We start from the raw sequence: 72089 nt of genomic DNA, 5'->3' as shown, positions 1-72089 counted from the left end.
CCCGCGCTTTGTTTAGATACACTACTGTACGAAAGCCGTGCTATAAAGAAAAGCATTTGTTTGCATGATTTTTACTATTATTTGTTGGACATGATATTGAAGAAAAAGATTTTTCATCGATTGTAGTTTTGAGTGCGAATATCCTGCTCTCGGTTAACTGTTTAAGCAATAGCTCTGCCGAGCCTTTTTACCACTTAAAAACCAGATAGTCCCATTAAATTTTGCTCCTACAACCAGTGAAATACTTTTACCAGACACAACCAGTCAAATTAGCTCAAAAGTTAGGGCGCTAGTCTACGGACCGCGGGGTCGTGAGTTCAATCCTCAGGCGGGGCGTATGTTCTCCGTGACTATTTGGTAGACGACATTGTGTCTGAAATCATTAGTCCTCCACCTCTAATTCATGTGGGGAAGTTGGCAGTTACTTGCGGAGAACAGGTTTGTACTGGTACAGAATCCAGGAACACTTGTTAGGTTAACTGCCCGCCGTCACATGACTGAAATACTGTTGAAAAACGGCGTTAAACCCAAAACAAACAAACAAACAAATGCTGGAGTTTTGACACTAAACCCAAACTTAAATTTGTACCCTTCAGATCCATATAACCTTGGTTGGAGATATAGGTTTGAGATATAGAGTACAGCAACAGAAATCAGCTTTTACACAAAACTGAATGATAGCATTTATTACAAGGTAATAATTGTAAACTATTAGAGAGATTGTGATTTCATATCTGAGTGTACTTAATTGTAGCAATTCATTCTTAATAACGTCAAGCATAGTACATCTCAAAATCAAGAGCTTTACAATTTCCATACAAATCTAGCTGTCCCAAATGTCATTGTAAAATCAAAAACTGATGTCTAACAATTATTGTAGATTTACTTGAGTGAGCAACTTGGTAGAATTTATATGAAAAATTTAAGCAGAGATTTATAGTGATTATTTTATGTATATGAAGTTTTCTGGAAGACACTTTTAAAAAATTGTTAACTTCCATCATGCAAGGAACCTTTTTATGCCTATGCTCTCTTGAAACTATATCGGGGTTTTTACTTAGTCTATTTGACAATCCTGCGTTGCATCATATATTTATACTTCTTTGTGTAGATTCAGGTCCAATAATTATAATTATGGGCAGTTGTTTATGCCATCATTTTGTTATGCTTTTTACAGGTTTATGACTCTGAAACCTGGGGTTTTTCTGGAACACTACCAGGGTTTGGTTACTTTACTTTAGAAAACCACCAGCGTTTCTCAAGATTCGTTGCGGTTTTGTTCTTAAATTAGCTTCGGACTCCATTCTGACAATATTTAACATCTGAAATAAATGGGTATATATCAAAGGACGATAAGTCTTGGGCTGCTTAAATCTGATTTCGATTTGTAAAGGCATATTTTCTTTCTACCTCTTGAAGCTTTGAAAACAATTTTAGCAATTCATCGTTGTAGGTAAATACAAACTTTAAAGTGCTTTCTTTTCATAGTATTAATGTATAGGAAGACTTAATAATGGAAACATGGCAGTTTTATGGTCATTACCCCCAACTTCCTTTAAAGCACGTGCCGTTATGGTCGAATGTGTTATTTATAGAATAACTCAATAATTAGCGGTACAGGGATACTCAGTCATTTTTCCCAGGGCATTGATAAAGTCAGAAACTAATTGAGCACACATTTACCCTTTTATGGACTTCAAGCATAAAATGTCAACGTCTTCTCAGACTATTCTTAAATTATAAGCAATTATTTCCATTAAATATAGCCTTCTCAGCTCACTTGAAGCAAAAGTTAGGGGCGAGGTATTAGTAAAGATGGATGGTCTGTAAGTCCTTCACTATATTTATAAATTTAACATCTTCTTCTCTTAAGTACTGGTCAAAAGTATACCAGACTTGGTCCGTGGCATCCTGACAAGTACATCTTTCAAATTTGTTCAAATGGTAATGTTTGAATCATTTAGTAGTCATCCGAGTTAAAACAAAAAAGCCTTAAAACAACTTCATTGCATGAACCTCTTCACGGATCTTCACTAAACTCAACTTTTTCATTCTTGTATGGATCTGTCTCAAGTTTGTCCAGATGATTTAGCTTGAAATCTTTACTAAACTTAGTCTGTAGCATCCTTTGAATGCATGTCATCTCTGAAATTTGTTCAATAACTTTCCTTGCCACTGGAGCTAAAAATAAAATGCCTTAAAATGACTTCTTCTCATAAATTGCTTGAAGGATCTTCACCAAACTTGGTCAGTAGCAACTTTAGATGGACATTTGTCAAGTTTAGTCAGTGGTTCGGCTAGGCTCCACTTAGAGCTTATATAAAGTCCCCTTAAATTCATCAACCTTTGTCTGTTTCATCCTTAGAGGGACATGTGTTATGTTTGTTTGGATAGATCCACTTATCTGACCTCAGTGGCCATTAGAGTTAACTAAAAATATTTAAATAAATTTTTCATTGTTGGATGATCTTCACTAAACTAAAAAGGACTTTTTTCTTAACTGTTGGATGGATGTTCACCAAGCATTGTCAGAAACAAGGCCAAAAGGTATTCTTCAGGTGAGCGACTTAGACCCTGCTGTCCCTCTTCTTACTTGAAACACTTCATAAAATTAAACTGAAAAACACTTAGTAAGAACATTGTCTTTTACAGATTTGATCTTGAGTAAAACAAACTACATTAAAATGAAAATCTTTACAGCAGCACTTTTTTGATAAATATCATTGTTAAAGAATACAATATTATTTCGCTTCCAACAAGTATCTGTCATTTCTATCGGTCAAGGAACATCGCATGCAGATTCAATATATTCCGTAATGGATTAGTAGAGTCCTAATATCGTATTTGGTAATTCAGTAACTACCGAAGTACATGAACACAGCTGGGAAATTCGATATATGAGTCGAGCTACTTCATGTCAGATATTGATTCCTTTGATAGCACACGTTCCTTATCTAATCACCAATAAAGTCCTCTTAGTAAATTAAGTCCTCTTAGTAAATTAAGTTAAGTCCTCTTAGTAAATTAAGTCCTCTTAGTGAAAACTGACCATAGGGCTTTGCGACCAGCATGGAACCAGATCAGTGCACATCCATGTTGTTCATTTACTGGTTAAGCAGGCTGATCCCGATCGATCCATGCTTTTCGCTAAAGCCCTAATATTGATTTTCACGCAGCGGGGCTGTTGCACAGATTTTTAGACAGCAATGATGGGGCCATGTTGAGGAATTCCAGGAAGATTTCATTAAGAAGGCTCGAAAAGCAGAACAAAATGTTTTATCGAAGACTGAACCACAGCCTGTAAATAGGTTCAACTTTATAATTTTTCTGGTTGCATCCATGAAAAGCATTATCATGTTAACTTAATTAAGAAGATTTGCTTGACTGCAACAATATTCATGCTTGAATTTGTCATTTGCTTCCAGTAAATATTATGGTGTATTTTCAGAGGTGATGTGGTAGCAGCTGAGATAAACAAGATCGGAACTTTATTCATAAAGATCATCTGAGAATTGTGTTCTATTTAATTTGACTTACTGTCTGGCCGGAAACACTATGAAAATCTGCGTGAATTCATTTGAGGCCGCTTATTAACTCAAAGAAAATAAATTACCATCTGAGTTAACTTTACCTTTGCATCTATTGCATGGAATCGAGTAAGATTCGAGTAAGATTTAGTTACAGTTACCGTGAAAAAATTAGGGCACATGTACACCAAGTGAACTAGTGCCAACTAAATGTTTGTTTCACTGATTCTAGGATGGTGCTTTATTATTGATTTCTTTTCAATCACTGGCAAGTACATTAACAGGCATCATGTCAGAAGCTAATTATTTATACTACTATTAGGACATTCCTATGAAAATACATTTGTTAATAACATATGACTGTTGTGAACGTAAAATATATTGATTTCTTGTTAATTCCCATTTTTAATAATGGTTTTCTCCAGTATTTGTTAAAATTTTGAATATTTATTAGCATAACAGACAGTTTTATTGAATCCATTAATTTTGATTACCTTCCTTTATGGCTGGAACAGTAAAAGTCCATGCGCAGTATTAAAATTAGTGCTTTCTAACCAATTATGATAAAACTTGTATTTGAACAGCTGTTTCAGCTATTTTGACACAAAATATAAAGTATTATGGACCTTTTAATGACGTTGAGTCAATTTATCGTCAAAATTCATAAGCGTCTTCATCATAGCATATGTGTCATGCCTTGAATTATCAGAATAATGTTTTGTAAATTGATATGTTTACAGTTTTTCACACAGACTTGCATGCTTAAACATGCATGAATTTCTTACTTTATTATGCCCCCCTTCGAAGAAGGAGGGGTATATTGTTTTGCAGAGGTCGGTCGGTCGGTAGACAAATCGGTTTCCGGATGATAACTCAAGTACGCTTGGGCATAGGATCATGAAAGTTAATAGGAAGGTTAGTCATGACCAGCAGATGAATCCTATTGATTTTGAGGTAGGTCAAAGGTCAACGTCAAAGCGACTCGGAACAATTAAACGGCTTCCGGATGATAACTTAAGAAAGCTTGGCCCTAGGATCACGAAACTTGATAGGGAGGTTGGTCATGACCAGCAGATAAAATGTATTGATTTTGAGGTCAGTAGATCAAAGGTCAAGGTCACAATGGCCCGGAACAGTTGAACCATTTCCGGACGATAATTTGAGAACGCCTGGGCCTAGGATCACGAAACTTAATAGGGAGTTTGATCATGACTCCTATTGATTTTGAGGTCTGTAGGTCAAAGGTCAAGGTCACATTGACGCAGAACAGTAGAACTTATTTTTGCCAAATAACTAGAGAATGCTTTGGTTTAAGATCGCATTTGATACAGAGGGCACTTATGACTGGTAATGATTATTGATTTGAGGTCAGCACGCCAACTGTCTAGTGCACAGTGACCAACTACTTTCCGTTCCTTATGCAGCTGCTGAATGCACCAAGGGGGGCATTTCGTGTTCTAAGCGCTCTTGTATAACATGGAAAGGATGATATAATATGTTATTGTCAAATTTATACATAAACATAACACAACAAACTAAGGCTAAAGAAAATTTTGTGTTAAAATGTTTTCATCAATTTTTCCTTGAGTTTAATGGAACTACAGAATTTCAAAATCTGTTTGTTCTTAAATAATTAACATGAGTTAGAAAATAAGCTTTCATTTTATGAATCCTGATGAAATGCAGACTGTATAGAAAAGCCAAGATGGTCTCACGTGTAAAAGAAATGCTGAAAAGGTTCTCAACTGTAGATGATCGCACAATGTTACAGCTCCTAACAGGAGGTTAGACCTAAATGTATTTTATTAGTCACAACAGCATGCTGCGGCTACGAAAAGGTGATTGCAAGAAAAGTGCAAAAAAGGCTTTTTATTCTATTTTAACTCAAAGGTATTGTTGTACAAACTCCTACATTTCCTACATCGCCAGGAAAGTCAGTCACTAGAATGTTTTCAGATACTAGTACTGATAGCTGTTAAACGAAAATACAGAAAATAATGTGTCAAATGACTGGTATTCACGCTCTTGATCCATGCAAACGCTGCGCCTCACAAATTTGTCATCGTTCAAACGTTTCTGAGAGATGAAAAAGTGGTAGAAATTACTCAATTCGCGTATACACCAGGTCTTTGTGACCCTTTCCTCTTTGCAAGGCTGAAAAAGATGCTGACTGGGCGCAGATATTCATCGAATAAAGCGCTTGACATACTCACATGGTCGTAGACAACTCGAGATAAGTCTTCTGCGAGAAGGTATTTCTAAACCCGTTTTTTATGGGGATGTGGTTTACAAACTTCGTAAGATCTTGGGTCATGGTAATTTTCCAAATGTATTTGTTTTATTAAAAGAGGTTACGACCCAACTGTTTTGAGATATACCGCATGTTTAGTGTTCAACCCGTTTACAGTTGGACACTACGCTTCCCTCTTTGATTGTGTCTGACGGAAGAGGGGGAGGACTCTATGATAAGCAGTTTTTAAATCCTACCAGGACTGAACTGTTTTGATATCTGTCGGCTGGCCTGTTTCGTCGGGCCCTTAAGGGTGTTTCTCTTGTTGCTCTGTCTTCTGAAAAGGCATTGAGTACATACGTTTTTGGTTCTAAAGGTTTGCTTTTTATATTTTTATACACGAGCATTTTTGTGTTTTACATGCCATGCCTTTTTGTTTCCATTACGTGTGTTAGAGATTCACCTGGAGGGGATTACTTTTATTTACACTGTCCCGTGTCTTTGGAACATGGTGAGGGTAAGAGTGAGGTTGGGTGCGCACCATAAACCGGTTTAAGCTCCCCAGTGGTGTTTTTGCCACTGACCGTTCCAAGGCGGTGCCCCACTGTGTTCCTTTGTTTGTTCGTTTTGTCCTCTTGTGTAGGCTTTGTGTGTGTATGTGTGTGTGTTCCTTTGTTTGTTCGTTTTGTCCTCGTGTGTTGACTTTGTGTGTGTGCACGTGTATGGGTGTGTATATGTTTGTGGTGTGCACGTCTGCGTGCTGTAGGTTTCGTTTTGGTGAGGCTGCGATTTTGGTACGTGGCATTCCCTGTTTGATATTTGTCTTTGTTTTTTCTTTTTGAGCATGCAAATTTGGCCGTAGACAACTCGACATAAATATGCACATCCGGTCGCCGTCAACTCAAGATAGGTGTTGAGTATACACATCTGCTATTACGCAATTCAAGTTGAACATGCACAGCTAGTCGGACACAACTCGAGATAGGACTTGAGCTAGAACATCTTGCCGTAGACAACTCGAGATAGGACTTGAGCTAGAACATCTTGCCGTGGACAACTCGAGATAGGACTTGAGCTAGCACACCTTGCCGTAGACAACTCGAGACAGGACTTGAGCTAGAACACCTTGCCGTAGACAATACGAAATAGGACTTGAGCTAGAACACGTTGCCGTAGACAAACCAAGATAGGGCTTGAGCTAAAACACGTTGCCGTACACAACCCGAGATAGGACTTGAGCTAGCACACGTTGCCGTAGACAACTCGAGATAGGACTTGAGCTAGCAAACGTTGCCGTAGACAACTCGAGATAGGACTTGAGCTAGCACACCTTGCCGTAGACAACTCGAGATAGGACTTGAGCTAGCACACCTTGCCGTAGACAACTCGAGATAGGACTTGAGCTAGCACACCTTGCCGTAGACAACTCGAGATAGGATTTGAGCTAGCACACCTTGTCGTAGACAACTCGAGATAGGACTTGAGCTAGCACACCTTGCCGTAGACAACTCGAGATAGGATTTGAGCTAGCACACCTTGTCGTAGACAACTCGAGATAGGACTTGAGCTAGCACACCTTGCCGTAGACAACTCGAGATAGGACTTGAGCTAGCACACCTTGCCGTAGACAACTCGAGATAGGATTTGAGCTAGCACACCTTGTCGTAGACAACTCGAGATAGGACTTGAGCTAGCACACCTTGCCGTAGACAACTCGAGATAGGATTTGAGCTAGCACACCTTGCCGTAGACAACTCGAGATAGGACTTGAGCTAGCACACCTTGCCGTAGACTTGAACATGCACACGTTGCCGTAGACAACTCGAGATAGGACTTGAACATGCACAGCTGTTTTAAGACAACTCAAGATAGAAGCGGAGCATGCAGCCTGTTCTTAGACAACTCGAGATAGGACTTGAGCATGCACACCCGGTCGTAGACAACTCAAGATAGAACTTGAACATGTATACATGTTCTTAGACAACTCGAGATTGGACAACTCGAGATAGGACTTGAGCATGTGTACCTGCTCGGAGAAAACTCGAGACCAGACTTGAGCATGCACACATTTTCTTAGACATCTCGAGAAAGGACTAATGCATACGCGCCCTCCCCGCCCCGAACAGCACCGGCATAAGCGTAATTACATTATAACGATACAACCTACCAAAAATGAAAGGCGAAGGAGAGTATGATATTGGTTTCTGTCCGGCTGTAACACTTTTTTGATGAAGAATAACTCCAAAACTGTTAAAATACACACAAAAACAAAGAAAATTGAGGTGCACGTATCTTCCTTTATTCATTTACCCATAACACTTTGTCCGGAACATAACTTCAAAGCTGGCAGATTTTGTTAAAACAGCACACAATGACAGAGGACCTTTAGAGAAAGTATCGATGTACAAGACACATAACTCCACTTTGCTTATTTTTTTAATTATCTCCTTTTATTGAATTTAGTTGTCCAAAATATAACAAAGTTTTAAGTGTCCATTTATTCAATTTACATACAAAAATGGAAGACATTATATGAAGTATATAAGTTCAGCATAAGTATGCATTAACAATAATGAGATTACAGCAATAGTGTCGGGCCACAAGTTTGTCAACATAGTAAACGGTAATTTCCTTGAAAAGTTAACTTATTACATAACATAAGTATTTTTTAAATGAACTTAAATATAATTTCCTTAAAGAAATATTGAATGCTTTGTGCTCGATAAATTATCATACAAATAATGAAATCATTTCACACGAACTACTATGGTATAATCACCACTTAAAAGATAAAAGAGGAAATGTTTTCTTCTGCAGAAAATGGTTTGACAAAGGGATATTATTCTAAAAAGACATTTACGATTACAGATTTAAAAAGTTCCACTCCTTCGATTTCGTTAAAAATCTTGATATTTCAGAAGGTGACTTTATGTTATATCATAAAATAATAGGGGGAGTAACAGTCAACTGGAAACTGAGATTAAAACATGAAGGCATAAATACAATTATAGTACATCAAGAATATTTGGTTTCAAAAATAAAACAGGATACTCAAGTAAATAGACCTTTCTACCAATAACAAGTAAGGGCAAAAAAACATTACTAATATCCAAAGTCAAAAATGGGAAACACTTTTTCTAAACGACAATCTAAATTGGAAAAGTATTTATACTAGTCTAACCCTATTATCAGTACAATCGATACCAGATTGAGAACATTTCAATATAAATACTTAATGAGAATAGCACTAACTAATGTATTCCTATACAAATGTAAAATATCTTCATTAAATTTGTGTGCATTCTGTTCAACGGCACCAGAAACATTTATACATATGTTTTGGAAATGCCAATCAATACAAACCTTATGGAGTGATCTTGAAACTGTTCATTAGGATGATTATCGTCTGTCAAGTAACATTTTCATTGAAACACATCCAAAGAAACTTACTATTTTTATTGTTGACGGTTTCGGTTACAAACTGCAACCTTCTTCAGAACTTTCTCACGACTGATTGTCTTCGTGGATCGTCGGGAATTTCCGCCACTTTCCGACATTGTGGCGAAAATCAGGTCGTAGATGCGAGAGAGACTATAGGACCCCTCATCCCGGTTCAAGACAGATCCTTGAGTACGAATGTGCATTGCTTCTTTTATTTGTCTAGTCCTTGTGTCACCCTCTCTTTCAACTACGCGCGAGCCCTCCCAGTCAATAACATGATTTGTACAAATGATGTGGTCTGTTAATGCACTTTTGTTGTATTCTGTTAGTGACTGCTTTCTTTCATTCCTGGTGAAACACTTTTTCTCATTTTGATTACAATCTTTTTTATGTTTAGATAGTTTAGTGCCAAATTTCCGACCGGTCTCTCCTACATACACTTTGTCGCACCCTTTGCATGGAATTTCATAATTATACCACTTTACACTTATCTTTTAGCTGGGTGGACTAACATATTTCTCAGAGTCTGGTGGGGTCGCATCGCAGTGGCCACATTATGTTTTCTAAACACTCTTAATATACTTTCTGCTAAGCCTTTGACATAGGGTATGACAACTAGGCCCTTAGACTTCTGGTCTGTGTCTTTTTTCTTTTCTTCTTTCCGTCACTTTTCTTTTCTTTAATCTGAGCTTTCACTTTTTCAAATGTCCAGTTAGGATACCCGCATGTGTATACGACAAGCCCTGGACACAGAGTGTAGTTAAAAGAGAGGGTGACACAATGACTAGATAAATAAAAGAAGCAATGCACATTCGTATTCAAGGATCTGTCATGAACCGGGGCGAGGGGGCCAGTAGTCTCTCTCGCATCTACGACCTGATTTTCGCCACAATGTCGGAAAGTGGCGGAAATTCCCCACGATCCACGAAGTCAATCAGTCGTGAGAAAGTTCTGAAGAAGGTTGCAGTTTGTAACCGAAACCGTCAACAATAAAAATAGTAAGTTTCTTTGGATGTGTTTCAATGAAAATGTTACTTGATAGACTTATGGAGTGATATTAAGATATATCTTTCAAGAAAAGGTATCGCAGATATTCCTTTTAACTTTTAAAACTATATCACTAGGTTTCTATGGAAACATTAGGAAACGCAAACAAAAAAATATTAATTTTATTCTAATTTTAGCAAAATATTTTATTGTTAAAAGCAAGTACAGCAAATCTCCACCGAGCTTTGAATTATTCAGAGTATATCTTCAATACAGAATAAACATAGAATATACAATTGCAAGCATAAAGAATAAAACGGACACGTTCAATGCGAAATGGAAGGAATATCTTGATGTTGTATAAGCAGTACCAAAATACAATGTACAAATATATAGATATATATATTACAATTAGAAGTACACCCCGCCCCCCCCCCGGCCCCCCCCCCCCCCCCCCACCCCCAACCGTTCTTTTTCATGACACTCCCTCATCATTTCATTTCATTTATCATCATTTTCCATTATACAACATACACAAACATATTTTAGAACAAAAACAAAATACCTTTTTTTTTCTATCCCTGTCTGTCATTGTTACAACGTTTAGTTCAAAACTATAGATATATATACATGTAACAGAATAATCTTTTTGTATTGTCAGATAGAATAGTATTTATGTTGTTAATTGTTTCATTTGTTCTAAAGTGAAATAAAAAAAAAATGAAAAACCAAAAAAAAAAGTATTTTTACGAAAATAATAACATTTGTTATAAACCAAATTAGAGAAACACCAAAGCGTGACTGAAACTGAAAAAAAAGATTTAAAGATAAAAAAGCTAGTTCAATGATGCTGATATTGTTTTCTATAAATAGGGTCAAAAATTATTATGGATCCGTTCCTCCATATAGGAGGCATCCATTGTTATTCAGTTTTGATAAATTGAGGTGTTATTGGTGTTTAAGATTAAATTGTTTATATGCTAAATGGTTTCTGTATAAATCATTAATCAGATTACTATATCTGTTACCGAACCTTGCGTTTAATACCGAGAGCAGTCTTTTACCTATCAAAATGGATTTTTTATTGCTTTGAACATGTTTATATACCTTGACTTAGATATATTCAGGGATTCAGAAATCTAACATTTAATTCTGATGAAGTTCATAGATGACGGTAAGAATGAAATACTAAACATCTTCTTCGAGCTATTGTTACATAGATATCATTGTTTCTCAAACGTTATTTAGTTGTGCCTGTGCTACAATAATCAGGAAGTTGATAGTCAGCTTTTGAATATTTCGTCTGTCGTCCTATTTCTTGAATACGATTTTGTTCGATATAGATCTTGTCTATCGCGTAACTATATGCTAGATGTTTCGTATTGAAATTCTAAGAATTATTTTTATTTTACATAACGTCCATCCAATATTTAAGATTCACTTAAAATCGAAATATAAATTTGATTGAGACTTTGAATGTTCATGTCGTCATAGAACTTAAAACTTTCGACGCACACTTTTCTTTATTGAATATATGTTAATGTGTTGTTGTTTTTTTTTTCTTGTTGTTGTTGTTTTTTTTTCAAATGGGTACTCATACCAATATATCGCAGTATATATTCTAACAATTAATGTTCATGGTATATAGTATCTACAAATTGTTAAGTAGCTAGTATATGAATTACTGAATAAAGTATTGTGCAGACAGACACACCATACTGCTGTAATAATAGCATTTTTAAGCTTAAACACTCAGCTTTAGTTAGTAATATTTAGATGTTTCATTATCATAACCTAGGGTAACTATACCTCGGATACAATACTCAGAGTGACACAATCGACGCAAAATTGTTTCCAGAGAAAAAAAGAAATAATATCTTTCAGGGTTACCAAGCGCAGTGGTACGGTCAATGTCGGAATTTTATGACAACAGTGAGAGTAAGCTACAAAAAGCTGCACAGTCTGTCGTACCAATGAAAACAATATTACTATAATATATATAACAGGGATGTTAGAAGGTACACAATTATCAAAGTCTTTCTGTGTCTATGTATATGTAAATAAAATAAAATGTTAACAAAGGTGTTAAAGGAATGCAATAACGACAGCAAAAGAGTCAAATAGATATAACCTGTGCAAATAAGTAAAACGCATAAATTAAGAATGTCGTGTTTTGTGTTTTAGATCAGCTTTAATGGTAGTGTTAGAGAGAGCCGGCACTTGGTAGATCCAAAACCTTTAGATTCTAGCTGATTGTTTTGATCCCACGAAAGAATTAGATATAGTAGTATCAACATTTGGACTCCTCCAGTGTTGTTCCGTTGAGAGACTGAAAACGAAAATCTTACATTCTTATTTGCTATATTTGTTAGATATATGAAACTATATCATAAATATAGTTACCTAAATCTTAAAGTACTATATATTTGCATATTTTTGCAGATGCTTTTATACTTCCGTTTCTGTCCTTAATATTATTCAAAAAGAGTTTGTCATGTAATCTTACAGATCTATGCTTTGTCTCTAACAATAGCGAATACAGTTAGCGGAAAATGTTGAAATCAGAAAAATGCATAGGAAATAGCAAACTTACAAGCATCTTCAAGCATCTTTAATGTTGCATTTTAACCCTATCTTTCAATTTGTTCAAGAAAAAATACATCCCAAACAGTGAATTCTCGTTGAATAAAATCATCGTTCGAGTTAAGATGTGAAAGTATTATATCATGGGGGCGCAGCCCGAGTGTTATAATAATACGCATCTGAAGGGGAAACAAATGCTTTTATTCAATGTTTGAGATATATTATTTGATTCTTACAGTTTATCAAAGATTATTTCCTACAATTTTGAAGATATCTACCAAATATTTTCCTGTTTTGTGTGTTGTTTTTCCCTTCCAGCATGCCGCTATGACGTTTGACGCAATGACGTAATAATTGTGACGTAAAACCAGTGCATGTGTTACATAATAACACACAGTTTCAGTCTTCTTTGTTAAATAGGGAAATAAATCGGGTCACGTTAAAATGTATCGTATTTTACATTTGACAAAGGTTTATCAAATGAATTATGTACTGCTATAGAATTTGTTGGTGTGTAATTGATTGTTTCAGCAGTCAGCGAAGAAACACTACGCTTTGCTTTGGCTATAAAGATATGTGCTCACATTTTATTTCATTCCGACTTGTCGGTTGTCGTACATTTGGTGAAGTTTATACTTAGTGCTTTTTTTTAAATACTGGTCTTTGTACATATATTCGTAATTTCTATTCATATCGAGAAGGGTACACATATCGAACAGCAATGGAAAATCCTTTTACTAATTACAAAAATGGCATTTCTACGTATTTCAGATGAACTCTTCATTTCTTACGAAAAAGGCGTGACTATCGAATTTTCATGAACTCTATCTACCTATCCAGGTTATAGTATTACCTAACAATGTTTGGTTATATATATATACAACCTTACCACTTTAAGTAAGATAATAAAATTGTAACCATAGTATCGAGACGAGACTTAACATATTGTCCGATAGAGGTTTTAAAGCAGGATTTTGTTCAACGAAATGAGTTCTCTATGATTTCTTCGATTGATATAGTGAAATTGAAAATATAAAATGACAAATCTTGAAATATGTGCTCAAAACTGAATGTCCCTTACGCACTGTTCAAACAGCGTTGATAACCACCAATCTCCGTTTGTAAGTAATAGAAGTTATTTTATAATTCAAGGTCTCTATCACACATTTATTTTTTCTCAATTAGATGTTGGCAGAACATTTCTTTATATATGCACTTTACAGCAAATTATCAAAGAACAAACAAAAATATGAAGCGTGTCACTTGTCGAAACACAACAACGATGCTATATTTAGAAGCAAGGCAAAATGTTTACAAGTGCGTCTATGTTGGTGGCTGACTTGTTAACATCGCTATTGCCGGCGATTTATTGCGTACCTTACAGAGCATTTCAGACCTTTTTAAGAGAAACGTTTGAGAGTAAAAAAAGCAAACACTATAACCTTGCAAACTGGAGTGTGTTAAAAGAGTGTGCATTTTTAAATAATCCACTTGAATGAGCAACTACTTGTACAACTTTTTTAAACGAAATTAAGTTATTTTCAATGAAATTTTTATCCAAAATAAATTATTAATAAAGATATTATAAATATTCATACCTTGTGTCTTCGATGACGATTCGGTCAGTTCGAGGTAGATCTAACATCTGAAACAGTAACATAACTCTGATATATGAGCCGCGCCATGAGAAAACCAACATAGTGGGTTTGCGACCAGCATGGATCCAGACCAGCCTGCGCATCCGCGCAGTCTGGTCAGGATCCATGCTGTGCGCTAACAGTTTCTCCAATTCCAATAGGCTTTAAAAGCGAACAGCATGGAGCCTGACCAGACTGCACGGATGCGCAGGCTGGTCTGGATCCATGCTGGTAGCACACCCACTATGTTGGTTTTCTCATGGCATGGCTCAAATACTATTTCAAATGAATTTCTTGAAATAACCTCTTTAAGCTCGTTTTAAAAATTATACGACAAAAACATTTCAGCGTAAATATTTAAAATAAATCATAGTTCTTGTGAGTGTATGTTTATGTTCGATACGTGTTAATACGTGATATGTCATCTATTAGACAACACATCTATGCAGTGTTCTTTTGCACTAGCTGTCTGGCTTCTATGTGGTTTCATACATGTATATACTAGTATACAATGTTAATTTGATTGAAACCGCAGTCTTCTGACTAAGATACATGTACACCTAAAAAGAACAGGGGTGAGGAAAGGATATCCTTATTTTGAGTGAAACTTAAGACAGCTGTGAGTAGATATACGAAGAATACACTAGGTTATGGTAAAAGAAGGCCATCATCAGTAGTAATTGTGTTGCCTATTTTATTACCTCTTTGTGTATATTTTAATGATTAAAACAGAGAAAAGAACTGTTATACAGCAAAAAGCAACAAAGAGTAAAACCAAATAATTCTTAAAGATTCATACAAAATAAAATAGATGTTTGTAAGAAAATGAAAAACTGACCAGCAGGAAAAGTTGCATTCAAAGAATGCAACTACCTATTTAGCACATCAGATAGAAATAGGGGTACGCGTAAATGTATACACTTGCACACAGACAACGCAAAACAAAAAAAAGATACAAGCACGAAGGAAAAGGAACACAGAACATTGGAACGGTCCATGGCGAAGTTTACACCAGTAAAACGTAACTCTTTAATCTCCACCATGTTCCTAGTGTAAATGAAATTACTTCCATCCTATTATCCCATATAAATTGTAGAATATAACCCGATAAGAAACTGAACTGGGTATATCTTCCTCGAGATGAGGGAAATTGACTTTAAATTCATCTCTCTTGTTACACAAATGTTTCCGTTACAGGAGAGATGGTATCCGCATTAATGGTCTTATACACTAATGTCAAACGATATAAGTTTTTACCTATCAGTTCGGGAAGTGTAATATCATAATTTTGCTTTTGCTTCCTCATCTCTCTGAAAATATGACAAATGAAAATGATTAACGGCAAATATAATTGTTTCCAGTCAACATAATAAATAACATAAATAATTTGTTATATTAGAATAAACAAGGGCTTGTTGGATAATCTTATTTTACTTAGTTTAACAACCAGCAATTTTTGTCTCATTTATTTGTATACAGTGCTAGGTTACGTCCAGCAAATCTAATGCATTTCTGGGGTTGTTAGTGGTTGCATACAGTTTTACTTTTATCACTATTTATAAAAATCGCTTCATTCATTGGAATGTTAACAAATGATCTATAACCTATACTTACCAAAATCGCTTCATTCACTGGGGTGTTAATAAATGATATGTAACCTATGCTTACCAAAATCGCTTCATTCACTGGAATGTTTATAAATGATCTGTAACGTATATTTACCAAAATCGCTTCATTCATTGGAATGTTAACAAATGATCTGTAACCTATACTTATAAAAATCGCTTCATTCAATGGAATGTTAACAAATCAATTTTAATTAACCTATACTTATAAAAATCGCTTCATTCACTGGAATGTTAATAAATGAACTGTAACCTATATACTTATATTGTTTTGGGTGTATACCTTAGAACAATTTGAATCTTTGACTTGAGCATAATTGTAAACGTATCTCAATTTTTTTTCAGGTATTAAAAAGGACCAATTGAATGAGCAGTGTCATTTTCTTAGAAAAACCATTACTTTTCTTTCAAACAAAGAAAATAGATACAGATAAAACCAATTTATGTTGTGTTAGTGGAACTATTTAGTTTCTTTCAATCAACATTTCGTGTTGAGTGATTCCAATATTCCCGTTTTCATAGCTTAGGATATTTTAATCATAACTTGGATATGGTATCTGTTTTTTCATTTTACCTTTTTGCAGTTTTTGTGATATGTGGGCTCCATAACATTGGATTCCCTAAATTCTAGTTTGTTCAGTTCTGTCCACTGTTTTCTATTCTAGGGTTTGTTCATTACTTTACCTAGGGACTTTTCATGGAATTCCACTCTAGTGTATCATAGAAGGTTTCATACACACCACCGTATGAACACATTAAGATATTTCAGTAGTTGTGGCCTGTGCAAATGTTGAGGTCTGCTCAAACCGATGCTAGAGGCCGTTGACGGTAGCGTGCTTGCCACTACCGTTCATGAACAGGCTCAGTCAAGTCGAACCTGCAACACTTTCATTTTTGTCGTGTTTGGGCGACTTGTATATTTCCACTTTTTCTATTTAAACATAAGCCAAAGACATTTAGTTGCATACTTAATTTGTATTGATACAACTTTCCAATATTCTTTGTCAGAAATTTCACATAGAGTTCAAACTATTTATTTTTACAGATGGGTGAAAAATTCCTAATTCATATAAACTGGAAGTCTGATACATTTAATAAATTTGATACATTAGTCGAGAAGCAAAAACGATATTAAAGGTGATCAAATAATAAAATTGTTATGTCGGAAACGTAATATCAACATTAACTAGGAAAGAGCACATTTTTATATTTTATATTATTTCACTATGCAACAATTAAATAAAATCTCAAGATTTTTTCAACAGTAAGTAATGGTGCTAGACAATGAGTTAAAGTACGAAGGCATTTAACTTTAAATCAATCTTAGATAATTAGTTGACTCTCAATAGAGAGAACGCAGATCTACGGATAGCGGAGTCATGAGTTCGAGCCCTTTGTGATTTGATAAAAGACATTGTGTCTGAAATCATTCGTCCTCCACCTCTGATTCGTGTGGGGAAGTTGGCAGTTACTTGCGGAGAACAGGTTTGTACTGGTACAGAATCCAGGAACACTGGTTAGGTTAACTGCCCGCCGTTACATAACTGAAATACTGTTGAAATACGGCGATAAACACAAAACAAACAAACAAAAATTAGTTGACTTACCTCCCTCTTCTAATTACTTCTTTTAATATTTTTTATAATTTTGTAATTTTATAAACTATACGACAGTGAAAAATAATGCAGTTCCAAGAAATATATTTATTTTGAATATTTAACTAGTTTTTTTGCATGTTAGACATACTTTTTCTGGGATGTAAAAAACAAGGATGGATATCCAACAGGGAAAGCCAGTTCTAAAAACGCAGCCTCTCCAAACGTAAACCAGCACGCATACACACACATATACAACGTAAACACACAGTGACAAAACAAACAAATATAGGAACACGGTGGGACACAGGCTTGGAATAGTCAGTGGCAAAACCGCCACTGGGGAGCTTAATCCGGTTTATGGTGCACCTAACCTCACTCTTACTCTCGCCATGTTCTAAAGTCACAGGGCAGTGTACATAAAAGGTATCCCCGCAAGGTGAAACGCATAAGCAAAGGCAACAGAAGGCATGTAATGTAAAACACAAAAATGCTCTTGTATATATAAATATATATATGAAAAAAAGTCAGTAAAATCCTTGTGCAGGTATAAAATATATATATAAAAGTTCAATTTCCAAGGAATATGCAGTCCTTAAGAACCTAAAATACATGTACTCAATGCCTTTACCGAAGACCGAGCAACAAGGAAAACGCCCTTAAGGGCCCGACGAAACAGGCCAGAAGAAGAAATCAAAATAGCTCAGTCCTGGTGGGATTTAAGAACTACCTATCATAGAGTCCTCCACCTGTTCCGTCAGACACAAAGAGGAAAGTGTAGCGTCCAACTGTAAAAGGGCTGAACACCAAACATGCGGTGTGGCGCAAAACAGTTTGGTCATAACCTGTTTTAATGAAATGACTCACGAGCTGTAATTTATGTGTGAATGCCTAAACTCATACGCTACTATAATAAAAAAAAAAGTTTAAAAAAAAAAAAAACATTCGTCTTTCTTTAATCCTTCTTCAATTAAGGAATAGGACATGCAAGAAAAAGAATCTATCAATAAAGGTGCGGATGGAAATATCTCGCTCTCGGTTAACTTGACAGAGCCTCGTTACTGTCTGAACACGTACCTTAAACAAGTGCAATATTCTTATAATCTCCCAGTTGGATCATTATTGTTGCTCATATTATGACATTAAACTAAATACATTAACCATCTTAAAGCGGCATGCCTCCAGATCGTTCGACAACAACAACATTTTATTTTTAGATATCCTGAAATAAATGCTACATTTCTTAAGAAGGCTGTAAAATTTAATTACTGACAAACTTTATGTTACGGAAACACATGAGAAATTTCTCTTTTTACTACTTTTTACGATGAAAATCGAAAAGCGTTTGTCACGCTTTTACTCCAGGTAAACTGTCTCGATTATAAATATCTGTATTTTAAAGTCAGTATTCACTACTTCAGCTATAGTGCTATTGATTACGACGACGGGAAAATGTCTTTATTGCCGCGGCGGTTCGGGGTTCGACTCCCGACGCGGTCATCTTTTTTTTCTTGATTTGGAATTTTTAAAATAGTTTAGAAGCAAAAATTTATATTCTAATGTTCATAATATGACAAATCTTCAGTTTGAAAGAAAGATTTTTTAGCCAGATCTGGAGGTCAGTGCCTTTAACTAATCTGCAAATAATGTCGAATAGCCCTCCACACTACCTGTGTCTATGATAAACACATGAGGCATACACCAGTTTGCTAATGTGTTGTTTTAAATAAAGGAAAATATTTTTTTCACACATACCTGTGTATCCTCAAGAAACTGCAAATTGAAATAGCACACGCAAGCACAGCTATTAACGCAACAACTCCAATTATAATTACTACATACATATGTACTGTGTTATCATCTGAAATAGAAAAAAAGCGGTTAAAAGTGTAGCAATGTCAAGCCCGCTCATATCAGAGAGGATTTTGTGTAAAGGGAAAAGGTCGGGATGTACAATATGGATGCGATCATTTCATCAACACATAAATGTGCAAAAACACTTACCAAACTAATGAACGTAGACAAGAGCAGAGGTGTTTACGCCATGACCTTCAAAAGTAACAGTGTCTCCTCGTAGCTATTTTTATAAATGATCAGTTATTTTGAAATGATGCATGACAAAAAAAGATAGTAGAATATTTCAACCCCTAAGTTTTTCATTGAGCTTTAGCTAAGGCAGAGTCACCACCTCTGTCTTGAGGCAGTTTTAATTCTCTTTTTGACCTGTTGATTTATAGCTAGAACAAGTGTAAGTGATACAGACTGTCACAGACAATTTAAAACGCTACGAATTAAGAGCTTGACTGCGATACATTGTGAAACTGTGTTAGAAATGTAAATACACTGTCAACGAATTTGGTGAATGCAAGTTATGTCCCCTACCAACACGCACGTGCCCCCAAGAAACAAAAGCTACTGTGAAAACTAGACAAAAGTTTTGTGTACGAGTATGTAATGATTTATTTTTGAAAGTTCGGACATTTCATAGTCATATTTACACATCAATATATGAAAAGCAATTTTTAACTGGATGTTCAATAAACTAAATGGAGATCAAACACAGTTCTTCTTTTCAGAGCTTTTAGATTTAGAGAACGGGCCACCTGCAAACTGCTTGTAAAGCACGATCCAAAGAAAAATCTTTTTCACTGATGATTCAAATATTTGTAGCAAATGAAGCAAAACAAGAAGGTTGTTCTAGGACAAACAGACATGCTGACAAACAGTGCAGTTTGATCTAAGGGAATGTAATAACAGTGCAGTTTGATCTATGGGAATGTAATAACAGTGCAGTTTGATCTATGGGAATGTAATAACAGTGCAGTTTGATCTAAGGGAATGTAATAACAGTGCAGTTTGATCTGTGAGAATGTAATAACAGTGCAGTTTGATCTGTGGGAATGTAATAACAGTGCAGTTTGATCTGTGGGAATGTAATAACAGTGCAGTTTGATCTATGGAAATGTAATAACAGTGCAGTTTGATCTATGGGAATGTAATAACAGTGCAGTTTGATCTAAGGGAATGTAATAACAGTGCAGTTTGATCTAAGGGAATGTAATAAAAGTGCATTTTGATCTATGGGAATGTAATAACAGTGCAGTTTGATCTATGGGAATGTAATAACAATGCAGTTTGATCTAAAGGAATGTAATAACGGTGCAGTTTGATCTAAGGGAATGTAATAACAGTGCAGTTTGATCTATGGGAATGTAATAACGGTGCAGTTTGATCTATGGGAATGTAATAAAAGTGCAGTTTGATCTATGGGAATGTAATAACAGTGCAGTTTGACCTAAGGGAATGTAATAACAGTGCAGTTTGATCTATGGGAATGTAATAAAAGTGCAGTTTGATCTATGGGAATATAATAACAGTGCAGTTTGATCTAAGGGAATGTAATTTTTATTCATATTTTGTTTTAATCACTAGCATATTTATAAAGGTTACGATATGGTCACAATAAACATACACTGTCAGTTTTTAATCAAAATGACGTATGTTGTAACAGCAGTTAGTTAGCAAAACAAAAAGTTGCACTGTCTTCAAAAGTATTCAGACAGTTGAAATAACTAAAATGAGAGAAGTTTTTAAGTATAAATTAATCACAGAGTTTCTTTCAAAAGTAACGTACAGTTTAAATAAGATAAATTGTAAATCACAAAGTTCTTACACACAGCTAAAAACTGTCACTTAGAAACGTTACTTGTAGAAATAAATCTTTTTTTTACAAAAAGTGATCTCTAGATATAAGACTTTAGAAAAACTCTAGGTGGTGTTTGTCTCGAGGTGACTGATATTCCTACTTTCAAACGTTCCCAGTCAAAGATGTAACAATTTATTAGAAGACTGCGACCGATCAATCTTTCAATATTTACCCTTAAAATTGTATGCTGATTAAAAAGTCTTAGCTTATTGAAACTGCATAATTATGCATGATGACAAGAACAAGAGAAATACTTTATGAAAATAGCATCTATCAAAGGTGTAATATATTTTTACTTAACATCTCAAGGCGAGATATGCTTAAATCCGTCACATTTAAATATGAATAATTAATTAAATAACAATAAATAGGGTCACAAAGAAATACAGGAACCCTAAAAATTATACAAAGGTCGCAACAGAAAAATAATGGAAAATTTTCGCATAGAAATTAGATTTTTTGACATTCCAGGTACAGGTAAGCAGAATTGTAAAACAGGCTGTCTTATTTTTTTCATAATATTAATCTAAATTATCAGATAGAGTTCTTACCGGTGCTTGAATCAGAGGACAGTTTCCTGAAAGAAAATATACAGTTTAATTTGTACAACGATTTTAAAGTTGTGAAGTATGTAAATGTTGTACATTCAAGCTATTATCAATTACAGAAATGTTAGTATCACTTGAAAGCGGTAAATTTTATTCTAACTAATTAAGAAAAGCGCCTTTTGTAGTACGATACGCTTGTCTGACATGAGCGCAACAATGGACGAATCCAAAACTGTCAATCATTAACGTTTACATAAAACAGACTGTCCAGTTGGGACTGTCAAATGCGATTGACCTAGTTTACGCAATAGACCACGTGCGTTTTATTTGTGATGCCGCTTTTGAGCACTTGACCTTGGTATGAATATAATAAGAATAGAGAGAGATCTTCATCCACAGTTTATAAAGGAGTGAAATATATGCAGTAGTTGTGTTGTACTCGGTCTTATTTGGTACTCATTACCAATTATATTGTGCGTTCTATTCGACATGGCGGGGCGTAGTTAATCTCTGACTTTTTCAAATAATGGTAATCTCAAAACAAACGAGCGAAACAGGTAGAGAAGTTCTGTAATCTTCGATAACCAACGACTAAAATTCAACGCTACACTGGTTACATATACTACATATCTTGCACATTAATACAATACAGTGGACCGTCGTGAAACCCCGCCCCGCCAGGTCAAATAAAACGCACAATAAGAAGGAGAAATATGTGGTCTGTTCTTTTCTTTTTTGCTCTATATATTGTATATTGGTCAAAACTCTAATAACAATAAATAGACCAAAACCACACTAGCATACTAGGTTCTGTATAGCTTCATTATACATGGCCATGTCAACAATTTTAACTCCATATCTGCATCATTGGTGAAAGTGCTGAGAAACTACGGACGTAACTAGGGCTTAAATGTACCGACTATAAACATTTAATCTTCTTGCCACTTGCTAGGATTTTTTTTATCTATTACCGACAATGAGGCCCGTCATTTTCTGCTTCACAACGAAAACCATCTTCGCATGGACCGAGCAGAACTTTACGTATTTCACACTGATCAGTGAGGTTTCCTGGTAATACTGAAAGGTCAATTCATTTCATCATTGTCATCGACATTCACCAAATGTCAGGATACAAAAAGGAAATAAACACTTTTTAGGGTCGCTATAATTTGTACTAACCCAACACAGAGTACGACCTAAAATAAAGTTATTATCATAGAGCAATGATATATGTATTTAGAAGAATTTTTACTGATTTAACAGCAAAGAAATAGTACACATAACAGACCTACTCCAGACGTTTGGAGGGCATAGCATTGGTAGAACATACTAAAAGTACGTTTAAAAGCAATCATAGTCTGGTTACGTTTGCTTGACAATGTAATATTACCAACTTGGTATTCTATTTTACATAATGAAATCATGTATATGTATAGTAAAAATGTATTGACTATGAATCAAATGTATCTTTTTTTTTTATTTAACGTCGCACCGACACATGGTACGTCATATGGCGACTTTCCAGCTTTAATGGCGGAGGAAGACCCCATGTGCCCCTCCGTGCATTATTTCATCACGAGCGGGCACCTGGGTAGAACCACCGACCTTCCGTAAGCCAGCTGGATGGCTTCCTAACATGAAGAATTCAACGCTCGAACCCACGTCGATGAGGGGCAAGTGATTTGAAGTCAGCGACCTTAACCACTATTAACTGATGATTATAAACTACAAGCGCAACAATCCACTTAAAACGGTTATGTCAATAATTAAGTTGAACTATGCATTCATATTGTGTATTGTAGATAATTCAATAACATAGATAACATGTACAAATACAAACAACGGGCGTGACGTTAAAGTGGTAGCTAACATGAATGAAAAGGCTATACAATAGTCAATAGTACTATAATACTTACGCAATTTCGCTTGAACCATTTTTCCATTAAACGATAAGGTACGGCCCATGGCTAATTCTATTATTGCCTTCACGATGTTGTCTGCGCTGTCCACATCTGTTTCATTTTTGTAATAAATAGTGTAAATAGCGATAACACCATCACTGAAATATTACAAATTTAACTTACTATTATGTTTATTCACTATTATTTCAAAGTCCTAGCAGTTCTTTGGATTACAAAATTCTGTAAGTCTGTAAATGACTTCGCGAACACTAGAATCCTTGTAAACCCCATTTTGGACACGTCAAAACAGAACAGGAATAATTATCAAACTAGTCCGTCCCTAGTGGGGGACTTAAGAGCTGGCTGCCATGAATTCCCCAACCAGTCCCGTTACAAAAGGGCAGTGACAAACAGTAAGAGGGCAGAATACTTAAAATGCAGTGTATTTCAGAGTAATAGGGATTTGATAATTTTGATAATCATAATCTAAAATAAATATAATCTGTGTGAACGCACACAATGTTCTGAAAGTTGTCACCTCAGACGTCTACTTAGAATGAATAATACCCCCACAATACGGCCTTGTCACAGAAGTATGGCAAAGAGTTGATAACACTGGTGAGATTTCATCAAAATGGACAAGCGTAAAGAATTAGTCGCGGCCATGGTTGATAACTATGAGAAATGTTTGTTGTTTGTAGCCAATGTCAAATTCAAACTTGTCCTATATTTGATGATGTTACACCTGTGTCAGAATTATTTAGATCCTTTCATGAGCCTGGTAACAATGGGGCCATAACTACGTCAACAAATGGTGGTTTGTAGGCAAAGTCGAATTTGACCTGTATTTTATGATGCTACACCTGTGTACCAAAATTGATTTAAATCTGTCAAGCCTTTCATGAGTTATTGTCCGGAAACCACGAAAACCAACGGACCGACAGACCGACCGACAAGCTCACTCCTATATATATCCCCCCAAACTTCGTTTGTGGGGGTGTCATGGGTGAAAACCTAAACATACCAATAAAACAAATCTCAACATATCTACCGGTATTAGCTAAAATAGAGTACACATTTTGTATTTACTTTCCAGATACCGACCTGATGTTGTTAACAAATACATAGGGTACTGCATCCATATATTCTCTCAAGTAAAGTCGCAGCTGAAAATAAATATGCATTTTGAAATGTCTTATATAATAAATACAAAATATACTGCTGGCTTAAGATTGCGTCTTAATTAAAATTTAACAGTTGTTCACTTGCTATCATTTATATTATGTATATACATAATTGTTTTTCAAATATTGTAAACTTCAATCAAGTTGGTCACAAATTTACCGTTTCCTTTACATTATTTCGCTCCTTCTTGTACACTATATAATCTGAAATATCTATTGTCTCTGTAATATCGAGCTCAACCGTTATCGACACAGATTGATGGCGAACATCTAAAAAGAAAATTCATAAATGCTTCACAGATAAATTGTTAAGAAACAAATGTCAAAGAAGCAGTATTGCGAATTCTTATTTAGGAACAAAATATACTTAGTGATACACCATTCTTTGTTTGGCTGTTGACGATGGAAGATATTTAAGTACCACAAAATCAAACTAAATGTATGAAATTAAATAACAAAGAAAACATACATAAAGCATATGTTTCTTTCTTTTTGTATATAACAAAAATGAATTGTCGATATATATGTATAAATAAAAACTGAACGAAAGCAAAATATACCTAAGCATTCATCTAAATCTGATGTTTGTATGTGTCCAGGAAGGCAGATGCATGTATATGATCCTCTCAGATTATGACAAATGTGTTCACATAGGTTGCGTGGCTCGCATTCATTTTGGTCGATGCAGGATACACCATCCGCTTGTAGCTGATACCCTTCATTACAGTAACACTGAAATGACGCTTCTGTATTTGTGCATTTCTGTTCACAAGGACTAGTGTCTGCCTCACATTCGTTGGTGTCAGTGCATGCTTTCCCATTTCCTTGTAAAACGAAACCAGCTCGGCAGGAACAGGTGTGTGATCCTTCTGTATTGGTGCAAATGTGATCGCAGCTATTGTTTGTCTCACATTCGTCGATATCAGAGCACGATTTTCTGTCTTCTTCTAAACTCCTGTCATCTTGTAAAATAAAACCAATTTTGCAGGAACAGGTGTGTGACCCTTCTGTATTTGTGCAAATGTGATCGCAGCCACCGTTGTTTATCTCACATTCGTTGACATCAGAGCACGATTTTCCGTCATCTTGTAAATAAAATCCAGGTGTACAGGAACAGGTGTGTGACCCTTCTGTATTTGTGCAAATGCGATCGCAGCCACCGTTGTTTCTCTCACATTCGTTGATATCAGAGCAAAATTTCTCGTCATCTCGTAAATAAAATCCAGGTGTGCAGGAGCAGGTGTGTGACCCTTCTGTATTTGTGCAAATGTGATCGCAGCCACCGTTATTTGTCGCACACTCATCAATGTCAGAGCAATTACTCCTGTCATCTTGTAAAATAAAACCAATTTTGCAGGAACAGGTGTGCGACCCTTCTGTATTTCTGCAAATGTGACCGCAGCCACCATTGTTTATCTCACATTCGTTGATATCAGAGCATGATTTCCCGTCATCTTGTAAAACGAAACCTGTTTGGCAGGAACAAACATATAACCCTTCTGTATTTGTGCAAATGTGATCGCATGTACCATTGTTTGTCTCACATTCGTTGATGTCAAAGCACGATCTCGTGTCGTTTTGTAAAATGAAACCAGTTTTGCAGGAACAAGTGTGTGACCCTTCTGTATTTGTGCAAATGTGGTCGCATCCACCGTTGTCAGTCTCACATTCGTTGATGTCAGAGCACGATTTCCCGTCATCTCGTAAATCAAATCCAGGTGTGCAGGAACAGGTGTGTGACCCTTCTGTATTTAAGCAAATGTGGTCGCATCCACCGTTGTCAGTCTCACATTCGTTGATGTCAGAGCACGATTTCCTGTCATCTTGTAAGTAAAATCCATCTAGGCAGGAACAATTGTGGGACCCATCTACATTGTTACACAGTTGTGTACATTGGCCATTTTCATTTTTGCATTCGTTAATATCTGGTTTAAGATATAATGTATTCAATTAAAAGCTTAATGGGAGATACAGGCCAAGATTCGGAAACAACAGATGTATGATGAAAGGAAAAATATTATTTCATATCATATAATAAAAGGCACAAAAAAGTTACATGAAAGATTAAACTCAATCTCATTTCCGTTTCACTTTAATAAGGTGTTGAATGATTAATACTTACTATGCTGGACACGATTGATTCTATTGATCTGCCTTTGCGACCAGTGTAGATTATTAGTAGCCTACACATTCGTGCAGTCTGATCAAGAGCTGCACTGTTCGCTATTTAGTCAGTATCTTTTTGATAAGCACCCCTTTTAACAGTACTGTCCAAATTGAAAGATGGACATGTCCACTATAGAAATTTAGCAGGGTAAGGGTTAAATTAAACGTATTCATACCAAGGCATGATTTGAGATCTGTTTCGAGTCTAAATCCATTTCTGCACGTACAATTGTAAGATCCGTGTGTGTTCACGCACATGTGTTGACATCCATGTGTATTGTCAAAGCATTCATCGCTATCTGAATGGTTTTAAAAACAGATATAAAAAGTGGTTAGCGTCGACGTTTCAGAAAAATGTCTCATTAAAATGTCTCATTAAGTATAAAATAGACAAAAAATCACGGTCATAATGGTATTTTTGTTCTGGTCTTTACAAGACTTTAGTGTGTTTCTGAATCTTTGTATAGTGGTTCTGAATATAATGGTGAATCAAAAGAAATCGATATTACAATAAGTAATTCGCATCATTATACAAAGAGTTATCATGGCTATGTAAGTATCGTGCGGTTCGTTGCATGTCAAACTGCAAAATATTTAAACCTGTATCGTGTGTACGTGAACATTTGGATACAATTTGGGTATTTTTATATTAAAAGTAAACATTTATAAATATGGACAGATTATATCCTGCAACTTCAATGTATAACATAAACGGTAATTATCCAAATTTATATACGCACAATACTGTAAAATTACCTCTTTATTTCACACCATAAAATAGGGGGCATCTGTGGCCGAGTGGTTAAGGTCACTGACTTAAATCCACTTGCACCTTACCGACATGGGTTCGAGCCTTAATCGGGGCATTGAATTCTTTAAGTGAGAAAGCCATCTAGCTGGTTTACGGGAGGTCGGTGATTCTACCAAGGTGCCAGCCCTGGATAAAATAATGCACGGAGGGGCACCTGTGGTCTTCCTCTACCATCAAAGCTGGAAAGTCGCTATATGACCTATCGGTGTGACGTTAAACCTAACCAAACAAACAAACACACTATAAACTGAAATAAAAATCAAATGACGGAAAAACGAATAGGTTCCTTGCTCCCAAGCAATTAACTAATATTCATAAGTTTCGTAAGAAGTGCATTATTGTTACGTACAACGAATTTGCGGAAGGTATCCTATAATATGGAGTTATGGTGTAATAGTAGGCGCAAAGGCCTCCAGGTGGTTACCGTAGTAACTCCTAACGAATTCACATTACTTAATAGCAACCTGGTGTAATGTCATTGCTTTTGAAGCTTGTTCTCGCTTATGTTGCTAGGTTATTCTTACTGACGTTTGTATGTAGGAATTTGTCTATGTCAATATAAAAGAATGTGCTTACGTCAATATTACTCATCGGTATTGCACAATATCTAATGGATATTTCATAAGACAGAGCTTCCTCTCTGTGTCTTTGTGACGAAAGAGGCAGAAGCTACAGTAATGGCAGTAGTACAAAATATAGGAACGTAGGAAATAAGGTACCTAGCGGCACCTTGTAGCCTGTAGTATGAAGCGTGCAGGAACTTATTGAAAATTTTGGAAATAAATCATTTTTATTGTTCCTTCTCTTGGTAAGTCACACTTGACTGAGCAATTGATCTCGAAATCGGTGCCATTACAAGTTGGCCAATCAAATTCCGTGCCCTTAGAATTAACATCTGACGCTAAAATAATTCTTTCCCAATTGACGCGACTCTCTAGGTGAACGCGCTCCGCCGATTACATACATTGTATTACTAAACTCGAGAATGGAAAAATGGCGTTGCTGAAACATGCCAAACATCTTATTTGTCACAAAGATAAATATACAGTATTACCTTCAAATGCATGGTCAATATGTGAAAACAAACCCTATCGCGACCCTCTCATTGTGCGCAACAAATTCACGCATCAAATGCCCGGAAGGCACACTCACGAGATTTCAGATACTGCTAAATTACAGCTATGAATAACTTGACCAAATGACCACTATGTTTGTTGTATGCGAGGACGTTGATTGTTAGCGCATCAAAGCACTACATTAGGATGATAAACAGAAACAAATAAAGCAAATATATGTCAATAAGGTATTGGCAAGGGTTCCTGTAACCTGTTATCTAGACAACCGCCTCAATAACTCAGTGGTAGAGTATCCGTTTTAAGTGCGAAATTGTAACTTTTCAAACAGATAGTTAAGTGCTGCTCCATGGCACAACTAGGTTATAAGAGCTAAAAATACATTTTTTAACTAAAAAATTTAAGAATCCTCTTGTCTGAAACCATAAGGCCTACTTCTTTGATATTTGGTATGTAGACATTGCAACCTACATTTTACAAGATGATCATTATATATTTATATAGATGTGCCAGAGAAGGAACTTTTGCTATGCTTTAACTTGTAAAGCATTTAGAGAAAACATACTGGGACAAGTTGTTAAGAAAATGATTAAGACTGAACTGATAAAACATACGTTGTTTGTCCATAGGAAGAACGTGGGTGAAGTAAAATTAAATTGCGGACTACACTACAGTATAACAGAATGGCATCGGCTGAATAGAAAGTCATTTACCTGTACAGATTGGTGTAGAAAATCCTGCAGGACACAAACAATTGTCTGGGGACAGGCATGTGCCACCATTCGAACAGTTGGTTGATCCAAAGCATTGTGCTGCATATTAGAAAGGCAATTTATGGAAGGCCGGTGCGCGATGTTAATTGCCAAAATGACAATGCCAAATATTCAATATAAAATGCTCTTTGCCAAAAATTGGCTGTCAAACGGTTTGTGGCAATGATAAATACTAAAAGTTAATTGAGAAATGCAAATTTCTTATTTCTAACAGCGTAATCTAATAAAAGCTGTATATATAAGTGTATGAATACATCCGTTAAATATCATCGAATTTGACTACTTTCAGTCTAAACATTTTACAGTTTGTTCTATATTCTCTTTTAACCGGCAGAACATGTTGTTATTTGAAATCAGACTTGTAGAATATAATATGTTTTCAGGTAACTAAAATTGACAGTAATTAGTATGAGATACATATTATTCATTCATAACATATAAACATTAAGAATTTGACAATTACCATCTATCATTTGGCAATAAGCTTTTTTTGACATTTAGCTTTACGCTTTGGCATTTATTATAATTACAGCATATAGAATTTGGTATGTAGCGTTCGGCGTTAAGTTAATAGCATTTAGCTTGAAGTAATTGACATTAAGCATTAACTAAATGCTACTTAACATTTTGTAATTAGTATGGTGCACCGTCCTGCCAAAGAAAATCACAAAGATTTGCAAAGTTCTATGGAAAGCCGGTGCGCCATGCTAATTGCCAAATGCCAAATACTAAATAGTTAATGTTAATTTACTTAACGCTAAAGGCTACATGGCAAATGCTTAATGCCACATAATGCTAAATGCTAAATGTAGAATCTCTTAACCTTATGATTTAGTGTTTAAAATACAAACATATTGCAGGATGGGTTCCCCTCACCCTCCTACACCTGGCGTACATACACACATTTTATTATATTGTGTATACACTCAACTCAACAACTCAACAATTTTATTTTTGTAATTAAATTTCTGTGTTCTTGTTAAAAGTTTGCAATTCAGCTTTTGTGCGAGCATTCAATATAATGAATCAAAACCTAAGAAGGCGGCTTACGCCTGACAAGACTAATAGGGGGGTCGGTATGTTGCAGGCAGGCATGTTCCAGAGGCAGGTTACCCGCACATTGAATGTATCCCACAGCGTTGTTCAACGCATGTGGAATCGTTTCCAAATTGAAGGAAATGTATTACATTTACATGGTGGTGGCCAATCTAGGTGTACAACACATGCACAAGACCGATATATTGTTGTTCAGGCCCGGCGCAACAATCGTTTTCAGAACGCTACTTCCTTACAAAATAGCATGCAGAATGCAACAAATGTACAGGTATCTACCGAAACAATAAGGAATAGATTGCCTGATGCTGGTATGAATACAAGACGTCCTGCAATTCGTGTTCCTTTGACGAATAACCACGTCAGAGAACGCCTACGTTGGGCCTGTGACCATGTGCAATGGAGACCCCGCAATTGGACCCCAGTTTTGTTTACTGATGGGTCTAGGTTTTGTCTAGACTTCACAGATAGACGTCCCAGAGTGTGGAGAAGACTAAATAAACGTTTTGCACCTGCTTGCATCTCTGAACAAGACCGATATGGTGGAGGGTCTGTCATGGTATGGGGAGAAATAAGTGTCAATGGCAAAACTGACCTCCATATTGTTGATAACGGTACCTTAACAGCAGAAAGGTATTTTCGCGAGATTCTTGACGTACATGTACGTCCATATGCAGGTGCAGTGGGTCCAGATTTTATTTTAATGCAGGATAATGCTCGTCCACACACTGCCCGCCTCACTAACCAATACCTTGCACGTGAAACAATCGAGCTCTTGCCTTGGCCTGCCAGATCCCCGGACCTCAATCCAATTGAACATGTCTGGGACATGCTTCAGAGGGCCATATCTTGTCGCCCTGTGCAGCCGGTTACCCTTGCAGAACTTTGTGCTGCCTTACAAGAGGTGTGGAACAGAATTCCACATTCCACAATTAAAGATCAACCGGCTAATTCACAGCATGCCAAGGCGCTGTCAGAGTGTAATTAATGCTCGTGGACACCATACAAGATATTTTAACTTATTCCATGCAGCATTTGGAAAAAAACACTTTTACAAATTTCCGCCTACTTTCGAATTTTCAAGTTTTCCCGCTTAGATAACTTTACACTCATGTTCCAGTTCAATAATTCAACTCATACGACTAATTAATCGGTTTTATCTAATAAACAATACAAACAAAACTTAATATATCATAAACTGTTCAGTGTGTTAACCGAAACAATACTAGTTACAGATTACAAAAGCGGCCCTTATCAAATTTTGAGTTGTATATATATTCAGTACATGTTAAACAAACACTGTTATTCTATAAAAAATATTCAGAACAATTAACTGTAGAACCAATATGTACCAGGTGTATAAATATTGATTACTTACTGCATCAAATCTTGGACTTTGGAAAAAAAACTAAAATGCATGAAATTCACATTTTACAACATCAATGTGAAATTCAATATTTTCAATGTTTTTTTACAAAATGCTGACAGATATTTGCATATCGAGGTATATTAATGTCTGCCTGTTTCATTTCTAATTTCAATTTTGTAATAAATAATACATATACATACAAGTAAAGACATATAGCTGTGTACCCAGCATATCAAAGAGAGACAACTCTTTAAGGTAATGCATATTAGACAAGATGAGAATTCTCCCTTTAAACATTCACATCTGTAATCTATGTATTCAATAAATGTTGAACAAACAACAATGGTGTGTAAATGGGTGCACCTCTGACTCATATAATGATAAATTAGAGAAGAATGGTATTTTAAGCATACAATCTGATCTAGAAACTATAAAGTTAGAATATCCGGACACACTATTATTTTTGTCAGGCGGTACAAATGCTAGGACAAAAGACTTTCTAGATTTTATACCAGTTGATAATTTAGATTATATTTTTGGAGATGTTGCCTATGAGGGTAGCAATTTTGAAATCCCACCTAACAATAAAGATAACTTAAGGGGAAATAATTTTAGTAAAACCCTAGCAAATCTGTGTGGCATTTTTGATGTTTATATTTTAAATGGTAGAAGGCACAATGATAAGGAGGATAAGGATATTATTGCTTTGCGAATAATGGAGCTAGTGTTGTAGATTATATGATGGCTTCTAGTGAGTTATTTCCATTGGTATCAGGGTTTAATGTTCTAGATGGTGATGACTCGGATCAGTTTCCTATTTCATGTATATAAACTTTAAGTTTCCTTCAAGTAGGGAATAACCTAATGAATATTGATACTAAAGTCATGCAGGTACCTAAATTTAGGTGGAGGGGGGAACAGAGTCTAGATTTCCAAACAAGATTTGCTGAATTGATACAAGTTCATAATGATAAACTTTTACATGATATAGTTCAAGATATTGATACAGCTATACATACAATCGCTTCTATTTATTATGAAGCTGGAAGTAAGATGCGTTCTAGTTGTATACCTTATCGCAGCTCCCAGCCTCCGTGGTGGGACGCGGAATGTGATAACCTTAAAGCAGCTAAGAACTCCTTATTGCGGCGTAAATTTCCTATGTCCAGTTCAAATGATGATTTGAGAACATGCAGGATTAGGCGTAATGAGTTTAAAAATACACGCAGTAGGAAAATGGCAGAATTCCAACGTAGTAAGAGGCAGTTGCTTATAGAAACTAGAGATAATCCTACAACAATGTGGAAACTGCTCAAACAGTCACGCACAAATAACTCCGCTGATCCATGTATAACAGCAAATGATTGGCATAACTATTTTAGTTCATTGCTTTATGATGAGCAGAGTGAACCAATTCAATTTGATACAATATATACTAACTTGGATGAGAGCGCAATTGTCTAAACGAGCCATTTTCAATTGATGAAATAAGGTATTCTGTTACAAAGTTGATAAATGGTAAAAGCTGCGGTTTTGACGGTATTCCGTCTGAATGTTTCAAGCATACTATGGTTCTCATAGCACCACATTTACATGCTTTGTTTAATAGAATTATGGAAACAGGTAGCTTCCCAGATTCTTGGGGTAGAAATATTATTTGTCCTGTACACAAATCTGGATCAACTGGTAATCCAGGAAATTATCGGGGTATTCTATAATAAACGCCATGTATAAGATATTTTCAGGTGTTGTGAATAAGCGACTTTATGACTAGGCAGCAATGAACAATAAAATTGATGAATCTCAGGCTGGATTTCGGCATGGGTACTCTGTGGTAGACAATATATTTTCATTACAAGCAATGGTACAGAAATATCTCTCCAAAAAGGGTGGCCGTTTTTACTGTTTATATGTAGATTTCCGTAAGGCCTTTGACAAAATAAATCACTGCAAGCTGTTCGAATCACTAGAAAAGAAAGGTCTCCATGGTAATTTCCTCCATTTATTTAAGGTTATGTATAGTAATCTGCAATCTTGTGTTAAAACAGTTAATGGTGGGACTACAGACTTTTTTCCATGTAACATCGGAACAAGACAAGGGGATAAGTCAAGTTCAACAATCTTCACACTATTTATTGATGAGTTATCATCCCTTTTGCGAGAAAATTGTGGGTCAGGTATCTTTATTACTAATGATATTCCTGATCATATGTCTATTATTTGCTGATGATGTAGCAAACTGTGCTGAAACAGCAGTTAAATTGCAGCAACAGTTAAGTTAAACTATGTAGATATGTTTTGCCAAAATACTGGTATGGAGGTAAATCTTGATAAGACGGAAATTAGTGTCTTCTGTAATGGTGGCACACTTAGGAATTATGAAAAATGGTATTTCAGAGGGATAGCAGTTAATACTACTTTTGTTAATAAGTATCTGGGATTATTGTTCACGCCAAGATTGTCTTGGAGTTCTGCGCAGGATAAGTTGGCTGCCCAAGCTCAGAAATCCATATTTTCAATTATTCGCTATCAAAAACCATTTGGATATTTCCCTACACATGAGTTGTTTAAGATTTTTGATGCAGTAGTGAAACCAATTTTATGTTACGGGTCTCAGATTTAGGGGTATGAGTATTCTCACATTACTGAAGCTGTACATAACAGCTTTTGCAAGAAGCATCTTCATGTAAACAAAACTACTAATAATTTTATTGCTCTCGGGAATTGCGGCCGCCTCCCTTTATGTATAACATACTTTACAAATTGTATCAGGTATTGGTGCAAATTATTACATATGGCAGACAACAGGTACCTAAAAATTGTTATATATAGCAAGACAAATTGCCAATGCCAAATTTACATCTCCAACACTCGTACAAACTTATTCATCAATAACTAAATCTGTCTCTAGCAAATCAACACAGTGCATTGATGCCTGTACTCAAACAGATTCAGTGACTGCTCAACAAAATCCAACTCAAACGTCTGTACCAACTGAAAAGCCTAAAGTACCAGCAAAACCTTCAGAGGCATCTCAACTTCAAAGAGCAGCTGCTAAACCAACACTGCCACCAGCTATACAAAATGTTCCTAAGTATTCAGGTACGCCGTCGTCACGACAAAACGTTTCATCAAACACTAATCAACGTGGGGTGAGTCAAACACCCAAACAAAAAATTGACTTGAGAACTGATGGGTTTGGAAAGGGATCAAATGATCCCATACAAACCCATAACCGGTTCCCTCATGATATGAACCGGTTAACAGGGGAAGATGATGACGATCCGCCATTATCTGCCCCGCCCAGTTTAACCAGCACAAAGGAAGGGAAAATCAAAAGGTTCCCTCCTGAGTCAATGCAACACTAATAATTTAATTTTCCAGTGGTTTAGTTTTTATTTGCCATTGTAAATGGAAAGTAAAATTATCCAGTGGAATTGCCGTGGACTTAAAGCAAATTATAATGAAATTCTCCTTCTCTTATCAAAATATAATCCTTCACTTATGTGCCTTAGTGAAACATTTTTAAAGGAAACGGACAAAATAGCTTTCAAAAATTATTCAGTGTATAACTTCATAAACACTAACACTGATAGGGCGTCTGGTGGTACATCTATTATTATTAATAATGCATGTCCGCACAGACAAATTTTTCTTCATACAAGTATCCAATCAATTGCAATATACGTAACATTACATCGACCGATTACTATCTGTTCGATTTACATACCTCCCGAATATAAACTAAATCTTGAAGAACTTGATGATCTTATAAAACAATTACCACAACCATTTTTGCTTATGGGAGATTTTAATGGTCATCATGAATTCTGGGCTGTTCTGACAGCAACACTAGAGGTCAAATTATTGAAACTTTTATTGAAAGAAATGCCCTCTGTTTATTAAATGATCAATCCAAAACGTATCTTCATCCTGCAACAGGTAACTTTTCTTCGCTTGATTTGACAATTTGTCAACCGAACATCTTTCTTGATTTTGAATGGAAAGTACTGGATGATTTGCATGGTAGTGACCATTTTCCAATTATTATTTCAAATACTTCTAATCTGCCATCAGACCACCCTTCATATTTCAAATTTAATAAAGCTGATTGGAAGCAATTTGAAACGCTATGTAAAAATGATTTGACTTTGGAGAATTTTACTAATTTTTATGATCCTATTGATCGGTTTTCAGTTCTTCTGTCCGATATTGCTGACAAGTCCATTCCTAAAACTTCAAGAAATGGTAAACATAAAAATAAGCCTTGGTATAATGATGATTGTAAGACTGCTGTTCGAAAACGTAGAGCGGCCATTAAAAAGTTCAATATACGGCCGACGAAAGAAAACTTACAATCAGTTAGGATTCTGAGAGCAAAAGCTCGCAGAACTATAAAACAAGCAAAGAAAAAATCATGGCATTCATACGTTTCAAAACTTAATTCTAGGTCATCGGTTAAAAAAGTCTGGGAAATGATTCGCAAAATAAGTGGAAAAGGAAAATCTTCAAATGTTTCCCATCTTACAAAGACAGACCAGTCTATTGCATCTAGCAAGGAGGACATTGCCAATACACTTGGTAAAACTTTTTCAAAAAACTCTTCATCAAACAATTATGATAAAAGGTTTCAAAACATAAAATCGACTAAAGAAAGCAAACCTTTAAATTTTGATTCAAATAATGATGAAGATTATAATAAATCTTTTTCACTCACAGAATTGCTTGACGCTTTAGATAAATGTCACGATACCGCAGCTGGTCCGGACCAAATTCATTATCAACTTTTAAAAACATTTACCACAAGAATCATTAGACCTCCTACTTGAAATTTATAATATTACATGGAAAACTGGCATTTTTCCAGATTCCTGGAGAGAAGCTATAGTTATTCCAATACCAAAACCCGGGGAAAGATAGCACTAACCCCAGTAATTATAGACCGATTGCACTTACCAGTTGTTTATGTAAAACGCTAGAACGTTATGATCAACTCTAGACTAGTTTGGTATCTTGAATCTCAAGGCCTAATTACAAACTTTCAAACCGGTTTTCGCAAGCAGCGCAGCACAATTGATCATCTTGTTCGAGTGGAAAATTTTATTCGTGATGCATTTGTTAAAAAGAGCATTTAGTGTCTGTATTTTTTGATTTAGAAAAAGCCTATGACACTACATGGAAATATGGTATTATGAATGATCTTAACGACTTAGGTTTAAAAAGGTCGTCTTCCAACATTTATATCGCAATTTTTATCAGATCGCAATTTTAAAGTACGTGTTGGTTCTACCCTTTCTGACTCTTTTGAGCAAGAACAGGGAGTTCCACAAGGTTCTATTTTATCTGTCACACTTTTTAGCATCAAAATTAATAATATTGTGAAATGTTTGTCACCAGGGATAGATTGTTCATTATATGTTGATGACTTTCTAATATGTTATCGTTCAAAAAATATGCGTACGATTGAACGCCAATTACAGCAGTGTTTGAACAAAGTTCAAATTTGGGGCCCATGGAAAATGGTTTTAAAATTTTCCCAATCAAAAACTCAGTGTGTCCATTTTTGTCAATTACGGAAACAACATTGTGACCCTGAGCTGTTTCTAAATGGTACAAAAATACCCGTTGTTGACGAAGCAAAATTTCTTGGTGTTATTTTGATAAAAAGCTTTCTTTTATACCACACATAAAATACCTGAAAGCCAAATGTTTGAAATCGTTGAATCTTTTAAAGGTAATTTCAAATACTGATTGGGGAGCAGATCGCAAGGTTTTGTTAAGACTGTATAGAGCTTTGATTCGATCCAAGCTAGATTACGGTTGTGTTGTTTATGGTTCAGCCCGAAAATCGTATTTACAGATGCTGGATACTATTCATAATCAAGGTCTTCGTATTGCTCTTGGCGCATTTAGAACATCGCCTGTTGAAAGCTTGTATGTTGAAGCAAACGAACCCTCCCTTTATACGAGACGTGAAAAACTGTCATTGCAATATGCTCTGAGGGTAGCTGCCAACAAATCCAACCCTGCTCATAAAATCATATTTAAACCCAAATACCACGATTCGTATGACAGAAAACCAAAACAAATTAAACCTTTTGGATTTCGCATTGATAATTCTATGAAGGAAACAGATTTTGAATTTCATGATGTAAAAGATAATTTAGTTCTGAATACACCACCATGGATTCTTAATTCTCCAACAGTTCTTTTTGATATGAAAACCGCATTGAAAAAGGCTGAGACAAACCCTGAAATATTCAAGTCCAAATATAACGAAATCAAATCGGCTTACAAAGATCATTTTCCTATTTATACAGATGGTTCAAAAGATGATTCAAAGGTTGGATGTGCCGCCGTTAGCCATCTGCATCAATCAAAATTACGTTTACCAAATAACGCAACAATTTTTTCAGCAGAAGCAAAAGCAATTGATTTGGCCCTTAATTTTATTTCAGAATATAATGAAGAAAAGTTTATCATCTTTTCCGACTCACTTTCTGTATTACAATCAATACACAACCGTAATACAGAAAATCCTCTCATTCAAAACATTCTTCTCAGGGTTCATGAACTATCTTTTAAAAAGTCCATCATATTCTGTTGGATTCCTAGTCATGTTGGTATTTATGGAAATGAAGATGCTGATACTGCAGCAAAGAAATCACTTTCATTAAATCAATCTAAATTGAAATTACCATATACTGATTTTAGGTCAAATATCAACAAATACATTTTAACTAAATGGCAGTCCTCATGGAACAATGCTTCGTTCAATAAACTTCGTGAAATTAAACCTACTTTAGGTGAATGGCACCAAGGAAATAGATCTGTTCGCAGGGAGGAAGTTGTTCTTTCTCGTTGTCGGATAGGTCATACTCGGTTGACTCATTCGTATTTGCTGAACAATGAAGATCAACCTGAATGTATACCATGTCAAACACCACTTACTATTAAACATATTTTAATCGACTGTATAGACTTCGATCCACAGCGCAACTCATACTACAATGTTGAATCTCTAAAAGAGCTGTACGAGCAAATTTCAGCCGACAAAATTTTGCAGTTTTTGAAAGAAATAGGTATATATCATAAAATCTGAACCTTATTTGATTATTAACCACCGCTTTTATACTTTTTAATGTTTGCATTTGATTTTTTACACTATTTATGTATTTACGCTTTTACTTCAATGGTTTTATTTATGCTTTGCAATTAACGTAATCCATTTAACATTTTCTCGGCGATATATGACCTTTTTGTGTCGATTCGCCGTAAAACCCAACTCATTCATTCATTCATTAAAAATTGTTATAAAATGCTAAAATCACTACATGAAGCAGGGAGGGTATGTTGGACTTCTGAAGTAAAAAATATGCTGTACACATATGGTTTTGGGTATGTCTGGATAGTACAAGATATAGGTGATGTCAATATGTTTATTCAAATGTTCAAACAACGTTTAATAGATTGTTTCAGACTGAATTGGCATAATGATATAAACAGCTCAAGCCGCTGTGAGCATTATAAACATTTTAAAACATTACTTGATAAAGAACCATGAACGATACCTGCATCTTGATATACCTTTAAATATAAAATTGCTTATGCGAAATTTAGATGTTCAAACCATTAGTTTAGAATTGAAACAGGTAGACATATGAATATCCCTCGGGATGCAAGAACTGTCAGTATTGTGTAGAAAACATTCATATAAATGTTGTAGAATGTGAATTTCATGTATTTTTCCAATGTCCAAGATTCGATGCAGTTCGTAATCAATATTTATACAACTGGTACACATTGCGTACTACAGTAAACGACTTTTATGAATTGTTAAAAACTGATAGTCCTAAAAAAATTAAGAGCATAGCAAAACCTATATGCATCCATTTTTAAAGCCTAGAATTCTGATCTCAAAGTATTTTAGAAAGTTCCTGCTCGATACACCCGCATATCTGGTATCAGTAGTATTATATTAAGCAGTCCGGGCGAGAACAGAAATATATAGGATACTTAAAATCTGACTTAAGTTCTGAAAAAAAGTTCTGACTTTCATAGAAGACATTTAGCATTTGGGAAATAGAATTTTCATTAACTCTTTGTCATTAAGCATTTGGCAATTAGGATCGCGCACCGGTCTTCCATAAAAATCAGTGACATTTCTCCAGTTTATCTCGTCATAAAAATAGTTTGAAATAAATACCAACTGGAATATAGCTGCCAGACATTTGATAGTATAATTTTGTTTCAAAAATAACATACAAAGGAAATATTGCGAGAGTAATTGCACAACTTTGTAAAATAATAAATGCAAAACGTAAACGACCGAATTGCTAAAATAGTCTAGTATTTCAATACATACAAGATTTGTTTACTTTTCAGTCATAAACGTTGTTTGCAATAACTGAACCGAGACAATCTGAAATCAGCGCAAAATGTAAAGACCCACTACAAAGTAACTAGTATATTCTATCATATCTCCATGATTGTAATTACACATACCTTGCATAAAATAAGAAACACAAGTATCTACTTTGGTTTTGCAAGCATGTTTAGGAAGCCAATACTTTACAAGACAGTGCTTGAAATATTTAGTTAAGTTAAGACAAACCTTCGTTTCTACATTTAAAGATATTTGTTCAGCTGTTTTTAAGCTTAAAAATATACTGAAACTAGATGTGTTACCATAGCCTGAACATGGCTAGGTGAAACGTTTGTAAGATATATGCATATATGTATTTTTCACTTAAGCAATAAGCAAAGCTCTGGTCTAGCAAAATGAAATCTCAAATAGAACACCAATTGCACACCTTCACATGCTCCATAACAAATCTCTAATATTTTATGAATCTATGTCAGGTACATTTTGAGATACAACGAACACAAACTTTTATACCCTTAATGAATATATTTATGACTAAGTCAAGGGCCATAATTCTGAACTTGCAGAGTGAAATTCATTAAAAGAACTCAGGTGCATAAATTCACGTGCTGAGTTATATTCCTACATGGTTTCATGACTCTAGCTCAAATATTTTATGAATCTATGTCAGGTACATTTTGAGATACAACGAACACAAACTTTTATACCCTTAATGAATATATTTATGACTAAGTCAAGGGCCATAATTCTGAACTTGCAGAGTGAAATTCATTAAAAGAACTCAGGTGCATAAATTTACGTGCTGAGTTATATTCCTACATGGTTTCATGACTCTAGCTCAAATATTTTAATAGATATGCAACACAAACTTCTAAGCACTTTGTGTATTTTTCACAAAGTCAAGTACTATAACTCTGGATGGCTGGGAGAAATCCCAAACAGAACACCAAGTGCACAACTTCTTATGCTATATAACAATCTCATGATCATCAAATACTTTCTGAGCTGCATGCGACACAAACTTGTTTGCCCATTATATTTTCCGCTTAATTAAAGAACATAACTCTTGTCTGACCGACAGAAATCCCAAAAGGGTCGGCAATTTCACATGCTGAATAATATTCCCATTATGTTTCATGACCCTAGGTAAAAACGTTATAAGATATGTGTGACACAAACTTTTAGGCCCTTTTATTTGTATTTTTGACAAAGTCAAGGTCCATAACTCTAGTCTGGCTTAATGAAATCTCTAACAAAACCCCAGGTGCACAACTTCACGCGGTGCATAATATTCCTGTAAGCTTTCATAATCCTAGGTCAATTACTTTTTGAGATACATGCTACACAAACGTTTAGGCCTTTTTATGCATATTTTGGACCAAGTCGGGGGCAATAACTCTGATCTTGCTGTGTGAGAACCTAGTAAAAACACCTGATGCACAACTTCATATGCTAAATAACAATCCTGTGAGGTTTGATGTCTCTGGGTCAAATCTTTTTGCGATATGTACGACACACATTTGGACAGTCGGCCGTGCGGCGAGACGGAAAAACTAGGTCAACTCTAAGTGCTCCTTCCACCCCACCCGCCAAAACAAATGTTTGTACAGTGTGGATGGGGGACACAAAAAATGATTGACTGAACACTAAAATAGCATATAAAGTTATGACAATACAATAACACAGGAAGGATCTTAAACTGTTCATCTGTTAATTTTGTAGTGTAGTGTATTTGAACTGTAATGTCAGGATGAAGTACATGTTGTGAAAAAGGAGGTTGGGTCTTTAATTGAGTTTTCTTTACGACCTCCAAAGTAAATCCATAGTTAACGAATGTTCATTCGAACGAAAGGAAATACACTTGCATTTGGTGCATAATATTCCTGTAAGGTTTCATAATTCTAGGTCAATTACTTTTTGAGATACATGCTACACAAACGTTTAGGCCTTTTTATGCATATTTTGGACCAAGTCGGGGGCAATAACTCTGATCTTGCTGTGTGAGAACAAGGTAAAAACACCTGATGCACAACTTCATATGCTAAATAACAATCCTGTGAGGCTTGATGTCTCTGGGTCAAATATTTTTGCGATATGCACGGCACACATTTGGACAGCCGGCCGTGCGGAGAGACTGAAAAACTAGGGCAACTCTAAGTGCCCCTTCCACCCCACCCGCCAAAACAAATGTTTCTTTGGACAGTGTGGATGGGGGACACAAAAAATGATCGGTTGAACACTAAAATAGCATATAAAGTTATGACAATACAATAACACAGTAAGGATCTTAAACTGTTGAATTGTCAGTTTTGTAGTGTAGTGTATTTGAACTGTAATGTCAGGATGAAGTACATGTTGTGAAAAAGGAGGTTGGGTCTTTTACTGAGTTTTCTTTATGACCTCCAAAGTAAATCCATAGTTAACGAATGTTCATTCGAACGAAAAGAAATACACTTGCACGTAAGATTTGTCAAAATTAAGAACAATTTTCAGCTGATTACAATTGCATTGCAATGAAAAAGACAAAGTTGTGATGTTTGGGGAGAAAGGGGTTGGATGGGAGATTTTATTTTTTTTAAGGAAAGTCTGCGTATTTTCAAGATTTCTGTTGAAATAAAAACACAATAAAACAAACATACGTGTGTCACAGCTGCTTCCAGTGTATCCAGGACAACACCCCTGCTTGTAACACGTACCGTCACAGACTGCGTAAACCACACTGTTTGGAATCAAAAGTAAATTTAGTGGATTTACCTCTATGGAATTAATGCTAACAAATAGAAAAGTGTATTTTTACATGTAAAACTCAAGCGGGGTTATGTAGTCTTAGAAACGTCTTGAAATGACAGCTAATTGAGACTGAATCAACAAAACAATACTTTTTATGGTTCTTAATCCCTTTTTAGCTCACCTAAGCCAAAGGCTCATGCTGAGCTTTTGTGACCGCTCAATGTCCGTCATGCGTAGTGCGTCGTCCGTCGTGTGTCCGTCAACAATTCCTAAAAAATCTTCTACTTGAAAACCACTGGGCAGAATTACACCAATCTTTACAGGAATGATCCTTGGATAGCCCCCTTTCAAAATTGTTCAAAGAATTGAATTCCAAGCAGAACTCTGGTTGCCATGGCAACCGAAAGGACAAACTTAAAAAAAAATTCTTGTCCAAAATCACATGACCTAGGGCTTTGATATTTGTTATGTAGCACCATATAGTGGTTCTGTAACAAGATTATTCAAATTATTCCCCTAGGGTTAAATATAGCCCTGTCCCGGGGGTCACATGGTTTATATAGACTATAAAGGAAATTTTTTAAAAATCTTCTTGCCTGAAACCACAAAACCTAGGCCTTTGATATTTGGTATGTAGCATTGCCTTATGGTCCTCTACTAAGATTGATCAAATTATGCCCCTGAGTAAATAGAGGCCCCACCCAGGGGGTCCCAAGTTTTACATAAACTTATATAGGAAAAAAACTTTAAAAATCTTCTTGCCTGAAACTGCAAGGCCAAGGCTTTTGATATTTGGTACGTTGCACTGCCTAGTGTTCCTTTACCATAATTGTTCAAATTATGCCCCTAAGGTGAGAAGAGGCCCTGCCCCGGGGGGCCCAAGTTTTGATAGACTTATATAGGAAATTTTTTAAAATCTTCTTGTCTGAAAGTTCAAGGCTTAAGCCTTTGGTATCTGGTATGTAGCATTGCTTAGTGGTTCTGTAACAAGATTGTTCAAATTATGCCCCTGGGGTGAGTTATATAGGAAATATACTTCGAAAATTATCTGATCATATTTCCTAGACTGTTTAAATATAATTACCTGATTTGCCCAATTACCTGATGACCTACTTTTTTGTTTTTGAAGCTACAGCAAAAAGATTTGGATCACATGTATAATGTTTGATACAGATTTCAATACTCAGCTTGAATAGTCTTAATCATGACCTACTGACCTACATTTTCGTTTTTGAAGTTACAGTAAAGAAATTTGGACCACCTGTATAGTTTTTTATACAGATTTCAATACTCATCTTGAATAGTCTTAATCGTGACCTTCTGACCTACTTTCTTGTTTTTGAAGCTACTGCAAAGAGATTTGGACCATCTGTATAATTTTTAACAGATTTCGATACTTATCTTAAAGCATCTTTACCATGACCTTCTCACCTAGTTTTTTTTTTTTTTTTTTTTTTTTTTAAGCAAGCAATTAAACTCGGGTGAGCGATATAGGGCCATCATGGCCCTCTTGTTGTTTACTTGAACGTGTCAAGTTAAACATATTTACTTCAGCTACATATTGAACTACAGTATCAATAATAATTTTGTGTTTACGGTAACATGTTACAAAACAAAAACAAAATTTTTATAAGACTGAAATTCACTCTTTGCATAAATTGTGTAAAACTACTATTGGATTATATACGGTATTTCTGTTAAATTCTGTATGTAAGTTTACTTCTGTTTCGAATAAATGGTGTTTTGCATTCATAATTCAAACAAAGGGGTGAATAAACTTGCAAATGGTAGGTATTAAAGACCAGCAGATTGAATTATTACGAGTACGAAATGGTCTACTTGTTTTGTAGTCAGCTAATATTACCCGCTTCTTAAATTAGCCATTACGTGATACTGATGAACTGTTTCTATTTTTAACAATACGTTTTTTTTCTGTTGCGTTTTCAGACCACGTAGCTATATATATATATTCTTTATTATTGTCTCATCTATGTACAAACTTGTTTTGTAGTCAGCTAATATTACCCGCTTCTTAAATTAGCCATTACGTGATACTGATGAACTGTTTCTATTTTAACAATACGTTTTTTCTGTTGCGTTTTCAGACCACGTAGCTATATATATATTCTTTACTATTGTCTCATCTGTGTACAAACTTGTTTTGTAGTCAGCTAATATTACCCGCTTCTTAAATTAGCCATTACGTGATACTGATGAACTGTTTCTATTTTTAACAATACGTTTTTTTTCTGTTGCGTTTTCAGACCACGTAGCTATATATATATTCTTTATTATTGTCTCATCTGTGTACAAACTTGTTTTGTAGTCAGCTAATATTACCCGCTTCTTAAATTAGCCATTACGTGATACTGATGAACTGTTTCTATTTTAACAATACGTTTTTTCTGTTGCGTTTTCAGACCACGTAGCTATATATATATTCTTTATTATAGTCTCATCTGTGTACAAACAATACATGCACATAAAATAATCAGAACATTAAAAACAACAGTACACAGTCATTCAAAACATTAGAATTATAAGAGACTTTGTTATATAACACTATGTCTAACATTTACATGTACATATAATTACAACGATAAAACCAAGATGTTGTTGCTAATCACTTCTAAAAAAAAAAATAGTAAAAATATGACCTAAAATTGCAATGAAGCACAATACAACTTCCGATAAGACAGCACAATCGACTTCTCACCGTGCTTGACTCTGAACTGAACCATTGCCATTGAAAGGGATAATGTCTATCCTGGTGTAGACTTTGACCTTTGACATTAAATAATTATTATAAGTCTCACCTCCAAAATAATTGATAATAACATATATAATAGATTTTATTAAGAACATTAACAAATACAATACAAGTTAAAAGGTACCTCTATCAAAATTCATACAGAATTATGGAAATGAAGACTTAGATAGTAAATAACTCCCTAAGTTTCAATTCAAAATCTATATTTGATAGTAACCTAGAAACCTGCCTTTACAAATAAATAAATAAATAAATAAATAGTTATGGGGTAGTAAACAACAACTTACTTAATTTTCAGAAACTTTGGTAACAGCGATAAAAATAAGTTGACTTTATCAAAAACACTAACCAAAACAAATTCTAAGTTTAAAGGAAACTTAACTCCAAAGTAAAATCAGAGTTATGGGGATTGTCCATCTGGCTAAGACTTTGACAATGAACAGCCATTTTAAGTTTCAAGTCAACAGCCTCGATAGTAACAGGAACATTTGACTTTACCATAGACTTTAACCAACGGCAACAGTGATGCCAGGGCGAGTGCAAACAGGAAAGTGAGTTGCTGGTACCTTATTTACAATGCATTGAAGATAACAAACTAACAGCTAAATTACAATAAGAGACTGGATTAGCAGCAACCTCTTGTAATATACAAATTATCATACATGTTAAAATACTAAGTTGTATGGAAATTATTTACAAAGATAAAACATTCTTCTATACAAAATATTATAACAGGTTTTGGCACTTAATCTAATTAACCTGGAATAACTGAGGAAAAATTTCAACTTATCCTATCAGAAAATGTTAAAAAATCTGGCTGGACTTCTGTTGCTTTTTGCGTCAACTGGAAACGTATATCATCATACAAACTACAATTTAATAGTACATGGCTTTCTGTTTCTATGTTATTACAAAACGGACATTTACGCTGTTCAACTGCAAGGTTCTCATACCTCCCCGTTTCTATCCGTAATGGGGCTACGCCACAACGGAACTTACTTAAGGCTGACCTGTGACTGAGGGGGGTGGGGGGGGGGGGGGAGAATCAACTTACAATAGTGCTCTGTAGCAAATTCTGTTTTAAATGTACAATACGTTCTTAATTTATTTAGACCTATGTAGCTATGTGAAAACAAACTTTTTTCAGAATTTGATAATACATCTTGACAAAATTTGCTACATTTGATGTGTATTTAAAAGATGTATTTATACAAAATCTACTCAATTTTCACAGTTGTTATTTCTTCCTTTTCATATGAATTGGTTCGGCTTTTGTTTTTCGGTGCATATCAGATTGTTATAATTTATTCTTGCCTACCTAGCGGGAAAAGTATACATTTATCCGAGCATGCGCCGGGGATAGATATTCCTGTCTTTCCCTAGGGAAAAACCTTGTCTAAAATAGCGTGCACTAAGGTGACGTCACATAGTACTGGTACCATTGTGACGTCATAAACTATAAATAATGTCAAGAAATACCCAAACCTATTTGTCTCCACGAGCTATTTTGAACATGATAGGCAAGAAAAATGATCTAACATGTCTGCCTGTGCAAGACAGCTGTTTTCCCTACCCTCGGGACAGCATGGATAAAAAACCTCGCTAACGCTCGGTTTTCCATTCCTTACTGTCCCTCGGGTAGGGAAAACCCCGTCTTACACAGGCAGGCATGTAAGATCCTTATAGTCTATAGAAAAATAAGTGGCGGCATTTAACCTGATGTAAATCAAACCAAGTATGCCTTTGAGTGACCGATTCTTTCTCCTGTGTACTATGATTGTAAATACAAGGAGGGGTAGTGTCCTACATTTGCACATACATTACATGCAATGATATCTAAAAACAGTTTAAGAATAGAAAATACATTATCCAATTCCAATGTATAGATAAAATGTCCACATATTCAGAATGACTTATTCTTAATATAAACCAAATGTCATCTACATCTACGTATTTAGTTTGTTTTGCGGAGTCTTAATTGAAATCTGGACAGAATTGTTTTCACTTTTACATTCTTTTTCATATTTATCTTAAAGCAAAAAATGTATTATAATATATCCAGTTGCAGAAGTTGATACGCAAATTGTTTTACCTTCACTGAAATTTCAAAACAAGTCTTCCTTGACCTAAGTTAAGATATAACAAAGACGTTAACCGAGATCTTTTTATGAATATTATACATTACATGGAAACCCAAGTGTCATAGATGTAGGGCACAAAATTAAGTAAGAAAACTGTATCACTTGCTATACAATGGAAATGTAATACAAATACAGAGCAATGATTCATTTATTTTACACGTTTGAAAGACTGGTTAAACTTGAATAGCCGAAAAGGAAACAAGGTTTACCAATGTTTTAGAAAGAAATGGTTAAAACTGAAACTTTTTATTTTGTTATAACTTCCTCCAATTTTGTATTTTAAGAATGATAACGTCGGGCGAGACTGCAATATATATGGCTTGACTCTGAAACCGGACCCGTTATGTCGACTATCTAGCCAAATTCAATATAGTTAGTTTGTGTTTTTCCTTTGAAAAACATTCGTCACGCATTCATAATGGTCTCCAGATTTCGTCGGACATTCATATTTGTCTCAGTATTTCTCAAGCGCACACACTTATAGCAAACAAGAAAGCCATTTCATTTATTTAATAAGTCTGATGAATGTTGCTTTTGTAAAAATGAGGAAATTCTTAATCCGATATGCAAGAAGCCGTTCATTAACCATCTGATATACAGCGAAATGTTATAACGGGAATGGTTAACAAATAAATACAGTGACCTAATGGCACGACAGGGTGTAATATGGGTTTTAAAAGTTTACTGTTTATCTTTGCTCACCTGTGTCTGGTACATCTACCCAACCAAAACAAACCGCATTTAGAGTAGCTCACTACCTTTGTGGAACATGTTTTTGTACACGTGTATGGCTGCGTGCAAAATCCGGCATTAACGTTCCTATAATAGAAGTTACTGATAATGTAAAACAAACAACATTCACAAGTACAGTAAGATATACATTTTAGTTCTATGAAAAAAATATTTATAGCAATAATTCTAATACCCTGTGTGTTATTTTTCCATGTATCTATAAAAGTATTCTAGATATGGTGCTTTAAAATTGTGACTTTAATTACATGTGGAACCAAAATTTGTAAACCTGTTTGGCGCCATATAACCTATACTGTGTTGGTGCGCCGTAAAACCCAAATAAAATAAATAAATAAATTACATTAGCTAATATAAAACTGTAGATCATCGCAGACATAACAGGCAATCATAAGAAAATAACACCAACAAATATACACCACGGTACCATCTAAATTCAGCTGGTAATATTGCTGTTCACTGTTAAATATGCTCATTTGAATGAGGAAAAGGTTACACAATGGCAATACAATTATAACAAAACATTTTATCTTGTCCAAAAACATTTAAATGCAAAATATACACAATAAAACATATAGTAGAATGTAATAATAGAAATTAATAAAAACAAGAGGTCCATGATGACACTGTATCGCTCATCAGAGCTTCATAGCTATTTTCTGTCAAATTACGTCGAAAATTGGCCTGAAGGTTCAGCTGAGATTGTTGATGTTCCATAGAGCCAAAGAGGAAGAATTATTAATCCGCACTGGCATCATGTTTTTGTTTTGACATATCAAGATAACTTTTAACAACTTTAGTAGGCGGCCACCAAAGGAACATTAACGTGAAAATATTTCAAAATCGACTAATTATTTCATAGAAGGATATTGCATCAGAAGGTTTTTCTATTTCTAGATTTGGTTGCCATTTTTGACCAAGTAAAATACTATGAATAATCTTGGTACATGGTCACCCAAGTAACATTTCTACGCAACTATTTCAAAATCAGACGAACGGTTTAGGAGACATTGTTTGGGGATATTATCTTATTAAGCTCTCTGATAATCGGAATAATTTGACCAATCACAAGGGTCGCCCAAGGCACAATTGTGTAAAATTATTTTAAAATCAGGAAAGAAGTTTCTGACAAATAGATTTTTGAAGTTTCCACTATATACATACAGGGAAAAGTGACCAAGTACTGTGGTTCTTTTTTTTATATATTTTTTTATTTATTTATTTTTTTTTTTTTTTTTTTTTGATGAATCAGAACAATTCGAACTAACTTGGTAAAACGTATCCCAGAATCATTACTTGAAATATGACAAGAAAGTTTTTCAAGTTTCAACTATATAAATATAGAGAAAAGTGATAACACCTGCTGGCGGCCATATTAAACAATCTAATTAGACAGTTACCAAAGAAACATTTACGATAAAAATATTTTAAAATCAAACTGGCGGTTTAGGAGATGTCATTTGGAGAATATTTAGCTCTAGCGGCACCTCTGTTCAACCAAGCTAACCGTTCTTGAGGACGAACAAGAAACGTACAGGATTAGTTTCATTAAATTAATATGCCTACTAAAGATTTTAGAGGAGATGTCGTTCAAAGAAAAGGATGGACTGGCGGACAGACGCTGTATACTGACGAACAGACGGACGAACGTCCTACGGACGGTGATTGATCACAGTAGCTCAACCCGAGTACTTTGTGCTCCTTAGACGTGTTATGAACAAAAAAAACGTTTAGTTCATTGGTGGTTTTCGAACCCAATCTATATCAAGTGCATGCACGTATATGAATTGGAATCTAAGTATGCGACCGAGTGTTACATACAATAGCTTTCTCTTGACAAGTTGCACAGAAGGATGCATATTTGCTAGGAACACGCATTCTGTCAATTGTTTATTAAGATGTAAATTTCATATTTTGGTATAAATTATTGTTGATATTGCAACCAACAATTTATAGTGTAATTCATAGCATAAACTCCATAGAAACTATTGTCATTTATTCCGTAAATCAGTTATTTTCTCCAAGGTATAGAAGCTAGTATGACAAATGGAAACGGTTTATTCTAAAAAAAAAATAGTAAACGTCCCGGTGGCCTTAAATTTTTGCAGTAACGACTTTTTACCGACCACACCTTTTCACGGAAAAAGGCAATCAAATAAATTTTTATGTGTATTAAAAAGTAGATCTAATCAGGTTTAGTTTCTAGTAGAATACAGTTTCTAGATGAATTTGTTTACGTGGGAGAGTCTTTTGTCTTGTGAAAAGTAATGTGATATCTATGTAAATTAAAACTGAAAAAAGTTATTTACTGATTCAGATATTTTAAGTATTTTAATTTAATCATTTTGAAATACAACTAATTTAGCTCAAATATGGAAATTACAAATGTCTCTGAAATCTACTATTTGTTGACAAACATTTAGATTAATATATGCACCATACGTTTGGTATAAAGTTATTATTATTATCATGGGCCTCTAGCTGTGACCGAGTGTTATAGTCATATAACCTAAATTGCTTCAGTTAAACTCTAAACCCAACAAAAACAAAATACAAAAAAAAATATCAAATAAAATAAAAAATAAATACCTTGCAGCTATAACCAGCAGCAATACTTTCAAAAACAACATACTTCAGGCACAAACCACGCATCTGAATGAAAACACATAGCCATCAAGTTTTATATATGTCGATGGGATCCCAAAATCATAATTAGGGCGAATCGTAATCCTGGAAACCTACGGGTATAGATTAAAGAAAACAGTAAGTGATGAAGTAGTGGTATAGATTGAAGAAATAAAGTCATTATTGGTACAGATCGAAGAGACATGTAAGTACTGGTACAGAAATAAGTACTGCCTACTACTGGTACAGAAATAAGTACTGCCTACTACTGGATTAGAAGTAAGTACTGCCTACTACTGGTACAGACTGAAGTAACAAGTAAATATAGATACAAGAAACATGTTAGTATCCAGGCAAGCAAAAATATGTGTATGTAATGGTTTGTTAGATTGATTTGATTTCTTCCGAGATTTGAAATAACTCGTGGATTAAGCGGTGTGACCATAATATACTAGGACCGGAGTTATTTTATGGTATATAACGTATAGTTTATAATACGTGAAAATGTTTGTATTAACTGGGAGCAATAAGAATCTATATTTAAAACTACTAGCAATCGCCGGAGCAACATCCTTGTAATAGTGAAATTGATCTGCTACGTATGCGTTTTTGTATATACTCATGACTAGTTCAATGCAAACATTGTGAAAACTTAGTGGGAACCGGCTTTGCCCCTTCCCCCACCCAAAGTGGCCATGTGTAAGTAAAGATAAGGGCAAGTGCATACATCATTTCTATTCCATATTTTCTACGAATTGCTGCAATGATACATGTTAGTAGCCTGGGAAGCCGTTGATAATATTCGTGCTTTGTCAGAAGAAATCATACCTAATATCTATGCATTAAACGCTTATTAGTGTTAATTGGCATTTATCGAGTTTCTAATATTATCACTTTGCAGGTAGCACGGTGAGGATGCGTACATCGGATATTGCCATTTAGTGATAAGGTATTTTCCGAAAACGTGATTATTTTTCGTCAACAATGTTAGTGAAACCCCGATTTACTATTGTATTATACTACTACAGGAGAAAAGAGCATTGCATTTCATAACTTGATACTGTGTATATGCTCTCAAAAGCGTAAAATGAGACAATCTTAAGTAGAAATGCTAAAATTTGTGATAGTTTATCATTTAATAAATGCATGCCTTGAACACATTTTCCCGATGCCATTACTTATTTGCAGTTTGGGGAAAATCTGAATCGTACGATTTATTTAGTTACATACAAAGAAACAATGTTCAAATCACAGAGAAATCGGTGATAAATGAGCGTCGATGGTGTACTGTGTATTGAGTTTTCAAAGTAATACTTGTACTGTGTATTGCAGTTTGGTGTACTGAGTATTGATATTGAAAAACGTGCATATTTTCAGTATTTATGGTCATTAAATAGACAAGACATGTAATTCCATTTGCCAAAATGATGGAATGTCTTTTTCAGTTTGCAGATGACATTAGACTTCACAGCGAAAATAACAAGCACCAGTTTGAACACTGATATTACAACTTACAATTACAGCGGCATGCCAATAGTCATTCCGAGAAACTGTCTAAAGACTAGCCATTGCCGGGTAAAGACCCAGCCACAAGTTCAGCCGTGAAGTAACACAGGCTATGATGACGATTAGTGTGGAAAAGGTCTCCCCTTATAAGAACAGCAAACATGAAAATATGTTATCCTTTTGTCTTCAAACTACAAAGAAACATAAACCTTGGTCAACAGACAACCTTTATCGACTATTGTGTCAATAGTTCAAAGGTCAAGGTCGTAGGGGCTTTGAACTTTTAAAGTGGTTTCTCCTCAATAACCTTGGACTCATTTAACGTAGAACCTTGGAACTAGCTTCACTTGAACTTTTCTTAAAATGATATACATGTAGTAAAAGCTGTTTTATTGCTTTAAATGCATTGTTATGAAAGGTATTAGCTCACCACTTGCTTTGTAAACAAAATGGATGTTATATGCACTGAACAATGTTTTAAAAGTAGGAGAAAACAGTGCCATATGTTATGTTATATTTTGCACACTTCTTTTGCAAGATATATGCCATTTCTATGCAAACAGCTCGTTATCACTTTTATGTGGTCAGCTTCCCTGTTGACCAAAATAGTATACTAGTATTTATTGTCAAGGTCAACTTTGAATCCAAAATAAACGATCAGGAACTGACTTGAAGATCATTCCGATTTCTTTCATGCATTCAAATTGTTGAATGTAAAATGTTTACGATCTTTGGTTTAAACATATCTATTCCCAACAGTATACATAACTGTATTTATATACTAACATTACAAGTACAGTTGGTGGAAAGGATTAGAACGAAAGAAACCTTACAGAGTCCTTCTACTATCTTATTATGATCTTTGCTATTTTATGAATTTGTGTTTACGTCTCAAGTTTGTTTAATAAATATTTCAATGTACATGACTGTTTGTTGTTTATCAAAGTAAAACATGGCTTTTACAATATCGCTTGTCAAATAATGTTTGGTAAAATAAATCTGTCACAACAGAACCTATTTCAGTATCAATGCCCAGTCTTATGTGGGAGTAGTGTACTCTCATCACATTTATGCAGTAAATTGCTGTTTCTTTTCATGTTAATAAGTATTCGTCTGTCTTGCTTTTCTCTTTCCTCTTAATTTAGCGTCAGAAATGCGGTCTCTGTTATGCAAGCAGTTGTATAATTGTAAAATCATCGGAAGAGTTATAAGCCTGTTCTTCTAAACAACTTTCAGTCTTCACTATACTTCATATTAACCAAGTTGTCGATGTTATGACAATACAATAACACAGGAAGGATCTTAAACTGTTGATCTGTCAATTTTGTAGTGTAGTGTATTTGAACTGTAATGTCAAAATGAAGTACATGTTGTGAAAAAGGAGGTTGGGTCTTTAACTGAGTTTTCTTTACGACCTCCAAAGTAAATCCATAGTTAACGAATGTTCATTCGAACGAAAGGAAATACACTTGCACGTAAGATTTGTCAAGATTAAGAACAATTTTCAGCTGATTACAATTGCATTGAAATGAAAAAGACAAAGTTGTGATGTTTGGGGAGAAAGAGGTTGGATGGGAGATGGTTTTTTTTAAGGAAAGTCTGCGTATTTTCGAGATTTCTGTTGAAATAAGAACACAATAAAACAAACATACGTGTGTCACAGCTGCTTCCAGTGTATCCAGGACAACAAACCTGCTTGTAACACGTACCGTCACAGACTGCGTAAACCACACTGTTCGGAATCAAAAGTTAATTTAGTGGATTTACATCTATGGAATTAATGCTAACAAATGGAAAAGTTTATTTTTACATGTAAAATTCAAGCGGGGTTATGTGGTCTTAGAAACGTCTTGAAATGAGAACTAATTGAGACTGAACCTTCCCATCAACAAAAACAATAATTTTTATGGTTCTTAGTCCCTTTTTGGTTACTTGAAGGTGTCAAGTTAAACATATTTACTGCAGCTACATTGTGAACTACAGTAGCAAAAACAAGTTTGTGTTTAAGGTTACATGTTACGAAACAAAAACAATTTTTTATAAGACTGAAATTCACTATTTGCATAAATTGTGTAAAACTACAATTGGATAACCCGGCCGCGTCATACCAAAGACGTAAAAAAAAAGTACTAGCAGCTTCCTCGCTTGGCGCTCAGCATTAAGGGGATAGTGCTAGGACTGGTCAGCCCGGTGTCAGTATAATGTGACTGGGTGGGGTATCATGCCACGTGTCTACGGCGTGATATTCCAGTGAGGCAGCACTATAAAGTTGGGCATTGTGCTCACTGCTACAAGTAGACACCGCCGTTTATATGACTGAAAAATTGTTGAAAAAGACGTTAAACCCGCACACACACACACACACACACACACACACACTATTGGATTATATACGGTATTTCTATTAGATTGTGTTTGTTGGTCTATTTCCATTTAGAATATTTATATTTTGCATTCATAATTCATATGAAGGGGTGAATAAACTTGCAAATGGGCCGGTATTAAAGACCAGTAGATTGAATTACTGGTATGTGTGTGTGCGCGTGTGCGTGTGTGCGCGCGTGCGCGTGCGTTTGTGTGTGTGTGTGTGTGTTCGGGTTTAACGTTTTTTCAACAATTTTTCAGTCATATAAACGACGGAGTCTACTTGTAGCAGTGAGCACAATGCCCAACTTTATAGTGCTGCCTCACTGGAATATCACGCCGTAGACACCTGGCATGATACCCCACCCAGTCACATTATACTGACACCGGGCTGACCAGTCCTAGCACTATCCCCTTAATGCTGAGCGCCAAGCGAGGAAGCTGCTAGTACCATTTCTTTTACGTCTTTGTATGACGACACCGGGATCGAACCCACGACCTCCCGCACTCGAAGCGGACGCTCTACCATTAGGCTACCGAAGCGGTCTACTGGTAAGTACGAAAAGGTCTACTTGTTTTGCAGTCGGCTAATATTTGGTATTTTAAAAGATGAAAATATTTAGTTAGAGTAATTTTAGGATGTCAGCATTATATTTATGTAATAGCTTGAGTTTTAAATATAAATACAGGTTCATGATTTACCCGATTCTTAAATTAGACATTACGTAATATTGATGAACTGTTTCTATTTTAACAACACTTTTTTGTTGCCTTTTCAGACCACGTAGCTATGCAGCTATGTGAAAACAAACTTTTTTTCAGAATTTGATACTTTGCCCTAATATATCTTGACAAAACCTGCTACATTTGATGTGTATTAAAAAAAGTTGTATTTATACAACATCTACTCAGTTTTCACAGTTGTTATTTCTCCCTTTTCGTGGTTTAAATTGGTTCGGCTTTTGTTTGTCTGTACGTATCAGATTGTTATAATTTAGTCTACAAAAAAGTAATTGATGGCATTTAACCTGATGTAAATCAAATCAAATATGCCTTTGAGTGACTGATTCCTCCTCCTGTGTACTATGATTGTAAATACAAGGCGGGGTAGAGTCCTACATTTGCACATACATTACATGCAATGAAATCTAAAAACAGTTTAAGAAAAGAAAACAGTCCATCCGATTCCGATGTATAGATAAAATGTCCACATATTCAGAATGACTTATTCTTAATTACCAAATGTCATCTACATCTACGTATTGAGTTTGTCTTGCGGAGTCTTAATTGAAATATGGACAGAATTTTTCACTTTTATATTTATTTTTTTCATATTTATCTTAAAGCATAAAATGTATTATAATACTTCCAATGTTTGTTTCCGAACTGCAGAAGTTGATACACAAATTATTTCACCTTCACCGAAATTTCAAAACAAGTCTTCCTTGACCTAAGTTCAGGTATATCAACGACTTTAACCGAGATCTTTTCATGCATAGCATTGAAAAGATATTATACATTACATGGAAACCCAATGTCATAGATATAAGGCACAAAATTAAGTAAGAATACTGTATCACTTCCTATACAATGGAAATGTAATTAATGACTCAATGTAAAATATAGAGCAATGATTCAGTTATTTTACAATTTTTAAAGACTTGTTATCTTGAATAGCCGAAAGGTTTACCAATGTTTCAGAAAGAAATGGTTAAAATTGTAACTTTTATATTTTGTTATAACTTCCTCCATTTTGTATTTTAAGAATGATAACGTCGGGCAAGACCACTGGCACCAGACCAGAAAGAAAATGCCTCTGTACATGTTATACCCTATCCCTAGGTATTCTATAAGAAACATGGTCATGAACGGGGCACTAATCCAATTCAATCGTACATTTTTCATCTAAAGCGCACAGTTCGGTGAATGGGTACCTAGTATATTGTACAAGCGATAATTTATCTTCCATCGAGCAGCAGTCACATTATCTCAATATTCCATATTGCAGAGATGCTCCACATATTTTATGCATTCGTCAACGCTACAGAAAAAACTTGCGTGAACTCCTCTAATGAACATCTGGTCTAGAGGTCACGGCAGTGTGCACATGTTAGGCGAAATGTAAACAAACAAAAACAGAATGCAAAATATTCACAGTTTTACGAAAAATCTCGAAATGATGAATGAAATTCATCTTGGATATAATTTTGAATTTGAAATCATACATTGGTATACATCTGTTCTGTTTATTTAACTCATTTTGCACATTTATGCTGCATATACACATTTTATCGTACACGTGTTGTAAAATGACGACTGACATACATTTTCACATCAGCCAATCAGAATGATTTTGTAATCTAGACCGGAACTTCACCAGGGAAGTTCAAGCAAGTTTTTTGTGTAACGTTTGAAAAAACTATAAACTAAGCGTTGTTTTTCTAAGGTAAGAAGTATTGAAGAAATGTGACCGGTACACAATGGTAGATAAATTACCACTTGTTTAATACCCATGGTACACATTTACCGAACTGCGTGTTTTAGCTATGAAATGCGCGATTGAAATGGGTCAGTATATTTTCCCGTTCATGACCATGGTTCTTAGAATACCTAGGGGTAGGGTATCACGTGTACAGAGGCATTTTCTTTCTGGTCTGGTGCCAGTGGGCGAGACAGCAGTAAATATGGCTTGACTCTGAAACCAAACCCGTTATGTCGACTGTCTAGCCAAATTCAATATAGTTAGTTTGTGTTTTTCCTTTGAAAAACATTCGTCACACATTCATAATGGTCTCCAGATTTCGTTGGACATTCATATTTGTCTCAAGATTTGTCAAGCGCACATAATTATAACAAACAAGAGAGTCATTTCATTTATTTGATAAGTCTTATGAATGTTGCTTTGGTAATAATGAGGAAATTCTTAATCCGATATGCCAGAAACCGTTCATTAACCATCTGATATACGGCGAAATGTTATAACGGGAATGGTTAACAAATAAATACAGTGACGTAATGGCAAGACAGGGTGTAATATGGGTTTTAAAAGTTTACTGTTTATCTTTGCTCACCTGTGTCTGGTACATCTACTCGACCAAAGAAACCCGCATCTAGTGTAGCTCACTACCTTTGTGGAACATGTTTTGTACACGTGTATGGCTGCGTGCAATATCCGGCATTAACGTTCCTATAATAGAAGTTACTGATAATGTAAAACAAACAACATTCACAAGTACAGTAAGATATACATTTTAGTTCTATGAAAAAAATATTTAGCAATAATTCTAATACCCTGTGTATTATTTTTCCATGTATCCATAAAAGTATTCTAGATATGGTGCTTTAAAATAGTGACATTAATTACATGTGGAACCAAAATTTGTAGACCTGTTTGGCGGCATATAACCTATACTGTGTTGGTGCGCCGTAAAACCCAAATAAAATAAATAAATAAATTACATTAGCTAATATAAAACTGTAGATCATCGCAGACATAACAGGCAATCATAAGAAAATAACACCAACAAATATACACCACGGTACCATCTAAATTCAGCTGGTAATACTGCTGTTCACTATTACATATGCTCATTTGAATGAGGAAAAGTTTACAAAATGGCAATACAATTATAACAAAACAAAAATTAGACGAAATGAAAAGTGTATATATATTGTGCATTTTATCTTGTCCAAAAACATTTAAATGCAAAATATACACGATAAAACATATAGTAGAATGTAATGATAGAAATTAATAAAACAAGAGGTCCATGATGACCCTGTATCGCTCATCAGAGCTTTATAGCTCAAACAGGTATAACACGAAACTTTTCTGTCAAATTACTTCGAAAATTGGCCTGAAGGTTCAGCTAAGATTGTCAATGTTTTCCATAGAGCCAAAGAGGAAGAATTATTAATCCGCACTGGCACCATGTTTTTGTTTTGACATATCCAGATAACTTTTAACAACTTTATTAGGCGGCCACCAAAGGAAAATTAACGTGAAAATATTTCAAAATCGACTAATTATTTCATAGAAGGAAACTACATCAGAAGGTTTTTCTATTTCTAGATTTGGTTGCCATTTTTGACCAAGTAAAATACTATGAATAATCTTGGTACATGGTCACCCAAGTAACATTTCTACGAAACTATTTCAAAATCAGACGAACGGTTTAGGAGACATTGTTTGGGGATATTATCTTATTAAGCTCTCTGATAATCGGAATAATTTGACCAATCACAAGGGTCGCCCAAGGCACAATTGTGTAAAATTATTTTAAAATCAGGAAAGAAGTTTCTGACAAATAGATTTTTGAAGTTTCCACTATATAAATTACAGGGGAAAACTGACCAAGTACTGTGGTTCTTTTTTTTTTTTTTTTTTTTTTTTTTTTGATGATGATGAATCAGAACAATCCGAACTAACTTGGTAAAACGTATCCCAGAATCATTACTTGAAAACTGACCCGCAGTTTATGACAAGAAAGTTTTTCAAGTTTCAACTATATAAATATAGGGAAAAGTGATAACACCTGCTGGCGGCCATATTAAACAATCTAATTAGACAGTTACCAAAGAAACAGTTACGATAAAAATATTTTAAAATCAAACGGGCGGTTTAGGAGATGTCATTTACAGAATATTTAGCTCTAGCGGCACCTCTGTTCAACAAAGCCAACCGTTCTTGAGGACGAACAAGAAACGTACAGGATTAGTTTCATTAAATTAATATGCCTACTAAAGATTTTAGAGGAGATGTCGTTCGAAGAAAAGGATGGACTGGCGGACAGACGCTGTAGACTGACGAACAGACGGACTAACGTCCTACGGACGGTGATTGATCACAGTAGCTCAACCCGAGCACTTTGTGCTCCTTAGACGTGTTATGAACAAAAAAACGTTTAATTCATTGGTGGTTTTCGAACCCAATCTATATCAAGTGCATGCAGACATTTAAAATGATTAAAACGTACTTTTTATGCACGTATATGAATTGGAATCTTATTCTGCGACCGAGTGTTACATACAATAGCTTTCTCTTGACAAGTTGCACAGAAGGATGCATATTTGCTAGGAACACGCATTCTGTCAATTGTTTATTAAGATGTAAATTTCATATTTTGGTATAAATTATTGTTGATATTGCAACCAACAATTTATAGTGTAATTCATAGCATAAACTCCATAGAAACTATTGTCATTTATTCCGTAAATCAGTTATTTTCTCCAAGGTATAGAAGCTTGTATGACAAATGGAAACCGTTTATTCTAAAAAAAATAGTAAACGTCCCGGTGGCCTTAAATTTTTTCAGTAACGAATTTTTACCGACCACACCTTTTCACGGAAAAAGGCAATCAAATAAATTTTTATGTGTATTAAAAAGTTTTTTGTTTCTTTGTTTTGGGTTTAACGCCGTTTTTCAACAGTATTTCAGTCATGTAACGGCGGGCAGGTAACCTAACCAGTATTCCTGGATTCTGTATCAGTACAAACCTGTTCTCCGCAAGTAACTGCCAACTTCCCCACATGAATCAGAGGTGGAGGACTAATGATTTCAGACACAATGTCGTTTATCAAATAGTCACGGAGAACATACGCCCCTCCCGAGGATCGAACTCGCGACCCCGAGATCCGTAGACCAACGCTCTTACCTACTGAGCTAAGCGGGCGGGTTGTATTAAAAAGTAGATCTAATCAGGTTTAGTTTCTAGTAGAATACAGTTTCTAGATGAATTTGTTTACGTGGGGGAGTCTTTTGTCCTGTGAAAAGTAATGTGATATCTATGTAAATTAAAACTAAAAAAAGTTATTTACTGATTCAGATATATTACAAATGTCTCTGAAATCTACTATCTGTCCCATGAAAAGCTGGAAAAATCATCATATAACCTAAATTGCTTCAGTTAAACTCTAAACCCAACAAAAACAAAATACAAAAAACTATCTAATAAAATAAAAAATAAATACCTTGCAGCTATAACCAGCAGCTATCCTTCCAAAAACAGCATACTTCAGGCACAAACCACGCATCTGAATGAAAACACATAGCCATCAAGTTTTATATATGTCGATGTGATCCCAAAATCATAATTAGGGCGAATCGTAATCCTGGAAACATACTGGTATAGATCAAAGAAAACAGTAAGTGATGAAGTAGTGGTATAGATTGAAGAAATAAAGTCATTATTGGTACAGATCGAAGAGACGTGTAAGTACTGGTACAGAAGTAAGTACTGTCTACTACTGGTACAGAAGTAAGTACTGCCTACTACTGGTACAGAAGTAAGTACTGCCTACTACTGGTACAGATTGAAGGAACAAGTAAATATAGATACAAGAAACAGGTTAGTATCCAGGCAAGCAAAAATATGTGTATGTAATGGTTTGTTAGATTGATTTGATATTTCTTCCGAGATTTGAAATAACTCGTGGATGCTTCCCTGCAATTAAGCGGTGTGGCCGTAATTTACTAGGACCGGAGTTATTTCATGGTATATAACGTATAGTTTATAATACGTGAAAATGTTTGTATTAACTGGGAGCAATAAGAATTTATATTTAAAACTACTAGCAATCGCCGGAGCAACATCCTTGTAATAGTGAAATTGATCTGCTACGTATGCGTTTTTGTATATACTCATGACTAGTTCAATGCAAACATTGTGAAAACTTAGTGGGAACCGGTTTTGCCCCTTCCCCCAGCTAAAGTGGCCATGTGTCTTAAGTAAAAATAAGGGCAAGTGCATACATCATTTCTATTCCAAATTTTCTACGAATTGCTGCAATGATACATGTTAGTAGCCTGGTAAGCCGTTGATAATATTCGTGCTTTGTCAGAAGAAATCATACCTAATATCTATGCATTAAACGCTTATTAGTGTTAATTGGCATTTATCGAGTTTCTAATATTATCACTTTGCAGGTAGCACGGTGAGGATGCGTACATCGGATATTGCCATTTAGTGATAAGGTATTTTCCGAAAACGTGATTATTTTTCGTCAACAAAGTGAGTGAAACCCCGATTTACTATTGTATTATACTACTACAGGAGAAAAGAGCATTACATTTCATAACTTGATACTGTGTATATGCTCTCAAAAGCGTAAAATGAGACAATCTTAAGTAGAAATGCTAAAATTTGTGATAGTTTATCATTTAATAAATGCATGCCTTGAACACATTTGTCCCGATGCCATTACCTATTTGCAGTTTGGGGAAAATCTGAATCGTACGATTTATTTAGTTACATACAAAGAAACAAGAAATATCTTTAAAAATGATGGTCGGCAAATTGTAATAAGGAAAGAAGTTTATGAATTTTTCATCTAACATTCATCTTTCATCTAACATTTTTCAAATTGCAAAACTAAACACCGCACTTTAACAATTTAAATGGTTCTCTTTTAATTTTTCGCAAATGTTTCGTAGGGTTGCAATTTTGTTTCGTTTATCCTTAGACGAATAATTACAGCAGTAGTTTGATGAAGATTCATGAAACGGTTCATGAGAAGAGGTCATTAAACGTGTTTATATTTTTAGCTAAATTGGTCCCTATCCCCATTTGTAACAAAATAGCAGGAGACCTTACGATATTGTTACACATCGAGTTTGATAAAAATCCATTACATTTTAGTGGTTAATGCGAAGAATGGCATATCTACTTTCAGCTATAGTGGTCCCTAATAGGGCCCAAGTTCCTATATAAATAAATTTGGAAGAGGACCTTATAATGATGCTCCAGACCAAGTATGACAAAGATCCACCAAGCTGTTCATGAGACGCTGTATAAAGGCATTTCTAGTTTTAGCTCTCAAATGTCCCAGCTGAACAAAGTTGGCTGCGGGCCTAATAAAGATGCTACAAATCAAGTTTGATTAGAATACATGAGAAAAAATCAAAGGATTTTTTTATTTATTATTTTTATTTATTTCTAAAATAGGCCAACTGATCCCGCTTTAACAAATGCATATTCGCTATTCATGAATCTTTGGACAATGACGTCACACCTATAAAAAAGTGAAGGTCAAGCAAAACATACAATTGTAATTATTTCTGTTTCATAAGCAAAGTTTAACCGTAGTCATATTACATAGATAAACTGTATGCAGTGTACCTTCATTTCAGTGTAATGAGATTCAGTCATTATATAGCATATACATAATAAAACAGATTTCAACTGAGTTCAATATTTGCATACCATACTAAAGAAAAATATTCATATATAATAAATAAGTTAAATAATTTATAACAAATATATCAAAGCAAACAATTAAGTACTCACTTTAATATGCAATCTGAATAAGTCACAAAAGCAAGAAACCTTTTCATATACAGACGGCAATTGTAACAAGGAAAATCTATTAAAAAGCACTTCTCTTCATAAAAGACTCTTATCACACCCTTATTTATGTGATACGCAGACCGTATTCAGCTCTTTCTTTAATTTGATATATGTTGGTATTTGAACAGGTTTTTATCATATTTATTAAACTTACTTATCATTTTGAGATATATCAATATTCTTGCTAAATATACTGAGCCAAAGTTAGCTTTAAAACTGTGAACAGCGTCGTTTAGGATAAACGCTTTGTCTACATTTCACTCAGCGTAGCACAATCAACAGAGTGAAAGAAATTGACACTCTCGTCCAATCAGGCAGAGTGTTGCATAAGTCTTACATTTTGATAAATTATCTATAATGCGTTATCAAGTAGTTTGATTTGCAAACTGAAGTCGCGTGGCATAGGTAAACGAAATCGTTCTTAGACGGCGTTCGCCGAAAAATGTGCAAAATTTCAGCTTTGTAAATGTTCAAATCACGGAGAAGTCGGTGATAAATGAGCGTCGATGGTGTACTGTGTATTGAGTTTTCAAAGTAATATTTGTACTGTGTATTGCAGTTTGGTGTACTGAGTATTGATACTGAAAAACGTGCATATTTTCAGCATTTATGGTCATTAGATAGACAAGACATGTAATTCCATTTGCCAAAATGATGGAATGTCTTTTTCTGTTTGCAGATGACATTATACTTCACAGCGAAAATAACAAGCACCAGTTTGAACACTGATAATTAAACTTACAATTACAGCGGCATGCCAATAGTCACTCCGAGAAACTGTCTAAAGACTAGCCATTGCCGGGTAAAGACCCAGCCACAAGTTCAGCCGTGAAGTAACACAGGATATGATGACGATTAGTGTGGAAAAGGTCTCCCCTTATAGGAAGAGCAAACATGAAAATATGTTATCCTTTTGTCTTCAAACTACAAAGAAACATAAACCTTGGTCAACAGACGACCTTTATCGATTATTGTGTCAATAGTTCAAAGGTCAAGGTCGTAGGGGCTTTGAACTTTTAAAGTGGTTTCTCCTCAATAACATTAGACTCATTTGACGTAGACCCTTGGAACTAGCTTCACTTGAAATTTTCTTAAAATGATATACATGTAGTAAAAGCTGTTTTTATTGCTTTAAATGCATTGTTCTGAAAGGTAATTAGCTCACCACTAGCTTTGTAAACAAAATGGATATTATATGCACTGAACAATCTGTTTTAAAAGTAGGAGGAAACAGTGCCATATGTTATTCTTGAAATATATTTTGCACACTTCTTTTGCAAGATATATGCCATTTCTATGCAAACAGTTCGTTATCACTTTTATGTGGTCAGCTTCCCTGTTGACCAAAATAGGATACTAGTATTTATTGTCAAGGTCAACTTTGAACTATAACAAACGATCAGGAACTGACTTGAAGATCATTCCGATGTCTTTCATGCATTCAAGTTGTTGAATGTAAAATGTTTATGATCTTTGGTTTAAACATATCTATTCCCAACAATATATATAACTATATTTATATACTAACATTACAAGTACAGTTGGTGGAAAGGATTAGAACGAAAGAAACCTTAAAGAGTTCTTCTACTATCTTATTATGATCTTTGCTATTTTATGAATTTGTGTTTACATTTCAAGTTTGTTTAATAAATATTTCAATGTACATGACTGTTTGTTGTTTATCAAAGTAAAACATGGCTTTTACAATATCACTTGTCAAATAATGTTTGGTAAAATAAATCTGTCACAACAGAACCTATTTCAGTATCGATGCCCAGTCTTATGTGGGAGTAATGTACTCTTATCACATTTATGCAGTAAATTGCTGTTTCTTTTCATGTTAATACGTATTCGTCTGTCTTGCTTTTCTCTTTCCTCTTAATTTAGCGTCAGAAATGCGGTCTCTGTTATGCAAGCAGTTGTATAATTGTAAAATCACCGGAAGAGTTATAAGCCTGTTCTTCTAAACAACTTTCAGTCTTCACTATACTTCATATTAACCAAGTTGTCGATGAAAACTTTTTGCGACGTCAAGAACTATATGAAACTATATCAGTTAAAGAAAACGTTTCTTGGCAAACAAACTGATTAAAGGTTATTTATTCATCCATCTATTTTGTCATATTTTTTCAAAGACTGTATAACAATACTCTCCGAAAATCTTGTCTGTCCATGGAATTGCACTCTGTGTAACATTGAATGTTCCATGTACACCGCCATGTATGTGTTTCTAGATTATATTTTAGTACTGGTAGCATTATGTAAATGTTGAGTTCTGCTAGATGGCGTGGTAGGTAGCATACATTTCAACTGCCGTCAGTGAACAGGCTCCTCACCATTTGCCCAAGTCAAAGGTTTCTTTCTGTTGCAAAGTGGTCCCTTTTGTAAGCTGGTTCCTTTTTGAAACATGTATTTTCATATTTTCTGAAGCAACACATTTTTTTCTATTTTTTTTTCTCCGCATATGTCTGGTGCTATCTTGTAAATTACTTTCTTGTGGTTTTGGTCGTTTGCATACTATAATATGCTTGTCATTTGGGTGGTGTTCAACAAAATGACATACAATTCGTTCGTCGAGCCATTAACACACATAAAAAAGTTGAATCTGCAACGAAAAAATCACAATATAGTATTTATTAGTAGGGCCGGGCTTTCTGTAAGATATTGAGAGTAAGGCTTAATGGCATCCCAATGCAAAATATAAAAAGATACCTTTAACTGTTTTTGAGTTTATTCATGTAAATTGAACTTAAACAGTTCTCAGTGGAAGAATAGAATATATACCATATAAATTTACAACTGGTAAGCATAACAAAAATTATTGCCCACTGTTGCACTATGGTGACTGTGAGTTACGTTTAGAGCTTATTATATGAATTACAACAATGTAAAAGCTATAAATAGCAATGTAAAAGCATCGCGTATCTTCAGGACTAAAGAAATTACTGTTTTGTACTATGAAAGGAAATGATAATGTACATTTTGTAAGATTAATTCTATAAAACTCAGCGGTAATGTAAACAATACACAGTACATTAATATGCGATACAGGTCAATACACAGTACATATATTTGCAATACACAGTACACCATCGACGCTCATTTATCATCGATTTCTCCGTCATTTGAACATTTACAAAGCTGAAATTTTGCACATGTTTTCTTTGTATGTAACTAAATAAATCATACGATTCAGAAGACAATAAGTGACGATATCGGGAGAAATATGTCTCCGACCTGCAATTATCAGATGATAAAGTTGCCATTTTATCACAAACTTTAGCGTTCCTTCATAAGATTGACTCATTTTATGCTTGTGAGGGCACAGTATCTAGTTATTAAAAGTAATGTTCTTTTCTTCTATAGTAGTATAATACAATAGTAAATAGGTGTTTTACTTACCTTGCTGACGAAAAATATACACGTTTTCGGAAAATACCTTATCACTAAATGGCAATATCCGGCGTACCATCCTCACCGTGGGTAGAAAAAAGTTGGAAATTGTCAGACTGGATTTCCAGGCTAATGCTGTAGTTGTTTGTTTTGTAGGAAATGAAGCATTTAGTCAATTATGAATTACTGTATGATATTAAGTATCGTATGCTTTAACATATAAAATATGTGACGATGTTGATATCGTATCATTTTACTGCAGTTAAGAACAGACAGTAGTAAGGAAGTTGCAACATCGCAATAACATAATTACGTGGCAAGATAATAAATAATGTATACGTGGACAAATGACATAATACTGGGTTTTTCAAAAGACAGTCTAAATGTACAGTCAAATATTTAGATTTACGAGAAGGACTCTGTCATGTTTACTTTTATATCCCTTACTCCCGAAGGTGCGGCATATGATTATCTGACCGTCCGTCTGTCCACCCATCTCCTCTGTTTCTGATAGATAACTGAAGAATAATCTTTAACTTGGTAGACAGGTTGGTCGTGACTATTGATTTTAAGGTTTGTTGCTGAAAGATCAGGGTCGTGGTGACCTTGAGCTGAAAATCGGATTCCGATCGATAACTGAAGAACACTTTGACCTATGGTCTTAACACTTTACATGATGATTGCCTGTTATCAAAGCATGGTCGCTTTTTTGAAGGTCAGTAGTTCAATGGTCAAGGTCACGATGACATTGAGCTGAAAACCTGTCTCCGATAACTGAAGGTAACTGAAGAAATGTTCGTCCTAAAGTTTTCAAACTTCACAGGATGATTGACTAGAGTCAGTGAATGTTTTCTATTGTTTTGGCGTCAAGGTCTAGGTTACAATGACCTTGAGACTGAAAATGGTTTCCTCGTAACTAAAGAACACACTGGCATACAGTCGTCAAACTTCACAGGGCGAATGTCTGTGGTAAAAAGATGACCCAAATTGTTTTTGTATCAGCAGGTCAAAGGTCTAATGGCCACAATTATACTGAGATTGAAAATGGTTTCAGCTCAGTAACAAAAAACGCTTCGTAGGATGACTACCGTGTGCTGTAGATGAGCCTTAATGTACTGGGGTTCAGTAGGTCAAAGGTCTAGGTGACCTTGAGACTGGAAACGGTTTCCGCTCATTACATTAAGAGCTCTTTGACCTACTGTCTTCAAATTTCACAGGATAAATGTCTGTGGTAAGTATATGACCTTTGTTGTTTTGGGGAATCAGTAGGCTAAAGGTTAAAAAATGACATTGACCCTGAAATCAGTTTCAGCTTAATCATTAAAGGACGCTTTGGTCTGCAGTACATAAACTTCATATGTTGATATGACCCTTCTTGTATGACAGTAGATCGAAGGGCAAGGTCATATTGATCTCGGGACTGAAAATGGGACAGGTTAATATGGGGGCATACATGTATTATAAAGTGTTCTTGATGATTCTAGTGTAATGTCATTGTACTTTTTCAGCATTTACTGAAGCTTAATTGTTTATATGCCACCAGGAAAAAGAACATAGGAATATGGTATATAGCAAATGTTATGCCGCTACCCGGCATTACATATTAATTGTGGAACAGTTATTTGCTCCGCAAATTCTGTAATGTACTTGCGAATTGATTTCCAAATGGTAACAAATGCAATAATTTGATATGCATTTGAATCACAAGATGCCGTCTATATGCAGGTATATCTACCGAAAAGTGTCCAAAATGCAGTATTAATTTAAATTGCACAGGGATATTCGAATTCTTTTGTACAATCCAACAATTTTAAATCTCCATCAACGCCGAGTATCCTTTTTAAATATATTTCTTGTACGTATTTTTAATACTAGTAGAAGTGATGCACTACCTATATATAGATATACGTTTACGGGTTACATCATTATTCAACAATTTTATAAATCTAGTATACTTCCTTGTCCTAAATGCATTCGCTGCAAGGTCATTAACCGGATTCCTGTATGTGTAGGATTGCTATAAAGTTACTTAAAGCCACTCAACCCGAGGGTCGTGGGTTTGAGCCCCACTGGGGTTACGACCGTGACTTTTTATATGACATCAGTACTGGATTTTTCAGGAAGCGGACTCGAGAGTGGTTCAAATAAGCTTTAAGCTTTCATCACAATCGAGCTAAAATAAATTAGTATAAACTAATGTTGGACAGGTTTATAAATGGCCTAATATGGACATTGTTCGAAAGACTTACATACCTACAGCTGTCATTGAAAATATTGTACAGACTTGAATATGTTCATATCCAGTTCCAGGAGCAATCAATCGGATGTTTCGGCCAAGAGGTTTAATTAATGTACATGTATGTAGAGTTCCTCATTAACGTTGTTTTTATGTAAGAATAAATATAGGTGCTTGTTTTGATAATGACCAGAGTGGATCTAATTTACGATTTTCACAACAACTTAAACTTTAGTCTCACTGTTGAGAATTTTGTTTTGGTAGTGGTCTCGCCATGTAGAATTCATGAAATGAAAGCTGAAGATTCATTGCAGGCGATACCATCTGGAAGTCAGCTTAATATCTTTTAGCTACTAACAATCGCTGTTTCCCAGGATTACGGGTTGGTATTATGATAGGATTTAAAAGACCGAAGCTTTCGCATCCGATGGAGGCTTTATTTACCTTACTTTCTTTGCGAGCAAATCCATTAGCAAGCTGAGAACCAGCTGTTGCAATATATTAACCCAAAGAGACTCTTTCTAAAAAAAAAGTTGATTCCTTTTCAGCGTAACTACTATATGGTATACCAGTATATGTACTTCGCAATTCTTTCAGTCAGTTATAATCAACACTAGCATAATAAACGGGACGCTTACTAGCTTTTACTAAAAGCTAACCTTGGTATTATATTAGACCAAATTTATATAGCGCACTTTTCATGATAAATGCGTTAATAGCGCTTTACATACATGGGCAGCCACATATTATAGGGCGCCATTCAACCTCTACTAGTACAGACACAGAGCGATCTGGCCAGAGGGACAGAGCGAGAGAATGTCCCCACCCCCACTCGAACAGTAACAGAGACAGACAGACAGAGACAGAGACAGATGGAGTAACAGTGAAAAACAGTAACGCCAGAGTATCTCATTTAAGCTAGGACTTAAAACAGATAAAGTCAAAGAAATACGTCAAATCTAAAAGGCATACAGTTTTAAAATTGTAACCAAAGTAGATAAAATCTCTTTTCAACTTCAGTCGACATCTGTCAAATCCAAAAAAAATAACAAGTAACATGTTGCAAAGGTTTGAGTGAATAGTACCACGAGATTGAAATTGGTTTGTGTGTTTGGGGTTGTTTTTCATTGCCGAAAAAACAGGAAGAATAACCACGTTCACAGAACATAGCAGCAGCATGCACTGTTGTAACATTTTGACATTTTGAAATCTGGTTTGTCAAAGAATCGTAAATGCCAGGAATCATTGACGAAATAAAGTGCAGTTATTTCACGGCCATGCAGTGTACGGCTGGGCAAATACACCTGGAAGTGCGTGCGGCTGCTTCTCATTTCTTAAATTCGGAAATCGAGAGTAAATGAATGTTACTGAAATAACTTTAATTTTGTTTGTTATTCTTCAAATTTTCTAGCACTTAATTGACTACTTTCGTGTATTATTAAATTTGATATACAGTAAATACGAGGGAAATATGTCTATTCCCCTGTACACAAAAAAACTCGACCTAATGCACCGACACGTCGAAAATATACAAAATCTATAAAAAAAATCATCAGTTACTTATATAGATAGGCAAATTATTATCTGTACTTCAAGACGGTCAGTTTGATTAAAAGTTATTTAATTGTTCTCAGTAGAACATACAAATAATTTGAAATGATATGATTCAATCTGAAATTTAATTCAAAACTTCAATTACAAAACCTATTACAAGATATTTGTAGTCTCTTAAGAAATAGAAAATACATTGTGTACACTACGGTAGCGCTTTCATACTGTCGCACTGACCTGTGTACTTTCGCTCGGGGCATTATGGGTAAGAACTATTTTCAACATGGAGTCGTAAACAAGGAAGTGAAAGTGTGCTTTGCATTTTTAGTTGAATATTCACCATTGTTGTTTCCAGAGTATGATTAATTCTAGTGTATCCATTTTAGTATCATTTGAAATGATGAATTTAAGTTATCTGCAGTTGTGCAAATCGATTCATACATGAAAACGACATCGTTTAGCTTGTTTACCTGCAAAATTGTACATGTATATTTCTGTACAGCTTTTTGATTGTTTGTTTTGGGTTTAAAGCCGTTTTTCAACAGTATTTCAGTCATGTTACGTCGGGGAGTTAACCTAACCAGTGTTCCTGATTTCTGTACCAGTACAAACCTGTTCTCTACAAGTAACTGCAAACTTCTCCACATGAATCGGAGGTGGAGGACAAATTTTTTCAAACACAAATATTGTTTATCAAATAGCCGCAAAGAACATTAGCCCCGCCCGAGGATCGAACTCACGATCCGTAGATCTACGTGCTACCTACTGAGAGCTGTACATGTACATCATTCATTGTACGAATGTACAAAAGTATTGAACGTACCATTTTCGAATTCAGTATAACTATAAATTGAAATAATGTCAATCATACATTTTTTTTATTTTTTGCAGGACTAATTTCCAAAGTATCAGTTCGATGTAGTTCAGTAAGGCTAAATGTACAGTCTAGTCAGAAATGGTCCAGACTTAAAAGGCTAATTACCAGATGCACACTTTGTTTTCTTGTATTGTATTCTTGTTTTGTTAATTGATATTTTTTCTATACAAATTTGAATAAACAGTTGATAATTAGTACGAGTTTA

General features: G+C 35.0%; 1 protein-coding gene and 1 long non-coding RNA gene across 2 annotated transcripts; both read right to left on the bottom strand.

The window, feature by feature from the left end:
• Nucleotides 1-18287: 18287 nt before the first annotated feature.
• Nucleotides 18288-51732, bottom strand: LOC123549290 (fibrillin-1-like). The gene is made up of 13 exons (XM_053524135.1): nt 51576-51732; nt 48939-49055; nt 43235-43314; nt 29728-29826; nt 27307-27429; nt 25525-26889; nt 25125-25234; nt 24885-24946; nt 23796-23938; nt 22851-22956; nt 21883-21908; nt 19381-19486; nt 18288-18847 (listed from the first exon to the last, which is right to left on the bottom strand). The coding sequence occupies exons 1-13, from the start codon at nt 51614-51616 to the stop codon at nt 18760-18762; spliced, it is 2466 nt and encodes an 821-aa protein (XP_053380110.1). The 5' UTR covers nt 51617-51732; the 3' UTR covers nt 18288-18759.
• A 13444-nt stretch (nt 51733-65176) lies between these two features.
• Nucleotides 65177-67447, bottom strand: LOC128548975 (uncharacterized). The gene is made up of 2 exons (XR_008367400.1): nt 67230-67447; nt 65177-66432 (listed from the first exon to the last, which is right to left on the bottom strand). It is a non-coding gene; the product is annotated as an uncharacterized LOC128548975 (long non-coding RNA).
• Nucleotides 67448-72089: the final 4642 nt, after the last annotated feature.

The sequence above is a fragment of the Mercenaria mercenaria genome, chromosome 15 (assembly GCF_021730395.1).
Source record: "Mercenaria mercenaria strain notata chromosome 15, MADL_Memer_1, whole genome shotgun sequence".
NCBI lineage: Eukaryota > Metazoa > Mollusca > Bivalvia > Venerida > Veneridae > Mercenaria > Mercenaria mercenaria.
The sequence above is the reverse complement of the archived record's forward strand: the minus strand, read 5'-3'. Positions and strand labels throughout refer to the sequence as shown.

Coding starts and splice junctions, on each gene's coding strand:
- LOC123549290 (XM_053524135.1), bottom strand. CDS start 51,616: ATGTTGTTTTTGAAAGTATTGCTGCTGGTTATAGCTGCAAG. Junction 49,056..51,575: donor CTGCTGGTTATAGCTGCAAG/GTATTTATTTTT, acceptor CTTCTATTATAG/GAACGTTAATGCCGGATTTT. Junction 27,430..29,727: donor TTCTACACCAATCTGTACAG/GTAAATGACTTT, acceptor AAAACCATTCAG/ATAGCGATGAATGCTTTGAC.